This window comes from Rhipicephalus microplus, chromosome 7 (assembly GCF_043290135.1).
Source record: "Rhipicephalus microplus isolate Deutch F79 chromosome 7, USDA_Rmic, whole genome shotgun sequence".
Taxonomy (NCBI): Eukaryota; Metazoa; Arthropoda; class Arachnida; order Ixodida; family Ixodidae; genus Rhipicephalus; species Rhipicephalus microplus.
In genome coordinates, this window is record NC_134706.1 from 83750520 (window position 1) to 83822608 (window position 72089).

Consider the following 72089-nt stretch of genomic DNA (forward strand, 5'->3'; position numbering starts at 1 on the left):
TCACAATAAACAAAGTAATTTGAAAATGTGTAAGGGCCAACATATGGTTAACCTGACAGATGCTTAAGGGGGGACATGGTTCTTAGGGCTCTCTCATTTAGTTTTGAACCAAGTGTGACAAAAGTTGGCATGCTTACTTAGTTTGTTCTCCGGATTCTAAAAATGTGGTTATTTTTTCTGTAGCTTCATTAGTTAATTAAATAATCAAGATAACAATTTCTGTTTTTCTTACCATAATAGCAAGATAACCACCTGTCAAAAATTTATAAATAACATAGGGATTGACAGTAGAAAGCATAAGACATGCAACATAAGAAGCACTTTTTTGAATGGGTCCTTATTTCTTACTTTACAGTACACTAAACTTCACAGCCCTGAATGTGGCCATTGTGTGGTCACACAAAAGACTAGTTTGAAAAACTTGCATCAAGAGAAATCAAAATCTGCTTCCTATGTTGTGTGCTCCAAACATATAGCTTCATGCTGCAAAATAAAATATTCTGCTATCTGTAATAGCTTCAGATATATTGCAGTAATTTTCATGCAGGGTGTACGAAATTGCAATTTTGAGAAAATGAAGAAAACAAAAATTTCTAACACTTTTAACTGTTAAAATGTACGCACTTATCAGGCCGCTTATCAGTTTGGTGACTGTACTGACGGCGATGTGCGACAAATATGCGTGCGTCATCCACGATCCGTCGAATAACGCGGCGATGTTTTCCAGCTTGTCTACAATAAGTTACCCGTAAGTGTCGCGAACCAAAGTTGCTCCCTCGCTTATTGATTTTGAGGCTACACGAGTGCCGAGGTGTTAGCTTCCTTTTGACGTAAGACTGCTGCATTTTCGAGCGGAGATCGTGCGAACACGTCGTTAAATGCAGTCTACCTGTTGCTAGTAGCCTCCATTGCGGGGGCCGCGAGCATGTTCACTGCGAACGGATTGGCTTTCTGTTGTTGGTTGACGCGTGGTGTACTTCACTCTGATGACCCGTCGCGCAGTTCAAGGTTCTTTCGTCAGGCGGGGGGGAACCCCAACATCGGCGGGTTTAGAAATAAGACTGCACTTCCGTTCCGTCACTACAAAGATTGATATCTCTGGTAGCTTCACTTCTGCTTTTTACTTGCCGTCCTCTAACTGATGAGGCTGCAAAACACAGCTGTTCTCAGTAACGATGTCGGCAACCAACGGGCTCGTACGTGAGTTAGGCCTACACCGGTGGCTCGGCGACCGCCGTTGACCGCGTCGAGTTCGTTATCCTCGTTGTCCTGAGCCATAGCTGGGATCTTTTTGAAGTTCACAGCGAACGAACGACCACCACACCCGCTTCACAAATTACCGTAGCACGGAACTTCTTTACTGCCGTAAGCAATCAGTAGCACCATGACAAAATGGCGCATGTCCGTGCGAGTCACGATGGTGAAGCAGACCCTGAAAGCGCCCCTTGGCCAATCGGATGCCTAAATTTGGTCACGTGCCCCAAGTAGCCAATTGAATCGCACGCTAGTGCTTCTCGATGACGCGTTTTTGCTAAAAAGCAATGAGCAAGGTGAGCAGGCGGTGGCGGGAAATTGAAGATGAAGAACAACCCTTCCAAACAAGACCAAGATGAACACGATAGCTCGTGTGTATTGGCAACAGTTTGGTGTGGAAAAAGCGCGATTTTAGCGTCAATTTGCGCTCACATTCATCTTACAGGGATGTTATAAATTGATTTTGTGCCAGAAATAATGACACGAGAAGCTAGAAACTTCTCAGATAAGTGCTAAAATAGGTGCAGATTTTGAAAACGTCAGCTTCAAACAGTCGATTTTTTTGCGATTTTTGGCCTTCTAAGACCCGTGTCCCCCCTTAACTGCAGCTGGAATTACTCGGCATAAGACACCAAAGCAGGAGGGTAGGCCTGTGTGGCTGTGGAATGCATCAGACACCACTGAACCAGTTGAGAATTTGTTGCAGTGGCAAAAATTTATAAAAACACCTCTTCAGGCACCTGTTTGAAAGTCCTGACTAGGCAGCACAGAAGGCTGCAAGAAAAAAAATGACTAGCCACTTGAGCTTCATGGTGCTCCGGTCAGTTGGGCCAAGATGGTGGCTTCCGGACACCTGCAATATTTCAAACATGAAATTCTTTGATGTCACAACAATTGTCATCAAATGCCAATGCCAAGAGCAGTCATACGAGTCAGTGATATAAGCTCACAGGACATTTTGCTTACGAAATAAGAAACATGCAAAACTGCATGCAGGTATGTTTGCACACACTCAGCTACAGTCGATCCCAGACATATCAAACTCAAATATATCAAATTATTGCCTATATCAAGCAGTTGAGAAATTTTCTTGAATTTCCCACACAAAAGTATGGGACCGGTGCACTTGTATTTCGAACTACTGCACACCAGGACATTCAATATATTGAACGTTGCGTCGCGCCGAAGCCCAGAAGAGCATTTTTCCTTGCACATAATGATCAATTTTCGGCCGCGTTCTAAAAAGTTCTGATCCCTTTTTGCATGCAGGTGACAAAAAGGCGATGTCATTCTATCGCGCTGACCTAATTCGTGAGCGGCGCTTGCGAGTGCATTAGTACGATTGATGTGCAATTTGCAGGTACTAACGGTTGGGCATAGTGTTTTTCAAAAGACCGATTGCTGGGGACACCAAAATTACCTAGAATGGGAAGTGACTCGGCGATCTCGTTGCAATGTTCACATTCTGTTCCTTGTTTGTTGGCGCACAATAGCATGCGAGTCTGGAAAGCATGGTGTTCGAGATGTGCGACCTCGTGTGGTACTTTTAGCATTTTCGGTTCTAAAACGCCTGTCTCAGGAGGCTACGCTTTTTCTAGCTTTTTGCATCAACGCAGATGAAAGCAGGGGCTTCCAGCTACAGAGCCACAAGTGACATCGATATCGCCAGCATGTCGATGGTGGGAACACAGTGTCATGGCTCGGCATTATTTTCAGCCTTATAGGCTTGTGCACCCCTCACCTCGTTCCTGATAAATCGTCATTCAGGAGTTCAACAGAACGTTGAGCCGCCAATAGCAATAAAAGTTATGTCTGGTGCTAAGAGCGACGTCAAGTAAAGCACCGTCGTAAACTTTCCTTGCAGGCCAGGTGACGACTTCAGGTGCGTCATGACAGCTGACAACGACGTGCAGTGCCTGAGTGAATTCTGTGACCTATCACCGTTTCCGGGCACCACTTCAGACAGTGAGCAACTTCATTGGTGCAGATGACGACGTAGCTATTTCTGACTGTATCGACGCGAAGATCATGGCTGCCGCTGCTGGTGCCACGGAAGTGTACCCGTGTAGTTATGAATACGCTAATTACTTCGCTGCCGCCGCTAACCAACCTCTTGCTGTGCTACAAAGCTTGCATCAGCCTTCTGCATCAATCAACGCCGTTGTGGCCAAAGGAGCTGAATTCGCTTATTTGAAAAGCTTCAATGATATCGAGAATGATTGGAACTTGACGCTGCGCAACAAGCAAGACAAGTTTACGGACTATTTCTATGCATAATGAAGTGCGGCAACTTGCAGTTCACACCTTGTTCTTCATTGAACTGCGAGCCAATCAATATCTTGGCACTTGTAACAATTTCAGATTCCCGAAATGCTTTAACTTAGGCCTTAAATATGTATATGTTGTATTTCAAACTATCGATATATTCGGGATTGACAGTAGTTGAAGTGCTAAGAGGCTCTACATAAAGCTGTATTCCAGCGCATGATTTAAAATGAGAAGATAATTACATTCTGTCAACCTTCTAAAAAAATCTGAGTCATTCGGCTATGAAAGGGGGTGATCAGTGGAGCTGACAAGAGCACTCCCATCTCTGCTTTCATTGGCATTCTTCAAAAGTGTGCTGCTCCTAGGGCATTTCACCCACACATGTGACATCATGTTATGTGATGTCCATATGACGTGATAATGGCCCATATCTTGGCTATCTGTTATGCCATCTATGATCATGCGACTTTATGCATCATTCGTGTTGACACCAATGCAACTATGCTAATAGTTGCTTTTCATGTCTCATAAAGCTTTTCTTTTAAAGAGACCCTGAAACAGTCTTCATGGTTTTAAGCTTTCTGAGTCAAATATGTAATTTATTACAAAATTTCGAACATGCAAAACGGTACAGATTCCAGTGGCTCAACCAAACAAGCTTTGAATTTCCCACCCCCTTTATATGTATCATTGCTCGATGTTACATATTAACAGACTGGATCGAATATGTCCAATCTACGTCCCTGAGTCTTTCAGGCAGTAAGTGTCATGTGCATGTGGTACAACCTAGTCCATGTTTACATGACCTGCGCGACATCGTTTATATCGATATTTCTTTTCTCGGACACCATTAAAGCTGCCAGCTCATATGTGTGTCGCAAGTCTAGTAACTGGTGACATATTCCTGCAGCATCATGAAAGGGATCCGAGACAAACGGCGAGCAGAATTGCTACAGTTTGTTGGTGATGTGTCCACTGGACTTTCGCTATCCGATCAATGCCAGGATCCACGAGTCTGCGGCTGTAACTTGAACCCTGATGACTGAATCCAGGAAATTATGCTTATCGTCGATTGTTCTCAAATAGTTTTTGTTTGCACGCACGTTTTTGCAGATCGTTGCCATACAGAAAAATAAAAGAACAGCCAATAGCGTTGTGGCACCTGTAGAGCAGGTCTCGACCACTCCGTACGCTTTGTCTTCTTTGCATTACGGTGCACTACTAGGCACACTCGACAGGGCTCAACTCATCGAGTGTGCTGACGCTGCTAGCAACAGCTGGATTTTCTATGAATTGAGGGGGCAAAGCAGTGATAAAAAGGAGAGTATAAATATTGTGACGTCTCGGATATAACAATGTTATTTGCTTGAGAACTCTGGAGCAAACAGACGCCACGGACACGATGAAAAAGTGCACACATTTGAAGTCAGTGATGACGATATCAAAAAAGGTTTGTATGTTTGTTTGTTTGTTGCCTAAGAGATCCTGACAATTACAATAATGCATAAATGAGGAAGAAGTGCAGAATAGATGCCTAGAATATATACGCACTTCTAGAAATTAGAAATCTCTGAAACGAAGGTGCTATTCATGTATAACTGCCTCTGATATGTACTTGCATTCTGAGCCTTCTTCCTCTATCCATCCACCTCTCAGTAAATCGAGTTCCTCTTAAAGAAAACATTTTCCTGGTCTTCTCAGGTTCAATTTAATGAGAATCCACTTGCATTGCCCCTAGCTGCCTTGGTACACGGCACGTCGGTTAACTTGCGATGTGAATGATTTGATGACGGTGTAGCCTAGACGCTGTCATAACTACCATAAACTGTTTCAGATACCTTTTAATAAATGGTTACCGATCGTCCTGATTTGTAGCTTTTTTTTTTAGCTAGCACATATGCTAAAAAAAAGTGCTAGAGCAGGACAAAGACGCTAGAACATTGCCAGAACAAGACACCTTCACCCTGTGCTGCAACGCTTATTCATTCAAAATTGGTATGCACCAACCATCCCAATTCAGGACGCTCATGATAAAAAGCCCACCATGGCCCCCTGACAGGTTGGGAATGGAGCAGCTCCAACTAGTCGTTGAGAACCAGGGACTTCTCAACAGCAGCAGCGACCAAGGTCGTCGAGCTGGCTGCGGCACTGGCACCATTGTCATCGGCTGTGGATGGCCCCGGTCCGGCCGAAAGCAGTTCATCGTCCTCTTCCTCTTCTTCTTCTTCGTCCTGGTAGGGGCTGACGGATGGATCCGGGTAGTGGAACGTCGAGCGCGACAGGTCCACCTCTATGGGGAAGATGCAGCTGTCCTTCATGACCCCGTGGCAGTCGTTGTGGTACTGGGACAGAGCGGCTATCAGCCTCTGCAGCTGGAACACTATGTCCTGCACTGTGGATGTGGAGAAAGAGGGACCGCAACAGCTTTTACTCTGATACAGTCAAACCTGAATTCATTGAAGCCGGGCATAAACAGTCTCTCCGAAACGGTTGTAATGTTCCTGTTTGCAGCAACTGTAACGTTTTTCTTTTCAACTATGACCTAACTTGAGGCAAATGGTTTTTGTGGAGACCCCCAAAATGAGGGAACGGTTGCCTCCTTTCCCGTTTTTCACCCTTCCGCCACCTAACATGTCTCCACAGAACTCATTTGCATTACTTGTGTCCATGTGCTTCGAGTTATTGAAGAATTTGCCCTTGCGCTACCAATGATTACCTTCCTGGTTAGTTCAATCGGTACAGCGACAATCCCCCGGAAAAGCGTTGGCCCAGGATTCGATCACCAAACTAGGACGAATTTTTCGGTGACAAACAAGCTTTTTTTTTTTTTTTTTGGAGAAATCTGTATGGTTGTGGCTTCATGCCACAGACTGGTTGTTGTCTAATTTCCCTTTTTTATCAGCTAACTTGCTCAGAAAACGCTCTTACAATTGTATTACACAAACTACCAAACCTGTGATCACTACTGTGGCTCTGGTGTAGGATCGTGTAAGTGTCTTTTTTTTTTTTTTTTTCATAATGTTCCCTTGCCCTCTAAATGTCACTCGAGTGCAAGTTTTTAATCGTGCTAACGTTTGCCAACACCTCGAGGCAGGGCAAATGTCAGCACAACAAAGCAGCTAGCACCGCGGGCGAATCCAAGACAGCAAGCAAATGTTATGAAAGAAAGACGTTTACACAAACTTTACAAATCTTTTTAGAATCGGTGCATTTGCCTACCATGCTTCTGGTCAAGCAGCTCTAGCTTGACAAGCACGTCAGAGCGCAGCTTGGCAAAGCGCACGCGGGCGTCCTGACGGCAGCGTAGAATCAAGCGGTACTCGTAGTTGCCCGTCTCCACCCGGTAAAGTGGTTCCTGCAGCGCCTGGTAGGCGTACTCTTCGTCGTCCATCTCCTTGACCTTCAAGCAGTACGACTGTGAACAGTACAATGAGGAGAAAGAAACGAATCAATGACTCCACACATCAACATCCCGTTCAGCTCAATTTAAGATTGGGCCAGTTGGAAATCCCTCTTCGATGAATGGCGCAGAAGCAGACAACAGACATAGAGAGAACAAACACAAGAGCTTACCTCACACTGGGGATTGACCAACCTGGTGATTCTTTTTTTCTTAAAAGTAAAGCTCCTTAGGCCCACACCCTGCCGTCACTCTCAAAGCTCGTCATCGCATCATCACTCCCCACTTCACGTTTCTAGAACCAAGTTAGCTTTGCAACTTGCAATAGATGCTTGCTCTCTGGAGTGGATGCGACAGCTAATGCAAGAACTAGCGAATCTGCAGTTCCATATTTCACCATACCTCACATGTTCACAAATCACGCACACAGAGAAAGCGAACACTGAGAAATGCCCAACGTGTTCCAAGCGGCTACTCCTTGTGCGTCTCAGCTCGGTCTAGCATGAGCGTTGTTCTCACGTTCACGTGTCAGCCCCATGTGCCGCCTTGGGAGCGGAGCTGGGAAACTTAACTGCTTATAAAAACACTGCCCCGCCCTACTGCCATCATGAAAGCCAGCAGCGAAATCGGACGCAAAGTCATTTGCGCCCTATTTCTAAAACGCTTCGCTTTCGTATTCACACGCAAAATAACTGCTATTTTTTCTTTCGGCACTTACGTATTGTCACTATTGTTACATCCATCCGATAAGGGTTCTCTGCTTTTAACTTGTTAACAAATTTCCTGCGAACGTGCACGTGATGAGAGTGGGCTAATATATTAGTGTGTTTTCAATAAACCCTCAGCTGGAGGTTAGCACGTGCCCTTGTTCCCTTCTTTGTCTATTGTCTGCTCCTGAGCTGTTGAAGATTTGTTCAGCACTGAAACATGCTCATTAAAGAGGTAATGTTGCAGTACATTAGACTCGTATTCTGATATCGGGGGCAATAAGCTGACAACCAGACTGAGGCATGCTCGAATTTTAGTGAGGTTGACTGATTCCCCCCAATGCTGCTGATTGCTGGCATCCTGGTTGGTTCCACTCGGCCAAGTGATCTCTACGGATAAGTGTTTTGTCCCAGTTTCCATCCCTGACTAGAACAGATTTTTTCTTAAACTAAAAAGCTTTGGTTTCTGAGAAATTTGTATGGGTCTTTCAGTATGTTTATGCTACAAGTCGATGGTTGTCAATTTTCTTTTTCCCAATACCCTATAGCATGCCACTCTATGAAACACGACATAAGGCAGTAGGCTAGTAATAGGGAAGGGCTATAGGAGGCGATAACGAACTATGTTGTGAAAATAAACCACTCCTCAATTATCATACTCCACCAGGCGATCCATTTATGCTTTCCTAAATATCTGGAACGTCATTGTGGGTAAACAGTGTACACAAGACATAAGGTATTTTATAGGAGGTCAAATTGTGTCAGCCACTGACCAGGTATTCAAACTTCGCGTCTGCATACTTCTTGATGGTCAATTTGGTGTCCGGTACAGCCTTGTTCAGGTACGTGTTCAGGTCACTCAGCATCTGTGAAAGAAGGAAAAGTGGGTACGAGAATGATCAACAGAGCGATAATAATAACATGAATATGCTACAAGAAGAGGTTTGTGACATATGAAGTTTTCCCGAATTATGGGTGCATAGCATAGTGTTTAAGACACCGGCTCTCGGAATATGGGAGCACAAGTTCAAATCCAGCCCAGCCGAAAAAATTCATTTGGTTTATTCATTTATTTCCTGGAGACTTATTATAACGCACTAGTAGTTTCTCCACCACTCACTGGGGATTCTATTTTTATTGTTTCAAAGTACACTACTTCTCCTCAAGAGACACCCTAGTGTCACTTGGGAACTTAAGGTACAAAATTAAATAGGTGTGCCATTCACAGCTCTCACATAAAGCGTATTGTGAAATAGCCACTCTCCTAGTGTTATTAAATGGGCATCACACATGTTGTGGGGTCATGCTGGTTTGAACCACTAACGAACGGCAAGTTGTACTTTCTTCAGCTACCAATTTCTTTATTCTCCTAATGCCTCAATTCAAGGAGACAGTTCACTACATATGCCTCAGTGTCAGCTGTATTTCCATAGTTGACACCAAAGGCATTCATATTATTGCACTTTCTTAAAGAGGCCACTATGGATCGATTTCTCCCGAAACAAATCGTGACATCACCACAACTGTTGAAGTAGCACTCACGGGTCGCACAGTCTTGAGCAGTTTGATGCCGTACTTCTCAATGCTTCGGTGAGCCTCGCCAAAATGCGTGAAGGCTTCACTGGCTCTGGGCTGGGGCTCACGAACTCCGATCTCGGCAAAAACGTCACCGAATGCTGCAAAAAGCCGATGAGGTGAACTTTAGACTGATCCACTGCTAGAGAACATGAATGAAGGTTTTAAATACTAATACTGGTTATTCATTACACACTCGTGATTAATTCAGCATGGGTTCAAGTTGACGGCCTAAAGAGGAGAGATACAGTAAGTGCAAAATTTTACATCAACAAGCCCAACACATTTTTAAGGGCGATACTGACTAAACTGCAGACTTAAAAGAACACACATGTATCCCTACTGAGCACAACAGCCAACACCACAGCAAACGTGATTGTAATAAATGCAGCATTTAACTTTGTTAAACCCAATACGGTCATGTAGAAAAGTGTTTACAAGCATCTGGACCCATATCGGCATGCTTGTACGGATCTATGCAAAAATTACATGCATAAACTTATAGCCAGGAAATCAATTTATACATCTGTTTAACAACATATCAGGTTGGCACACAGAAGGTAACTAAGCACCTATTTAAGACATCCATTTGAGTCAATATGAGATCAGCATACGAAACAAAAAAGCACATTTAAATCTGTGCTCGATTACAGAACATGGCAGACCAACTACTATGTAAGAGCCTGCAATGTAGACGATGGCTAGCAAGCATGATATCTCAGCATCACTCACTGCGATAAACGTGGCACATGTCAAAGTAGGCCTTGAGCATGTTGTGGGTGTGCTCCATGAGGCCCTTGTAGATCTGCTCGTTCCTCGACAGCTCCTCCAGCTTCTTCACCAGGCTGTCTGCGTGAGCGCCGTGGAGACAATAGTTACATTGTTCGCTCTCGTTCATTTACACTATTACGGTCGATTCTATAACAGAAACGATCGATTCCCCTTTGTTCAGCATTTACCTTTCTTCATTCATAAAAGCAGATTATGGACTTAAGCTTATTCGATACATTCCATGCTATATGTTGGTTTTTTTGTAACGCCTGTGGAAAAAAATGAGCAGGTTTAGGCACATCTTATTGACTGCGCTCTTGTGGCTCGCACAAAGATTTCTTATACACTATCACACGGTCTCACTTTCGCGAAACAGAGGCTCACATTTAGTCAAACAGATGCTTTGAAAATATTACATGCCGTGCTGTTTTTTTTTTAATATCTGAGATTTTACGTCGCAAACCACGACATGACTGTGAGCGTCCCTGTGGTGGAGGGCTCGGCAAACTTCAACCATCCGGTGCACTTACACGTGCAGTGATACCGCACAGTTCATGGGTTTTACCATTGTGCCTCCACTGAAATGCAACTGCTGCAGTCGGAATCGAAGCCCCGACCTTCAGAGTCAGCAGCCGAGCAACGTAACCACTGATCGAGCGCGGCGAACCATGTACTTTTTCAAAGTTCTCGCGGGGGGATAAGAGTTCATTAACTCTTATCCCCCGCGACAATAAAGTGCCCGATTTCAGCACAACAGCATGATAAAGTACAGCTAACAGCGGGTACTAAATTCAGCTGAAGAGCACGGTGGCTGAAGGTCATCCAAAGGTTGCACAAAAGGCTCGAAAATATTTCCGACCACATGCGCTTCCACATACTAAGCGCAGGACATAATAGATTAGCATTTTTGTGTTCTCTTCCCATTAAAATGCAGTTGGCACAGCTGGGAATCGAACCCGCAACTTTCGGTTCATGAGTACAATGCCACAGCCAACAGACAACTGTTTCGCATAACATTATCAGCATCGCTCACTCACTATAAACTCTATCAAGCACCTGATCAGAACGCTACAACACAACAATAAAAATCCTCAGTAACAGATATGTCAAATACATGCTTCAATATGCTTGTCACATTGTATAAAATAAAGCCAAAATATAAGGACTCATGCACACATGAGTTGATTCGAAAAAACATATCGTCACTAAGTTTACCAAGTGTGAACAACTGGAATGAGAAACTAGAATTAGTTCTATAAATTTGGCAAGATCAATGTGCTAAGTTATGAAGTATGCCAATCCTGCCGAAGAGGGCCAAAATGGGCTTTTAGCACAAGGCTAGGTGTTCATCGTATAAAGATGAGGGGCTCACAGAAACCGATGGTAACTGTGGTTCCAAGCAATGATTGAAGGAACTAAATCGAAAGTCTACTCATTCAGACTGGCCTATGAGTGATTCCAGATAAGTAAAATTTTGGAAAGTATGAGTGCCAGTGAGGTTGGCTAAGTATAATTTCGATGACCAAGTTCGAGTAGTGTCAAATCAAAACTATTTTTCGTCAGCGAGTCTGAGCGAATAGCCTTTATCTACTGTCCAAACTTACGCTTGCACCTAGCACATTTTCTATTAGAAATGAGAAATGGGCAACACTAGTCGTTGTCAGTATTTATATAGTATCTAAAAGAATTCAAGAATTTCGAGGTGCCCTGCATCACAAATACAGTACAAGCACTAGTGTTTATCGGCTCATTTATCTGCGATGAAACTTACACGTACCCAACCCGCCTCCCGTGTCTTTGCATTTTAAAGGAGCATTCACTCGAGTAAAGGCTACACCGAGTCTTGCTTTAAACCGTTCTTCCAGCAACTGCGTCAACGCCCGTTTCAGCTGGGTCAACAACGTGCGCACCGTTGCTGCTTCACATCCCATCAGGGTTTCCTTCGAGGAGATAGTCCATACTTTATTTCTGAGCATCTTCGCCATACAACTGAATTAGGTTACAAAAAGGGTGAGGACAAATGCGTGCCCACAAGGCACATGCCCACTAAACAATCTTTTGCAACTTCGTTCCATCATAGGACACTGATAGAAAAGTTGCCATTCCACATCATAGTTAAAAATCAGGCAGCTGTACACTCCAGCAATGTCAAATGCAGGCTTTATTGAAGCTCTGCACATATTATACGACTACTGCATTTCTCCAAGTGGAATGCCATAGTATACTTTTGTTGGTGATTAGCATAACACAAATGGAGAGGCAAAATGTGATTCTACAGCTAAACATTCATTTTTTCTAGGTACTCACTTGGTTATAAAGGCCAGCTTTTATAAAAACACAAACAAGCCCTACCTTTATAATCATGTACTCTACATTTTTGTTTTCTGCTCCTTGTGTAACAAAGTTATTATTACTTAGTGGTTCCTCTATTATTCACTCACCATTGCAGAGGATAGCCCGACTCAGACCGAGAGCGTCTGCCGTGGTAGAACTCATGTTCTCGACAATGCGGTGCTTGGCCTTTTTCAGCACTGCAATATCAACAAGAATATCGCTGCTTAGCTGGAGATGGAATCTCGAAATCTTTCACGTAAATACGCACAAATCAATAAATTATCGTTTCTCACAGTAACACTAAACAAAAATAATACACTCACAAAAAAGGAATGTTCCGTTTTTTCTCTAAACTAAGGTTAACTACTGGAGCAGAAGTCTAATCATGGCATTCATGCATTTCATATTTTTCTTAATGGTGAGACAAAGAACTGCTCTTTTAGATTGAGAATGTAGGCGCGCCAATTCGTACATTTATCACCCTCGCTGTCGACTCACCTATGTCGAGCGTCTTGCCCTGCTTCGGGTCCGCGTGGAGCTTGTTATAGTTGATCGTCACTTCTTTCTGCTGCAATGAATGTGCGGGGGAGAGAAGGAGAGGGGAAGGAGAGAAGGAAACACCCCCCCCAAGGATGTGACCATAATACCCATCGAAGATGAAAATAAAGGTAAGAAAAAAGAAAAAAGGGGAGGAGCACGGAATGTAGGGCAAAGTAGGGCAGGTGGGGCACAAGACCAGTTTAATCATTGCAGAATACACATAATGTATTGCATCATCATCATCATGATCCATCAGAATACCATATTCTGTTTGACACTTAGTGGACATCGATACTCAAGCATTGAAATCGTAGAAAACTTACTGTGTGCTCAAACTGTGCTGGTTTTTATTCTGTGACACACAAAACAGTATATCTTAACAAACAAACCAACAATCCGCAAATAATGTTGTCCTGCGCTGTGTATTTACTCACGCATTGGCCAGTATTGGGTAAGTGATAGCCGTTGGTAAATAACGATTGCCAACAACCCTGTCACTAGGCAAGCCCTTATTACTGCTGCCATATATTGGCAAAATAACAGCTAGGGTTCACCAAATGATGGTATGCATTGGCGAATGCCGATCAGACATGGCAAAATCAATGCTAGCGTTTGCTCACCAAAGTCGAATTTCAGCAAACGTTGGCTAAATGATAGTAATCAAGAATAACATTAGCTAATACATATTGGCCAAGCAGAGTTACAAAAACTTTGTTGCAGTCAGGACACACTGGTGCAGTTTCATACAGACAAAAAGTTGAGTTGGTTACGACAGAATTTTCCAGAAAATGACTTATACACATTTGCAATTAACAGAGAGATAGATCTAATGTTACATTTACGAACTACAGTGTTTTTGTCATGAGTGCAGGCAGTAGTCATTTCTTGCCGTACGGAAGCAACTGCATTCAAATCTGCATTGCTGCATATCAAGACATTAAATGATAATTTTTTTTATTATCTGGTGCACTGTTTCTTGGCTGCAAATGCAAGCAGGGAAGGAAGTCTGTCTGGAATAACAATGCTGCCTGACTAACATCGAAAGTCAATGTAGTGATAGCTCTGTGCAATTCTTAAAGAGAACAAAAATAATAGGGGAAACAGGTCTGAATGTTGTGTGTCTACAGACATTTTCGGGAGTCATTCTGTGCTACGCCTTGCTGAGATGCATTGCCATCATACTAAATTCCTAGTGACAATAAAAAAAACAATAAATTATGCAATTAGTTCCTACAAATAACAAAACCATGAATATAGCATCAAATGGTCATATAACCTTCAGAAGTTTTTTTTTTTTTCAAACAAGCAGTTCATTGCGGAAAGCCAAAAAACGTATTGAAATTGCATGGGCATGCACATAAGTTTTCGTGCCTTCCTTTTAATTTTTCTGTCGTTGTGCCCCATTGCAGTTGCAAGTCTGTGTTCGTGCTGTCTTGACTTCATTCTTGCGTCCATGTTTGCACACCATGTCCTTTAATATGACTGCAGTGCACCTTGGTGGTTGTCTGAAGAAAGCGCTCCCCCGGCTCATTTAAATTGACTCAAACCTCGATGGAACGAACCCATATGTAACAAACTATCGGTTATAATGAAGTAAGTGAAAAATAGCTTTGTTGCACATACAGTGTTAACGTTCATAACGCATTTTTGTATATAAAGAAGTATTTTCATGGCAGATCTAAGTGCTACAATGAGGTTTCAGTGTACTACGATGTGTTAAATTAGTGCTAATGCAGTAGTACTGCAACTATTATTGGCAGCTTAAGTGTAACGATGCGAAGCCACGTACAGCAGTACTTATATGATATATTACTGCAAGACATTTTAGCAACAGTGTTTCCAATGCCAAATTGTTTGAATTCATTACAGAACCATGCGCGACCCAGTATTGAATGCAATTCATGAGAATTTTATGTTGCACTCTTTGATCCTCATGCAATGCAACAACTGCAAGAACAAGAATGCTACTCAGAGACCCTACACAAAACTGCAAAGCACTTTCTTTAAGAACAAGACTCATGTATAAAGGAACTGAAGGACGATCTTCTACAATCCAGAAACAGCTAAGTGCTCTTTTAACTAACTAGATGAAACTTTCATAGTAGGTAATATCTCATACTTAAAATTTAGCAGTACTCTCAGACTTGCATGTACTATGATGCCATGTATTGCCGAGTGCGCAAGAGTGTTTAGATGAGTGCACAGACTTTGCCCGAAGAAACAATGCAATTAGACTGGTACATGATCTCAAGTTTTGAAGAGAGGTGAAGATATGCACTTTGTCAAACTGAGGTCTTTAGAGGCGCACTAAAGTGAAACATTTACTTGGTTTAGACTGATAAAATGTACTATGAAAACTGTAATGTGACAAGTTTTACTATCATAAGTTCATTATTAGTGGAGAAGATCAAGATTGAACTTTCATTTTTAAATTTCATGCCAAAACCTCTGATTGTGGCGTCATTAATTTTAGAAAATATTTTTCGTATTTTCGCGACATAGGTTCAATGAAGTTTTCTGAAACTCGGTATGTACTTAAGGTCCATGGCACCGACAGTTGACAATGTACATCATTTTTACCAGCTGTAAACTAAGTACTACCCAGTAGACTCCGTCAAAATTTATGACGACACAGTTTTTGGTGCGGGAATCTCAAGGTGGTGTCTTTGCCCGCATTCTTTCGTCGCGCATTTTCTCCCTTATCAAGTGTCGGCTCGCAGTAAGAGTGATTTTTTTTTTACTTTACTAATACGCGAAAAAACATTATTCTCTTAAGTGCCTCTTTAAATGAACAAGCACAGCGTGCCATCCACCCAAAATGGTGCTGCCCTCAGCTTGCCTTGACACTCTGGATCATCTTGGCAACCTCGACCTTGGTCTTGCCCTTGACGGCAGTGCCGTTGACACCCACGATCTCGTCACCAGACTGCAACGTGCCATCCCGGGCAGCCGGCGTGTTGTCGAACACCTGCACGCAGTAAGGGATATCAGGTGGGCCGATTTTCCCTCACCGACAAAACGTCTCATGAAAGAATATGTCGCTGTTGAACATGCTCAATCCTGCATTGCCTCATTGACATGCGACAGGCCACTACTGAAGACAACGCAATAGAGCAGGGAAAAAGATGAATGCTGCTGAAGTTGCAGTTTCCTGAAGTGCTATATAAAAGTGAATGTGTGGATGCTGTCTGTCAAGGCAACGCTCTTGATAGTGTGCTTTAAAGCCAGCAAACCCTCTCGTTTTTTTTTTTTTTTTGTTACTATCATAAATATGTGTTGCGTTCTTTCATTGTGAATTTCTCAATAAAAGCCCGTTGAGAGTGGACAAATTTGTGTATTTCTAGTTCGTTCTGAAATCATGAGTGCAGCGCTTACATTAACATTCTGTCAGACATCTGCAACTTACAAAAGATCAGCAGATGTTCTCATAAATGTCTTTTTATTGATGTAAAAAAACCCGGCTGTAGCGTCTTGATTAGCAACAGCAGTGGAGAATGCCTCGTTCCTTTCCTGTCGCTCCGTAGGGTAAGCTCTTTGAATAAACCTATCTCCACAGCTCCCACCTGGGAATGTATCCAAGCCACTTTCGATCACCTGGCGTGGGCCAGGAAAGCAGATGTCTCCGTGTCCGAACGTCCCGCTGAGGAACACCACAAGACCACTGACCTCGACTTACCAGACACTTACTTGTCAAAGTCTACAATGTGAGCATAGATACTGCATCTCCAGCTAATGCCTTCAGTGCTCGTGTGTGCCCGCTGCAGTCTTCAAGCCTGCTGAATGGTGAAATGTAATTTGCTCCTGAACTGGTGAAGGTACTGTTAGCCATAGAGTTTCCTAATATACACTAGAAGGAACTCTGGCGCTAGTGTCTATGGGAGCTGCAGCGCACGGGGCTTCAGAGAGTATGGGAATGATGGGTAGTACACACATTTGTCTAATCTTTATACTTCTGGCCTGCTTTTGGCTCCGCGTGTGTTTGTGTGGCTTGGAGCTGTTTTCTCACAAAACAAAAATCAGCAAACATTCAGCGATTACACTTCGCAACCTTATTCTTTTAGACTTGCCTTTCCAAATCGGGTCAGGAAGTTCAAAAGGGTTGAATCCTTCTTTCAAAACAAAACCGAAGCAAAGCAATAAACGAAGCCGTAAGTACGATTCGCTGCCCACAAGTACAAAGACTAGGCAAATGTGTGTACTACCCATCATTCCCATGGTCGCTGAACGATCGCAGCTACAGAGTCCCCTCTAGTTAATTTTAAAAAACTCTGTGCTGTTAGCGTCTTTAAATCTTCTCCTACTTCTGTTTGCTTTTTATTTAGCATGCTTTGCTCCTTTTGCCGTCAAAAGCTATCTATCTTTCTGTTGCTTAAATATACCGAGTTGTTGGTTGTTCGTGGGTAAAATGGTCTCTCCTTTATGATGGTTACGTCTTTTTTTATGTAAACCTATACAATAGGTTGACTCATTAGCTTCATGACACAGGTATACCTGTGCAACAAATACCTATTTTATTTTGCCATTCTACGCTATAAGGTGAGCAGACCATGGGATCAAAAACGGATAAGAAATAGTTTTGCAATAGGTACATGAGGCGATCGTCGCTGCACAGAACTGCTCACCTGCACGACGTACAGGCAGGGGCATAGGGGGGCACCTCCCCCAATACTGATGCCGATGAGGTTGCTTTCGTCCTTCTGGATGACCACGCTGCCAGAGGTCACTGTCATGCCCCTGGGTTGCACAGTGCATAAATAAATAAGCCGGTGTACGACACTCTACATCTAGGCACCAACAACCATAAGACAGGCAGTAAACCTAGTTTTCCTCTTTGTTAGGTGTTGAATCCCATAAATGAAACGCAGCTCCTAGCAAGTAACTATGTGGCATGGGTGCTACCTAGATTGACTTCAAGGAATGGACTAATTAAAGGGTGACAGATAGATCAAGAAGATAGAGTGGTTGGTCCACACTTCTTTTGACCCTCCGAGTTCCACTATGTGTTCATAGATAGGACACGATCATTTTAATATTCTGCCTCCAACCTAAAGTTAATAGAACTAAGCATAGCTACACAAGGTCACATAAACTGAACCAGGCAGACTTGTGTTAAGAAATTTTTCAGCGTGACCATAACAAACACATGCTAAAAAGAGAAACCGTATGTTAACAGCGATAATTTACACACATTTGAAAAGCTGGGTGAGCAGAAATTTAACTGTCATTTCACTTGCGAAGGCACATGAGCAGACTCTCCTTCCGGAGTTGTTTAAGTGATGCGTGAGCGTATCCACTGTAAGTTATGGCCTTCCCTTGAAGGCTGTTTTAAGCAGCGTTAGCATAGCATCTTTCCTTTAGAAGTCATCAGAATTTTTGGCGATCACTTACAAGGTGCACAGTGAAATGTGTGTTTGGCACAGAATTTTCCCACAGCCAGAATTTTTTTGACATCTACAAAGTCCAATTTCTCCGCTGTTCAGAGGGCCAGCCTCTGCCACCTAGAAAATCCCTAAAACCTTAAAAAACATTTTCTATACATTTGATTTGTACCATTAGTAGCGCATATTCATATACTTAGATTAGTAGATAGCAAAGTGATTAACTGACTTGCTTTCGAAATGTAGAGCCCCAAGTTCAAATCCAGCTCTGCCCACGAAGCGGATAAAAACTACGAAACATGAAGCACAGAGAAAGAAAACGATGCTACAGGCTGGCACTTACAACTGATCCAAAAGCATTCTTCAAAACAAAACCTATACTTGCCGGCAACCCCCTTTTGCATGCGTGAAGCAGCCATAACGAGCTATTGTGGTGTCTGTATAAAGCTTATCTCTAAAAAATTGACTTTCTAAACTTCGAATTTTCAGAGAGCACACAAATAGATGAGAAAGCCCGGATGCTTAAGATAAATATCATATACAGCTTCCTACATACAGCAGCACCAGGCGAAATTCAAGACATTACCACAGCTTCCAAGCAGCCATCGTATCCATTAGCTGCTCCATATTAAACACTTTCGAGAGCCGATTTGGCAAGGCAATCTTCTAACCGAGGAGTTTCAATCTACTGATATGCCCGAGTGCTTGAGGTTTCTTTTTTTTTTTTTTTTTAAACATGCGAGCCATTAGACTCTTCCAAGCAGCTGCGAAATTGCACCCGCAGCTGTTGCAGTTGTTTTATACAAAGAGCACTTCAGCTATATGAAATAATAACTCCGCAGCAATACACCCCAAGATGTGGCACGTTCTGATATGAGCGGCTTTATATTTAAGTACTCTATGTGAATATCTTTAAAAGTTGTACAGATTTTAAGGCACGAGCATAGCTAGGTGTCATCAAGGATGGGACACAGGGGTGCAGCCAGATTTTTCACACCCGAAACACAGAAATGTAATTAATTGAAAAAACTGGCCACCGAGGTCATTGAGAAAATACATAAGTAAGATGTGAATTATCACGAGTTACCACATGAATTACCAATGTGATAATGTTTCGATTAAAATTTCAGAATTCAATGTTTTCATATTTAGGAGTAAGATAGGAGGAAAAAATAATGTTGCGGCAGATTTTGCATAGAGGATTTTCTGTGTACCCATAAAAAAACGTTCTTTTGTACAATGAAGGGTGAAGGGTCTTCTGTTGACACTTAAGACCTGTTCACTTTCTACCTCAACTGTCGGAAAGCAGGAGGTCATAGGCTTGCAATTGGCTTTCAGCTTTATCTTAGCCAACAGGGAAAATTTATAGAAATTTTTTAGAAATCGTTTTCCTCAAAAATGATGGATATCATGAAAAAGCTTCAACATTTAATTCCTTGCACTGAGTTTAACATCATTATATCCAGGTTAAATTAGCAGTGTTATCAAGGATTCATCCAAGCATCTGATATCAGTTTTCAAATAGCGTAAAATGACTTCGAAGGCTCTGAACTGCGACAAATTTTTCCGATTTTCTCTAGAAAATTTTGACAGAACACCTGAGGAGTGCAGTGAAGCATGTGCGCATTAAATGTCAGCTACTGGCACCTTATGACACATTTATTCCCTTATTTTATGAGACAATAACAGATCACATTGTGTGCTTGGCTTCTTTCTAATGTTGGAACTGAGTTCTCACAATCAATTGGGGTCATCAAAACCTTGGCTATAATGACTGCACCATTCCTCAAGACGATCGCATCACGTTAGTCAAAACCTGACCGTTAAAGGTACCATTGGGATCGTCTAAGCATCCAACTCAAATGTGTAGCAATACGACATGAACTGAAGACGGTGACAATTGAAGTACAGCCACCATCAAAAGATTAGAAATCACGCGACAATAAAAAGATTTATATTTCTACTGCTACGGCAAACGGCCTTAAATTCAGATTTCTGACCTATTCTAAATTGGGTTACCCAGATTTTCCGAATGCTTTTGTAAATGGGTGGGAAATTCCAAGTTTTCCCCAACCTGCTGGTCTCCAAAATTTTTAAGCCAACAATGTGTGTTATTTAGCCCATAATTGTTGCCTTTCAATCGGTAAGCGCTCTACTCGGGCCATTACCTGTCAAGGAACAATTAGATACTATCACAAAACGTGGAACATTCTGGGGTGTCGACTCTTGGTAAATGATGGTTTGGAAAGATGTGAGATAACTGTTTATAAAAGCAAGGGAAGCTAAACTGATAGACGTGCACAATAATTTTATATGTTATAGATGACAATGTAGAGCAAGAGCAGCAAGACTGACCTGGCAAAGATAATTAGATGGTCAGATATCGCACTCGTATTTCCTACAAATAAAATAAACTGTTTTCTTTTGCACCGGTTTTAGTTCGTTATTGTCAGAATGCCTACATGAGCTCAATGCAACACAATCATATTCAAAAATCGGTCCAATGAGGGTTCTATATGTTATAAAGACAGCGTTTTGAGGAGTGAGATGTAGGTGAGACGTAATTATTTCGCTTTTCTTAGGGCCTTGTCACAGATGACATCCAGATTTTTGGACACAAGGTGCAAGGACCGAACCAAGAAATAGCTCCTTATTTTTTATGCCTACATGTATGGCAGTCAATGCTTTGTTTTATTTGTTTTAACACGCTTAAATTTTGCCATATGCTGTGTGTTTGACAGCAGAAAAGCGGTATGAATAATGATGTAAACAAGTAGCCTTGATGAATCCTCGTGCTCTAGTTTTTTTACCATAATAAGGACAGGAAAGTAGAATGCACAAATAGCACTAGGTTACATGAAACAAGGACGATCATCAGACATAGGCAACAATTAACTCATGCAAGAGTTCGTAGAAACTTACTATATGTAAGAAAGTGTGAGGGAAAGTGAGGAAGGCCATTCACAAGCTGAGCCATCCCTGTGAAACTTCACTTGAACGACCTAAAACGAACCTCAGGGAATATTTTTCCAAGTAAAAGTTCATCGAAATTAAACACGACTACAGCGTGCTCTCGCAAATTGAAGGAAACATCTGGTGTTCAACTAAATTTCAGCCAGTTTATTTGTCATGCTTCTCAATTACATGCATATTTATTCTTATTTAGGATCTCATCAAAAACGAACTAACCTTTTAATGAAATGGTGTACTTAAGTCTGTGGTGGTCAGTCACTGTCACGAGCTCAGCTCTTCGTCGTAGTCGTCTTCTAGGTGCTCAGACTAGATACTGTTTCTCCCCTCTTCCCCACTACATTTGCCCAGGTGGTGAAGAGGAGCCATCCTGGCGACTCACGGCGAAGCAAGCACAAGGGGATCATAGTAAGGTTTTAAGCGGCTGATGTCAACTGTTTCACAACCACAGCATCGTCTGTCATCGGCAGGTGTCACTGGTTCGACAACGTAGTTGACCGGTGATGTGCATTGAACGATGTGATACGGGCCACTGTACTTGGGTGCAAACTTTCGGGAGAGGCCGAGGGACTGGAATGGAACCGAAAGCCATACAAATGAGCCTATGGGGAAGCTGTGAGCAGGCTTGTCTTCACCAGGTCAAGTCATTCCTTTTGGAGAACTTGTGCGACGGACGTAAATGAACGCGCTAATTGGCAGCACTCTTCGGCACACTGAACAAGATCGGAGGCTGGGCGGTATTCTGAAGCACCTTAGGGGTAAGTAAGTATCGTGTCAAGCGTAGAAGAGGACAAATGAGCCTATGGAGAAGCTGTGAGCAGGCTTGTCTTGACCAGGTCAAGTCATTCCTTTTGGAGAACTTGTGCGACGGACGTAAATGAACGCGCTAATTGGCAGCACTCTTAGGCACACTGAACAAGATCGGAGGCTGGGCGGTATTCTGAAGCACCTGAGGGGTAAGTAAGTATCGTGTCAAGCGTAGAAGAGGGCTCACATCCGTACAGTAGAAAAAAAGGTGAAAACCCAGTAGTTGCTCGCGTGGCCTTATTATACGCATACGTCACGAAAGGAAGCACCAAGTCCCAATTAGAATGGTGGGAGGGTATGTACATAGAGAGCATATCACTGAGCATGCAGTTAAAGCGCTCCGTCAAACCGTTTGTCTGTGGGTCATAGCTTGTAGTGGTGCGATGAAAAAAATTGCACTCACTGAGAAGTTCTTGGATGACTTGCAATAAAAACGCACGCCCACGGTCGCTAAGCAGCTCATGTGGCGTGCCATGGTGAAGAACAAAGCTACGCAAAATAAACAAGGCGACATCATGAGCAGCAGCAGGTGGCAAAGCGGCGGTTTCAGCGTAACGGGTTAGATAGTCAACGGCCACAATAATGCAGCGATTTCCAGCAGGAGTACAAGGTAGTGGGCCATAGAGATCGATGCCGATTCTATCAAACGGCCAAGCTGGACACGGCAATGGTTGTAATTCGCCAGAGGCATGACAGGTTGTTTTCTGTCCCTGACACTCAGTGCAGGAGCGTATATACTTGCGAACGTACGAGTACATTCCACACTAGAAAAATCGCTGGCAAAGCCAGTTGTATGTTTTCAAAACACCAGCGTGCACGTGTTAAGGGTCTGCGTGGAAGTACACGCACATGTTGGAGCGCAAATGACGAGGTATGACAAGAAGCTACTTCCTACCATCCGGCTGATAGTTGCGACGGTACAACATGGCATCCCGTATTGCATAATGGGGAATTCGCCGACGTAGTGCACGAGGTAGACACTGGTGTGGTGTCACCGAAGACGAGGAGAGAACGTCGATGAGCGAGGTTATCCAAGGGTCCTTGCATTGTTCCAAAAGCATGTCAGTGGCATCGATGCTGTCGATGGTAGCTTCGGCAAAGGAAACAGGCGCAACGGCTGAAGGGAGGGGCGAACGAGAAAGAGCATCTGCGTCGGTATGCTTGCGGTCTGAGCGGTAAATGACGTGAATATCAAATACCTGTAAATGTAGCGCCCAACGTCCAAGCCGGCCCGAAAGATCCTTCCATGAAGCGAGCCAACAGAGTGAATGATGATCTGTATCTACATAAAATGGGCGTCATATCATATAAGTAAGGACGAAATTTTTGTAATGCCCAAACATTCCTTTTGGGAAACCGAGTATTTGTGCTCTGCCTTGGTTAGGGTGCGACTGGCATATGCAACTACATACTCCGAGAAGCCAGGCTTGTGTTGAGCAAGGACAGCGCCAAGTCCTATGCCACTGGCATCCGTGTGCACCTCGGTTGGGGCAGTAGGGTCGAAGTGGCATAAAATAGGTGGTGAAGTAAGGAGATGGCATAATGTTGCAAAAGCATCATTGCATGCTGGAGACCAATCACAGAGGTGTCCATCGCCAGTAATCAGCTGTGTCAGTGTTGCCATTATCGAAGCAAAGTTCTTCACAAAGCGGCGAAAGTATGAACACAGTCCGACGAAGCTGAAAAGCGCTTTCACGGTCGTAGGCTTCGGGAACTCAGCGACAGCACGAAGCTTCTCAGGGTCTGGGAGCACGCTGTGTTTTGAGACAACGTGGCCAAGTATTGTGAACTTCCGGGCTCTAAAATGGCACTTCTTGATGTTTAGTTGAAGGCCTGCGCTCGTGAGGCAGCTCAAGACTTCGCTGAGACAATGGAGGCGGCTGTCAAAATCAGAAGAGAAAACAACGACATCATCCAAGTAACATAAGCATGTCTTCCATTTTAGCCCACACAAGACACTATCCGTCATCCTTTCGAATGTGGCTGGCGCATTACAAAGGCTGAAGGGCATTACATTAAATTCATATAGCCCATCGGGCATCACAAAAGCAGTTTTTGGACGATCTGATGGTGCCATGGGGATTTGCCAACAACCGAACCGTAGGTCTAGTGATGAGAAGAATTCAGCGCCTTGCAAGCAGTCCAGGTCAACATCGATGCATGTCAAAGGGTATACGTGTTTAAGCGTGACTTTGCTTAAACGGCGGTAATCGACGCAAAAGCGAATCGAGCCTTTTTTTTCCACACAAATAACACCGGTGAAGACCAGGGACTGCTGGATGGCAGAATGGTGCCATGTTAAAGCATGTGGGCCACTTGCTCGGTGATCACACGACGCTCAACAGGAGATACACGGTAAGGACGCTATCACAGAGGCGCTTGGGAGCCGGTGTTAATGTGATGGACAATGGTGTGCGTTCGGCCTAAGGACGTCTGCTGGCAACCGAACGAGCCGCGAAACTGGTGAAGACGTTCAAGAAGCTTCTCCCGGTGTAGTTTTTCAAGTTTGCCATCAATTGAATGGCCAAACAAATTAATGTTTTTGTGAACAGGTGGACGGGCAGATGGCATCAGTGCATTAAGCTGCAAATCACTTTCACCATCAAGGCCGAAGATGGAGGAAACGTCTAAGTCTTGGAATGTTCCAATACATTCTCCGCGACAGAAGGTTGTAGGAGATGGCAAGGGTGTGACAAACAAATTGGTAGCACCCGCCGAAACATCTAGAACTGCAAACGGTAACGCGAGGCTTTTGCGACTTTGGAATGCTTGGGAAGGCGTAAACACCACTGCAGGCTTAGACACATCTGCAGAAGACACAGGAACAAAGGCTGCGCTGGTCGGTGGTATGTCGATGTCGTTGGCGACAAACAGCTTGTTTAACAGAAGTTCCGGAGGAGATGCACACAACGCAGAGAAGGCCACTTCAGCACGAGCACAGTCGATAACCGCATGATTACGAGACAGAAAATCCCAGCCGAGGATCACATAATGAGAACACACCTGTAGCACAAGAAATTGCACGGTATACAAAACATCTAGGATGACAATGCGGGCGGTACAAGCAGCTGATGGTCGAATATGGTGAGCACTGGCAATACAGAGGGACAATCCCTTTGGCGTCGTGGTAACCTTCCGAAGCAGGCGGCAAAGTTTTAAATCAATTACTGACATGGCAGCACCAGTGTCTACAAGCGCAAGGGTACGGTAACCATCCACAAGAACGCTGATGAGGTTTGTCAGAGAAATGCGAGGACTTGATTCTTTCGATGACGACGCAGTTCCTGCGTCGGGAACTGCGGCATCTAGTTTTCCGCGTCTGAAGGCTCGACGGCGCCTAGGTGACAGGGAGAGATGTCGGGGAGATGGAGATCGGTCGGGTGAAGAAGATGCTTGTTGACGTGCCGTGTTGTTAAAACGCCGAGAATCGTGCGACGATCTTTGCATGGTGTCGCTGTAAACGAGAGGACGGCGGCGGCAAAAGCAAGCCACATGTCGTGCGTAACCGCAAGAATAGCAAATCGGGCGTTGTCTACGGTGAGCCACGGATTCGGAAACGCCACAATTGGCCGGCTGAACGGAACTGGTGATGACCGATCAAGGACCGGTGAGGTAGCATAAGTGGGTTGTCGAGGTGCTCTAGCTGCAACGACTTGCGCACACGTCAAGGGTGCAGCCTCCAGAGGTGGTGAACGAGCGAAAGGCAAAGCATCAGCTATTTCATCTCGTATGACGTGCCTTACGGCCGAGGCCGGATGATCTGGGACCAGAGGATCCGTTTGTGCTGGCTCGGGCGTGCTCGATAAAATAGAGAGCTGCCGAGCGACCTCCTCACGCGCGAACTGCTTTATGCGAGCCAACATGTCGTTCTGGTCTCCGAGAGTCAAGACGGTGATCGAGTCACGTTGTTCCAGAGAGCACCGTGTTTGGGCACGTTGCTTGAGCAATTCGTCAAAACTCTGGCACAAGCTGACAAGATCGGCTATGGTTTGTGGGTCCTTGGCTAACAACATTTGAAATGCGTCACCGCATATGCCCTTGAGGATTTGTTTGATTTTGTCGGCTTCGAGCATCGCTGGGCTTACCCGCTTGCGCGAGTCAACAACGTTTTCAATGTAGCTGGTAAAGGTCTCTCCTGGCTGTTAACCCTGCTCACGAAGTCTTTGTTCTGAGCGAAGTTTTCGCACAGCAAGGCGGTCGAAGACTTGCGAAAAGGAGGTCTTGAATGAATCCCAGCTGGCAATGTCGGCTTCGTGATTGCGCAACCAGAGACTAGTGACGCCGGACAAGTAAAAGCTTACATTGGTCAGCTTAGCCTCATCGTCCCACTTGTTCGCTGCGGTCACCTTGTGGTAAGTAGCCAGCCACTCCTCAACGTCTTGGCCGTCCGTGCCGCTGAAGATCAGTGGGTGACGCAGTGGCCACACACCGGGACATGTAGAGACGGGAACTTGCGAGGTACCTTGAGTGGAGGGTTCTTCCGGCATTGCTGGCACTGGATATAAGGTGCGACTTCGTAGTTCCAGCTTCGAAGACTATCCCAGTACTTCCACCAAATTATAAGGGGGTTTATTGACTAAAACCAACTGCCTCGTTCAAGGGGTGTCAGTCACTGTCACGAGCTCAGCTCTTCGTTGTAGTCGTCTTCCAGGTGCTCTTACTAGATACTGTCTCTCTCCCTCTTCTCCACTACAATATATATAAAATGAACATGTATGGGCTACAGGCTGCAAGGAAGGGGCATGTGGCCCGTGTGTCTGAGATTCCTGCTTTACATTATCTGGATCCATGCATGCGGGAAAGAATGAAATGGTGTGGATGTTGTATTAGTTATGGAGAAATTCACCAGGAATGTTCTGACGAAATCTTTATCCACAATCGCACACGATGAACAACGCATGCCTACCAAACACCCAATTCACTATCAAGAGTTTGCACCCTCAGAAAAAAGGAAAGTAATCCTTGTTAAAACCCTTAAGAGGGGGGTGGAGGGCAAAGCGGACTGAAAATGTGATTTTCCGATTTTCATGGCACAATACTCCAGCATTATTGGCAAGTGCTCCCACAAAGCGGTGTATTTTTATGCACAGTGGAAAGCATTTGAAAATGACCCCAAACGTGCCTCATCCCATGACTGCCCCACGGCAACTTGACTTTTAATTGAATTTTTCTCCGAACATTACTTTTCGTCAAAAAAGGAATATTTTCTCTGTAGTAGTGTGTAATATTTATGAATAACGAAATTTAAAAAATCCATTTTTTTCGTCGATCTATTCCACCATATCTCCATAAAACCCAACTCATCACAAACCTCGTCTACGAGGTCAAAAATACTCATTTTACTCATTCGATGTCACAGACATATCCCTATTCATATTGAACTACCTACTCATGATGTCATGATGTGCTGCAAACTGAGATAAGCAATCATGCTTATATTAAAACTAAAGCAAAATACTTTATTGGCAACACTTGTCGCTAATAGGTCAGAACTGTCTATGCATGCAGTACAATTAAACAACACTAACACCTCACATTAGCAAATTTAGGGGTCAGAGGTCTTTGACAAGAGTTCACGTAAATTCCAATAAATGCTATGTAGATCACGCCATGGTCACTGTATACGGAGTGAAACATTTGTCCAAAAGTCCTCTATAACAATCTTACACCAAGTTAAATCACCTTTAAAAATGGTGAGAGCTCACAAACTACATGAACAAGCAAAACAAAATGATATATCCAAGCTGCCAGAAGTACCTTTTACTCAATACTGCGAGCATGAGCAAGGAATGTGTACCAAGCCTGGATATGTCACATTGTTTTGGCCCTTGTCAAAGACCTAGTGCATTCAATACCGAAAGATAATGTTCCACTAATAAATGAGTCACACAGGCCTTCACATACTACTTTACAATTACAACACAGAAATGAATCAAAATAATGTGCAACCGCCACCACAGGCAAAGTTCAAGAATGCTGCAAAGGATGACAGTGCATGCCAGTTATGCAATGTCGTGCTGTGAAGCTGCTACTTGTTAACTTGACTTTATTAAAAGAAGTATGAGAACAGCGAGGTACAGTATCTGTCGAAAGTGTAGACATGTCTGCGCTTCCCAAAGAAAACTGCACATGACAGATTTCCACCTTTATTCCTTGCTGCAAACCTGCATTTATAGGAACTTGTCCACTGCCCCACCTTTGAACTGTGTAGAAGAGTAGAGAAGTACTGCGCGATTTGTGCACTATATGGTGCCGCAGCATTGCATGAAGTTAAATTATTAAAGTAAATGACAGATCAACAAAGAATCAATACCAGCTGCTCAATCCTTTGAAAGTTTGCGAAATATGCCATTTCAGCTACAGTGACAGAATGATGATAGCAGACAGAAATGTGACACAGGCTGGACATTAGAATTTTTACAAGGTTTGCTGGAAACCCGTTATCACATTAATGCAAGTACCGATATGAATTGAATGTTTTTTTAGAATTGGGCTGAAGAGAGGGGCTGGGAAGGACTGTAAGCTGATAACGAATGGAACCTAATTAAGCAATAGACAAGTAAACTGACACAAACAAGAAGCTAAGCGACTTTTGACATACAGGAGTTCGATCCAGCCCTTCTTATGAGTGCAAGACAAGCCTCAACAATTATGTGCGCAGTACTCCACATAAACAATTCACAGGAGTGTACAAACCGAATCCCTATTCTAGCCACAATAGATTCTGTCACCATTTATCAGAAATAAACATTGCCTCAACGTTGATGAACACCACTGGGATAACATCAATGCACAAACAGTATGGCATTTCTTCAGAGTCACTCGATACAGAAGAGACTGCAAGCTCGTTGTTGTGTTTCACATACAGCATCGCTTTTTCGACCACTCAAACTGAGTTGTATATGTAGAACATTGTGTTGACAGCCAAAACAGGGCATTACATGCAAAGGAAGGGAGGGGAGCCGTAGAGAACAAAAGGTAGGAACAGATGTAACCAAACCCAAGTTCCGCAGCCACAGAGAACAAACCTCAGAAGACAGCCAGAAAACATAACAAAACTGATGTTTCTATAACAATCAAGGCAAAGGGGATCACGAGCACACATACATGCGGTCCTCCATCGTGAAGTAGAAGGTATCCGGCGAGTCGTCTGGATCCTCTTGGGGTACTAGCTGGTAGCCACACGCCACATCAGACATAGCATGCGCCCGCCGCTGCGCCGCCACTAGGGCCAGCAAAACGAGAGAAAAACAAAAGTAACAAAACAGAAAAGGTGGGGCGGTGGGATGGGTGGAGGGGCAAGGACACGAAACATATCGGTGCACGCAACAAGGAGGCACGGGCAGCTAACATGACCTCAAGGAGCTAGCAATCGGTAAAAACAAAAGCACAAATAGCAAGACGAATGAATACAATAGACGCCATGTGCTACAGCTAAATGATAAACTAGCAGGCAGGAAGAGGTCAGTCAACCAAAGAGACATAAGAAAGCTGCACAGCATGGTCAGATTGTAAGTCTCACTTAGAGAGTTAAAGAGCATGAGGATTGCCTATACATCCATGTACGATAGTATCGTGACGGAATGCTCTTGAAGCAATAAAACACACATCCATAAAAATTAAAGTCAGATCTGATTACAGCATAGAGTAATGTTTTCCAAACATTGCTTGCCGTTGCAAACACGCCAGTGATACATGTAATTAACTATGTGCCGATTTTATGCCAAACCAAGAAGATCAATGTGATATATACGACAGGTAGTATTTAGTAATAAGATATCTGATGATATTCACATGTAGCCGTTTGCTTTAAGACAAGCAGAGTACAATTGTCGTTGTGCTTTTCTGGGCCAGCCGATACATGATGAAAAGTGAAGGGTTTTAGCAAGTTTCTAATGCAAGCACGATGGGAAAAAAATTGCCCCCACCTCCCCGAAGGGAATCATGAGGAAATGCGAATGTATTTGTTGCGCCGAGAGTACCCGGCGTAGTAATTTTAATGGCGTATTAATGACGATACGAGGATTTGTACCGTAAGCATTGGTTTACACATTCATCAGCCAGCAAACGGTCGAGAGTGAGGCGCGTGCTTCACTGTGTATATACGTACAATAAGCACTGTGCCATGCTCCATACCGGGCTGCAGAAATCATGTGCCTTTTCCCTCTTCCGATCACTACCACCACCACATACAAGCGAGCGGACGGGAGAGTGGCGTACGGGGAGGACAGAGAGTGAACGGCAAGAGAAGGAGCGGCGAAGCACTGCACCTGTCATTCTACCCGACAGCCATAATGTCAGCGTCTTATCAACGCAAATGCTACAAACACACTGCAATGAAGCGATGACAAGTCAGGTTCAAGTCAAGGAGGTGGGGGCTCCGATTGCTAGGTGCGAAGTTAAGGTGTTGCTGACAGCTGCCGACGCCGAAACGTGACATGGTGGGTGCTCCGGTTGCTAGGAACGCCCGCTCCCGCCACTGTTGCTATGGGAGAGGGCGGTGGGCGGATCCTGACGGACGCCTGACATAGCCCGACTAAGAAATACATTTTCATTTAAAATAAAAAGGAAACGCGCACTACAAGGCTGCACAAACAACCCCGAGCCAGTCATGGCAGTGTCTAACTTGCCTCCAATGCTGTGACTACAGAATCCGGCACACATATTTTCCAATGACCTGTCAAAAACGCCAGCCTTGTCTTGTGTGTTTCTTTTTTTCGCGTGCTCGCGTTTGAAGCCTGCTGGAGCCCTTCGCTTATAATTTTCACGTACGGCGCACCTTATATACACATCATACGCGAATATGAGGTATACATCATCGTGGGCCTACTGTGACCACGTAATAACGGCCTTATTAAGCCCTTGTTCTGTGCAATTTTTTTTCAAATTGAAACAGGTAACTCGGCACAGTTTGTTATATGTAAAATAACGGCATAATGACACTACGCCAACAAAAGCTTTTACAAATGCCACAAACAATAAAGGCAAGCTAAGAAGTTCGAAAAGTCGGCTTCCTAACAGTGCATACGAGCAGTGCCAAAAAGAAGACTTTAGACACAGCTACCCAATCATTTTTGCGCTCTATTTATTCTACGTCTAGGCAGAAAAGTTGGTTACCTGCGAGCCGGTGTTTAACAAGTACGCAGTTTCGTTGCATGGCGCGCGGGCATATCAACTTCCGAACGCGAAACAACAATCGGACATTGGGTTTTGACAACTACCAACTGCGCGATATTCGAACACGCACTCCCTTAGTTTCTGAAGCAAAACATACACTACCTGAGTGCGGGCGATTTAGGGCGTAAAAGAGCCACGGCCGCAAACGTACAACGCTATACGCTGCAGTCGAGGTGCCAACTCGACACACATAGATCGCGTGTGGCAACAACACACGCGCGCGCCTGACAGCGGCCGTAGCATCACCGCTGACATCTGAACTTTGCGTGCGAGGCAGGCTCGAAGCGAAAAAGAGAAGCAAGAAGAAACATTCCCAGACAGAGCAGCAGCCACGCGTGAAACCAGCTGCCTCGATGAGAAAAGCCGCAGCTGTACGCCAAGTGACACGACGCGGAGCGGAAACGTCGTGGCACAAGCGTACTCGATCGTTTTACGTACATTTTGTCCTCCTCGAAGTAGCAGTTCTCTTCGAGATCCAGCATGTTTGCGATGGCTTCGGGGCTCCGAATAGGCGCCGGCGATGTTAAGAGTCGAGAAGAAACCGCGAGTGATGGAGCCTTTCGAAGACTACCGCACCATTCGCGCAGCGGCGACCGTCAGCATGGAACACACGGCCGCTTGGCCACACGCGCTTGGCTTGCACGCGCAGGTGTTCGCCTCGTCCCCGCTTAGAAAAGGGGGGCGCTGGCACAAGAGAGAGTGACTGTTATCTCTCTATGAAAAGCAAAACCGAAACTAGTATTTTAGAACGAAAGAACATTTTGAGGACTTCTTTTTTTTGTTTGACACAAACTCAATGAAATTTAAAGCGAATTATGTATTGAGTTATAATGACATACCTTCTTTAGTTACAATTGTACTTTCCGAAGTTAGTAGTGTCTATGAGAGCCGACCAGTACACTACGAATTCTATAATAGGAATATCTTATTACGCGCCTTGAAGCTTCGTCACCTCCAGTCTTCATGCGTTACGTGAGCTCTATCCATCTCATACACTTTTGTGTCACGTGACTACTAGGCGACCGAAAACATGGCGGCCAGCGCAAAAGCGGGCTCTTCGAAGCAAACATTAAAGGACCAAGCGGACGACGAACTCGTCGAATTGTTGGACGACAACGCTGAAGTGGAACACGATGACAGTGTCATGCGTACGGTAACGTTTAAAGCGGTGGGTGGCATTCGTTCTTTGTCAAGTGTTGCTATGTCGTTTTGGTCAGAAACGCACTGCTTTGTTCACTTTCATCGGTGTACGGCCCGTAGGCACTTCCTTCGTTTGCAACTCTGAAGTGACTCTGCGCCCCCGCTCCCACCTAGTCAACTAAGGTAATGGGGGAGCAGCAAAAATTTCCCCTTGTGTGTGTGTGTGTGTGGGGGGGGGGGGGGGGCGGGTCGGTGCGACAAACTTTCGCCGCTCGCTTATGCCAACACATCATAATAAAGAATAAAAAAAGTTCACCTAGCGATAGGACTTCATTGTCATTGTATGTGTGACTTCCTGGGAAAATTTGTTGTGTTGTTTGATTATTTAATTATTTTAGGCTCGTGCATGAGGTGAAAAAGTGAGTTTAAAGTGGAAAAAAAATTTCGTGAACAGGAGCACTCACGAAAACTTTTCAGCTTAGATGCTTGCTTTCTTTTTCATTAATGTTCATCGCCCTAAGAAATCTAAGATATTCAATGTGGTATCTCCAGCCTGTTTGACTGAAAGCTGCAGTAACTTGAAGGTGAACAGCAAACTCCAAAGTACAGCAATATTTGGTCATCAGAATGAATATCGACCAACTGCACAACGACTGCCTTGCCGAAAAAAGCGGCCTTATAGAATTATGTAATCAAAAAGAGCAGTTAAAGAAGTTCTGAGATAGTTAACGCTGCATGCCTTACAATAGTCCATCCACTGTAGTCGCCATCTTCAAATACCAGCTAGTTGAGATGCTGTGTGAACTCTTGCTCGACAGCGTGGAGCAAGAAATGGTGACATCAGATTAGTGCCAGTGTCTCTTCCAATTCTTTGTGTTTCTCCTTGGCGAGAATTGCAAACACAAGGAAGCAGGGACAGCACAAAAGAACGTGAAGGGTAAACGACTCTTTGTCGTCCCTTGCACTGGCACTCTCATATGCAATGAAGAGTGATGGTGGCCGCCATCATCAGGTACCCAGCAGAGAGAACCTGTCTGTAGTGTGACATGCAAGTTATCTGTACGGGATGCCTATTTGCTTTATGTGCCGCTTTGGCAGCCTAGGACTGTTACAGATAATTAGTGACTGCCACCAAAAGAATAGCAATTCCTGTTGTTTTACATGTGAAAACTACAGTCTAGCTGTGATGCACACAATGAACAGTGTTGTTTTACATGCGATAACTACGATTTAGCTGTGATTCGTGCAATGAACAGGACTCATAAATGGCTACGACCATTGTTTATCAGCGATGCATTCTTAAGGACCCTTGCAAAATGATGGAATAGATGTAGACTTCTTGCAGTCAGAAAAAAAGGGGGGAAGGGGGGAAATCACTGGACAGCAAGTTGCATACGCAACTGGGAAACACTGTTTTAGAATCTCTGAGGTTGTTTATCTGTTGATAATAAACCCTTATGGCATCCCTTTTTGTTATAAAGCTGTTACACATAGTCACCTAAACCTACATGACCTAAATAGATTTTACTTTACTTTTGTATTTAAAAAATAATTTTATGAAGTGTACCTAAATTCAAGACTCAAGTAATGTATAATTACAGGGGTTTAATGTCCCAAAACCACGACATCATTATCAGTAGTTTGTGAAGGGTTCCCGAAGTTTCAATTTCTAGAGGTTCTCCGATGTGTACCGAAATATAAGTACAAGGGCCTATTAACATTCTTGCCTCCGTCGAAAATGCCACCTTCACAGCCAGGATTTCATCCCACGATCTTTGCGTGAGCAGCCGAGCACCAGAACTTAACTATATGACAGTGACAGATAATTAAAAGCAAAGAAATGCATGAAAAGTAGTAGTATTGAACATTATACATTAGGACTGTGGTGGAGTTCATTTAACTTCGCTTATGTCACAACTTGTTGCATTTCAGCAATGTGCAATACAGTTTTAGGCAACGCAAGCAACAAGCTCACCCGGCTTACTCTTGCAGTGTAGCCAGAATATGGCCACTGCCCAGTCAACTCATCTAAGTACACTCAAACCTCGTTATGACAGAGTTGCATCTTACACAAATAAGTGCGTTATGTTATTATCAGGAAATTTGTTTAAAGGTTTATTGCTAACACTATATCTATAGCAAGACTACTTTTATTTTACTTCCTTATAACCAATATTTTGTTATATCTGGGTTCGTTATATCAAAGTTTGAGTGTGCTAACAGTAGACGTTGGGATAAGGATGGGTTGTAGCACGAGCAGCAGGCAATACCACGTAATGAATGGCAGCTCGCCGTTATCTGCCGATTCCTACATACGCTGCGAACACTTGAAGCCTGATAGTAAAGGTTAAAAAGAGCTTATACTAAATGTAATGCAGAGAAATGCGAAGGTAGTGGTGCGCGTTAGAAAAGTAAACAAGTCTGGCCAATATAATGTTTGAGGTCAACAGGATATGAGGGCTACGCAGGTTATGTGTTGATTGCGACAGAGTACTAGCCGTCTATTGCAGCTTGGGAATGGATGCCAAATCAAATGCAATGCAGAGAATGACAGGGAATCATGGGGTATAGTGTAATTAAGGCATTTAGAGCTGTAGCTCTTGTTAAACTGGCATATAACAGATGTTGTAGCAATCATAGCAAATATTCTGTTATTAAGAAGTTCTTGCTACTGAGTAACTGTCTACAGTCCTTTGTTTAAATATTGTTTTTTAAGATATTCTGTTAGTACTTGCTACTGAGTAACTGTCTACAGTCCTTTGTTTAAATATTGTTTTTTAAGATATTCTGTTAGTACATTATCGCTGGAATAGAAGGGAAAACCTGGTAGTCATCAAGAAACCATTACGTTTTGCTTTACGTCCCCTCACAGTGTTCCTTAATTTTATTTATCTCTTATTTATTTATTTAATTATTTACATTTGCCTACCTTCTACCTTGTCAACAAGGAATTGCCTAGGAGAAAAGAGGGGTAACGTAATAATACTAATTGTTAGGGTTCAACATCTCAAAAACATGATATGATTATGAGAGACGCCAGAGTGGAGGGCTCTAGAAATTTTCACCTCCTGGGGTTCTTCAGCGCGCATTTAAATTTGAGTACAAGAGCCTCGAACATTTTCGCCTCCATCTTTACTTGTGGTCGTAGCCTGGATTTGACACCATGACCTTCAGATAAGCATTGGAGCGCGTAGCCATAGACGTGGAGGACGGTGAGGAAATGGCACGCATCGATATGTTGTTGCACAAGAAGTTGTCTTTGTATCAATAAAACTTCCTGTCGAGCTAGTGTTTTATCCCAGACATCATAAATTTTAGCACAAACAAGAAAAGAAATAACTAGCTGAGAAAAGAAGAAGACAGTGCTCAGGGCAAGCACTAATGCCCTGTACATTGTTTTCTGCTCTTCTCAGCTAGTTCATTCTTTTTTCCCGTTTGTGCTAAAAAGTGCCACGTTTGGCCTTGTAGTTGACCTAATTTCTGGCTATTTGTGGATCGTAATGCAGAAGACGATCCAGGAGCTGATGAAGATGAACTTTGAAGATGACAAGATAAGGAGTAAGTCGCACACCAATTTAATTTTTTTAAGAAGGAAAGTATTTCGTTTGTACGGCACTTTGACAACAACATATAAAACAGACAGTCGTGCATCTTGTGCTCGGTTTATTTCTTTACATTACTTGACTGAAATGCTTCCTTCTACTACTTTTTCTGGCATGATAATCTTGTGTACCCCTTTTACTAAAGAAATGCATTCGTGAAGGGTTAGTCACATGATTTGCTCGAACACAAGTGTCAGAAAGAACAGAGCACAAGCACTATCTGTCAGCTGAGAACTTCAAACTACAACAAGGAAAGTTATACCCAGATAAAAAGCACTAGAACCTAGGAAGAGGGTTAAACCAACTGAGTTCATGTCAACAAAGTATAGTGCTTGAACCAACAGCAAATGCTGTTTCAAGTTCTGACAGTGCCTGTCTTGCTCATGGATCCTCACTACTTTCATGAAATATCCAGCGATTGATCAAAATCTGTTTCATGAACATTCTGCGTCACTATTTTTTTTTAAGTTTCTGTGCCTAATTTATTTCACAGAGTCCATTTTCAGCGTTTTTGTGATGAGTTGCTAATGCTTGTGTGCATCACAAAGGAAGCATTGAGTCACCTAGACATAGGTATTTAATTGCAGCTGAAATTCATTTGAATGCTTCACATGTGCTCTGCGATTTTTCTCAATGCTGATTACCATCTGCGTTTCAAAAAGAAATTGCAAAGAAATCTGACTATTATTTGAACCTTAGTAGTGACACAGTGCGTTAGTTTCACAAATTGCAATATCAGTAGCAGTTTCGTTTCTCTAATTTCATGCAACTCTTATTGGTTCTGATCTCACCCAGGCTTTTGTATTTTACGTTGTTATTGATTTTCAACGGGTTTCAACATTGGACGCAATGGCTAAGGTTCAATTCGAGTGGTGGTAGAAGTCAACACCTTGCGTGCAGCCCGGCATGTGTTGTCACCCACATCTGCACTGCCATCAGTAATGCTTTTTTTCTCTCCATTCTCACAGTTAGTGCCGATGCAGTGAAGCTGATTGCAGAACTCTTCCGGGTGCTTACAATGGGTGAGCATTGCTCCTTTTTCTGCACATTTTAAGTGGTAACCGTTAACCAGTAAGCTTGCGCAAATATAGTTTTTTTTTTTTTTTTGCTTTGAAGTGAATGAATAATGGCATAGAATGATTTAGAAGCCAACTTGTATGATAGAATGATTTAAATAGCAGTAGGATACAGGTTATTAGTGGCAGAATACAGGTTATTAGTAGCAAAATACGCCCTCTCAGTGACTGAAAAGGGCCGGCTCGTCTGATCTCTCCTTCAGCCATTCAGCCCTGTTCCTCAACTTCACTCGCCCGTGTTTACCTACGAGTAGAACATACGAAGCGTCGAGACATATTATCAACTTGAACTTTATATGGCATAGGATGTGGGGGGGGGCGACGAGAACAGCGACATCGACGGCAAAAACCGGTCAAAAGTGTTGATATAATTATCATTTTAATAATAATTGTTTTGCCATGTAACACCCCTTTGTTTAATCAACTCTTCATTTACCTGCCCGCGCAGTCGTATTTCTCCTCATTGTTTGCAAAACACAACTTGCAACCTTATTTGCCTTTGCACCATTTCATTCAGTAGATGCGTGCGAAATCTTGATCAGCGTTTTATAGTTGCTCGAACGTGTCCACAGAGGTACTAGGAGTAGTGATAATAATTTTAATTTCTTAAGGGGTTTTCGCTATCTCAGCTTGTCACAAGCAAGCAGTCATCGCTCTTTGGTTTATAACAAGCCTGCATCGTCATGCATATTTCAACATTTTCTAAATGGTTATGTAGTACTTGCATGCAGATCACATGGCATGCTGCTTTAATTTGTGTATTTGTGTATGTGTGTGAAGGATCGCACTAGACGGGGAGTTTTAATTCCTGTGTTATTTTCAGTTCAAGGGACAATAAAGTGGAACAATTAATCATATTGTGTTGGCAAGTCGTACTGCAAGAACTGAAATATAATTTATTTCATCATTCTGGGTTAAAATAGTAGAGAATAAAATTAAGGTGATTTAATTTTTAATTTCACGACACAATGGATTTCATAGAATTCAGAGCATATTTCACGCCACAACGTCATGGATTTCAGAGTGTTTTTTTTTTTTCATTTTGGCGACATTCACTCAAGCAAATTTCCTGTAGCTTGGTATGCTAAATCTGTGGCCCCCTCAAAGCACAATGTAATTTAAACCTCGATACAACGAGCCCTATTATAGTAAAGTAAATGAAAAATAGTCTTGCAATAAGTATACCTTTAGGTCACACACATTCAGCAGTGGTGGCACCGTGAGGCTCGTCGACTGGCTACTAAAGCAAATCGTCTTCCTTTTCCCAGGAATCGACGTCTATCAAGAAACATCGGTGCTACCATCCATCGGTGCGACGTCCAGTGGCACAAACGTTGGATAACAAGCCTGACGTCATCACCGAGAACGTATAAAAAGAAGAAAACATCGTGTGTCCTGTCACACACATTCAGCAGTGGTGGCACCGTGAGGCTCGTCGACTGGCTACTAAAGCAAATCGTCTTCCTTTTCCCAGGAATCGACGTCTATCAAGAAACATCGGTGCTACCATCCATCGGTGCGACGTCCAGTGGCACAAACGTTGGATAACAAGCCTGACGTCATCACCGAGAACGTATAAAAAGAAGAAAACATCGTGTGTCCTGTCACACACATTCAGCAGTGGTGGCACCGTGAGGCTCGTCGACTGGCTACTAAAGCAAATCGTCTTCCTTTTCCCAGGTTGGTGCTCATCTGTATGTAAAATTTGACATATCCTGGTTGAGTACGCGGTTGCCACTGCTGCTGAGTAACTAACATGACCAACACCTGCATTTCTTGTCATGAAGTTTTGCGGGACGCACCATACCTGTCATGTTTAGAGTGTAAATATACGTATCATTTAGGTGCATGTTCAGGAGTAACAGAATCGGCATATAAAAAGAAATATGCAGCGGCGAAGAACTCGTGGAGCTGTGCAACTTGCAAAACGTCGAAAGCTCGAAGCAGCAAGTGTGCTGAACTAGAAAATGTGGAGCAGGAAATGAACCTCGCAAAAGAAATAGGCGAAATTCAGAAGAAATTATCACTACTTCTTTCAATGAAATCGCAAGTCGATGCTCTGGCAGGTGTTGCTGACACTGTATGTGGTATTGAAAGGTCACTACAGGAAATGTCAAGCAAGTATGATGACGTGCTTGCCGAAATGAAGCGACAGAGTACTGATATGAGCAATTTAAGAAAGCGAGTGGAAAAACTTGAAACGCAGACTAACAATAGTGAAGTAGAAATGCTTAAGCAAGAAGTTAATAACCTTGATCAATATAGCAGACGCCTTAACCTGGAAATCCATGGACTAGGCGAACAAACTAATGAAAAAGTAATAGAAAAACTTAATCTTTTGGCTGATGAACTGGAGCTTCCAAAATTATCTGGAAAGGATATTGAAGCCGCCCACCGACTGCGCACTAGAGCAGGCACAGACGGGGGTGATAAGCCATCGCCTATTATCGTGCGTTTTTCTGCCCGGTGTACTCGTGACGCTTGGCTTGCAAAAAGAGGCGAGCTACGAAAAAAGAATTCAAAGGTTTTCATCAATGAAAACTTGACTGCACAGAATAAGCGGTTGTTCTGGCAAATGAAAACAAAGGCAAGAGAAATGAAATATCAATTCGCCTGGGTCAAGGACGGAAAATTCTTCGTTCGGCGCAGTGAACGGGACAGAGTAATACGGATTAAGACAGCCAGTGACCTCGACCATATAAGATAACTCTAAAAATGACACTTTTTTTTTTTTTCGTGCGCCATATAAGCATATGGCTGCTCACGACAACACAAAATACCATGATGCTGATTCATTTAGGCGTCTCAAGGCCTTACGTGGCACCAAGCGATTCTCTTTGCTTCACCTTAACACACGAAGTTTAAAAAATAAACATGATTCTGTTAACCTTTTTTTAGACAACTTAGATCATGAGTTTGACGTATTGGCATTCACCGAAACTTGGTTTTCCAATGACTGCCCCGCTGTAAACTTTTCGGGATACAACTGCATATCAGTATCACGACCTAAAAAAAGAGGAGGAGGCGTTGCTGTGTACATTAAAAACCACTTTAATTATGAAGTTATTCCAGAATACTCAATCATTGATGTTCACTATGAATGTCTGCTTGTGAAGTGCTTTAACACAATGCTAGCCGTTCTATATAGGCCTCCAAACGGTTCTGTAACAAAATTTATTGAATTTCTAGAGCGTGTTTTAGAGCACTGTTCATACGTTGGTCTACCTATAATAATTAGTGGAGACCTGAATATAAATTTTCTCTCTGTGGAGTCACCTGCACAGATGCTACTTGATGTTTTTCTTTGTTTTGGCTGTCAAAATGTCATTGATGTACCTACAAGAATAGCGAGCAAATCTGAAACTTTGCTAGACGTTTGTTTTACAAATTATGAAATTGGTCAATCTGATGCCGGAGTGTTAATATCAGACATAAGTGATCATTTGCCCTTCTTCATCTTTTTTACGCCTCACATGGCTCAACACAACCAACGCAAACAGCCACCTATTCTTTTAAGAAAAATATCTGCAGAAAGGGTTAATTATTTCAAACATTTGGTTGAAGGAACTAGCTGGGAGCCTGTCTTGCAGATAACTGATCCTACCGTCTCCTATGACTTATTTATTAGAACATTAAAAGAACTCTATTACACTGTATTTCCCTTAGAACAGCTTAAAAAACATAAAAAATCGAGAAAACCATGGATTGATGCCTCTTTACTGAAGAGAATAAAGACCCGTGATAAACTATTTGCATTGTTTATAAAAACAAAGAACCTTGATCAGTTAGCTGAATACAAAAAAATGAGAAATAAATTAGCAGCTGATATTAAACAAGCACGTAACTTGTATTACGAGGCTAAGTTTACTAGCATTGCTAACGATTCCAGGAAAGTGTGGAATTGCGTTAATGAACTACGAAATAAAAACGAAAGAGACGTAATATCGGAAATATTGATTGAGGGCGTATCATATACGGGTAGTTCGCTGGCAAACAAGTTTAATGAGCATTTTTTAAAGGCAGGTGTTTGCACGTCTTCACCGACAAATGATATCAGCTGCACTTCTTACATGAACAGCTCAGATTCAACAATTTATATGTATCCTACTACACCGGAAGAAATATGCGGCTTGTTAAAAAAGTTAAAAAGCAACAGTGCCTGTGGTGTAGATGAATTGAAGGCAGTTCCTCTTAAAGTAGTCGCTCATGCTATCTGTTTACCTCTATCGCACATATGCAATCTTATTCTAAGCTCTGGAACGTTTCCCAACGAACTGAAGATTGCAAAGGTATCAGTTATTTTTAAAGGAGGAGATAAAAACGATCTCGGTAACTATAGGCCAATCTCTGTTTTACCTATGTTTTCCAAGGTTATTGAAGAAGCTATAAACTTCAGGCTTACTAATTTTTTTCAGCAAAAAAACATTATCGTAAAAAATCAATATGGTTTCCAAAAGAAAAAATCCACAGAAATGGCATTACTCGATATTAAAGATAAAATAGTTGACAACATAGAAAAAAAACTATTCACGGTAGGGCTTTTCCTTGACTTTAAAAAAGCATTTGATTCCGTTAAGCATGATGTTTTACTGCTCAAACTATCCAGATACGGTGTCAGAGGTATAGCTCTAGACATTGTAAAAAGTTACCTAGAAAACCGTGTGCAATACACCAATATTGGTAATGCGAAATCTGAATTCGGTAAAATTACATGCGGCGTGCCACAAGGGTCAATCCTTGGCCCACTCTTGTTTATTATGTACATAAATGATATAGTTAACATACCTCTTACACCTGACATTATTTTGTACGCCGATGACACGAATGTATTCTTCTCTGGGCCAGATATTGACGACCTTATGTTGAAAGCGAATATTTGGCTACAAAACTTATCTACATGGCTTAGGGCCAACAGGTTAAATCTAAATGCTAAAAAAACAAAATTTGTTGTTTTTAGACCTCGTAACAAAACATACATTAGTAAGAATATTATTAGCTTTCAGGGACAGCCTATTGAACGCGTTGCGTCTCTTAAATTTCTCGGTGTCTTTTTTCACGAGTATTTAGATTGGTCTGTGCATATAAATTACTTGCGAAAAAACATCTCTCGAGCAGTTGGCATACTATGCACGTTGCGCAGCCTATTACCAGTATGGTTAAAAAGACAGATTTATTACGCAACCATACATTCGCACCTTCACTATTGTCTTCTGATTTGGGGAACGACGACAAAAACTAACCTCAAAAATTTATATCTATTACAAAAACGAGCTGTGCGATTAATTGAACTTCTACCTTTTCGTTCGCACACAGCCCCTTTTTTCGAAAAACATAGACTGCTAGTCATTAATAATATCCGATATAAAAAATTAGCAATGATTATATATCGTGAAGTTAAATCTAATCGAATTGAATTTTTCAGGAAGTATCACGAGCGTAACCACAGTCATAATTTACGACATATTAGTTTCAAGAAAGACACGCTTCGTACAAATTACGGTACACAAAAACTAACTTACCAAATTCCCCACTTTCTTAATGAACACCCCACTGTGATGGCATTAATTGAACAAAGTTCCTCCATTTATGTTTTCAAAAAGAAGATACACACATTCCTTCTAAAAACTCAAACAGATTCTCATACCTCTTTCGATTCATTTTATTTTATGTAACTTTTATGTGCTGCTGTGACTTTATGAATTTTTTTTTTTTTGCTTTTGTCTGCCTGTTTGTTGTGCGTAAATAGTCTCTTATTATTTCTTTATGTGCTAATTCATAATTGCTGTTCATTTCTTTGTTAATACTGGCTTGATGTAAAAAAAAAAAAAAATTGTAAATGTTTTTTGATATTGTATGTATCTCAATTTCTCAATTTTTGTACTGCTATATATAACCTGTTTATGTATGTGTGTACATAGGGGGTTGGCGCTTTGTCAGGCTTTCTTTGCCTTTACGCCGATCCCCTAGGCAAACTGTGTACACGGGTTGTCTGAAATTAAATCAATAAAAAAAAAAAAAAAAGGAATATACCTTTATAATGAATTTTATAATACTATAACAAACCTAGCAGCAAGCACATTATAAATATAACAAGCATATACCATGTGGAAAAGTAGAGGCTCATGTACAGTACACATGTACATGTCAGTGCACGTTAAAGAATACAGGATGGTCAAAATTTCCGGAACCCTACGCTACGGTGTCTCTCAAAATTGTATCATGCTTGCCGGACGTAATATGCCACCTTTCTTTATGACATTATAGAATATGCTATAGACTCCATGCACTGGGACTGGTGCGGCCGTCAGAGAAAAACAAACGTTGAGAGCCTGAGCAGAACGAAACACTCCCCCAACGTTCGCTAGCACGTAGTTTATCTGAATCATGAACTCCTGCATAGTCGATTGTACTAACAGGTACACGCCGTGTCCTGCGGGAACGAAGTTTCAGAGTTTCTGGACTTGTTCCTGCTTTATACGGCAGGGAAATAAGTGGATCACGGCTGTGGGACGTAAAAGAAGTTTAGTTCCCATTTTTGCTGCCGTCTCGCATTCTGCCGATGCGTGCTTGAATTGGTCTGAGACACCCTCTGCGTGTGCAATGATCTTGCGTGATGTTTTTGCTGCCATTGAGCTGGTGAGAAAAGAAACGCATCCAAGAAATTTTGTTTCGGATCAAGGCTGATGGGACGTTTTAATAGACCTTAATAATTACTGCCTTGCCGTGTACCGTTCGCAGTTTTGAGAAATGCAATACGAGGTCAATTAGTGCTTTCCTGAATTGATGAGTCCATCAGTGAAGGGGCTAACTAAATTACGTAGCATTTTAACGTAAACACAAGTAGCCATCCAGCAGCATACGCGCACTCGATAGTATGAAGCTAGCACGTGAGTTGGTTAGTCCTTATTAAACTGGCGCAAGGCACCATGGGGGATCGGCCATAAAATGAGCGGTGCCTTGATATGTAAATGATTTTGTTTATGAATCTCAAAACCCTTAGCAATAGATCATTTTCTAAATAACTAATTAGCTTAATTCACAAAAGAAAGCATAATGTCATTGAAGAATAAGTTTCACTTACATAACCTTTCAATTCGTTTTGTCCCTGTAGCAAATCGAATACGGCATCCCAAACGCTCCTGTGTCTAAAACCAAGTGCTGTAGCTCCAAAGGAAGTAACCGCCGGATATAATGAATTGAATCCCATCTTTCGGATTTGGTTCATTCAAAAGCCTTATTCTTTGACTGATAAACAATCTGCATGTTAGGAAGAAATGATGCAGGGCGTAGAGTATAGCAGAACTATACATGGTAAGAAACGATGCTTTGCAATTTCTGTAGCGACGGATGTGCATGTCGGTGTTTGTTTTGGAAAGCAACATAAACAATGCAAGAGGTTATAGTGAATGAGAGACACGTGACGGTGGCCGAAGTCACCGTGCCGTCGTTATCAGCACTCCACAAGGTGAAGCGAAAGACAGAACGGGACATGCGCCGTCCTCTCTGGACTGAATCCCGAGTTCTCTGTCTCACCTGCGCCTCAAGGTCTTAGCATGAGCTGCGCGAGCGGCGAGGTAAAGACTATGATCATGATGAGCGACGATGATGCCGTAACAATTTCAAGCCAAGCACCTTGGGAGACTGAGTGGCTGAAAATCGCCGTGGCACGACGCCGCAACAAACGAGCACGTAGTTTCCACGGCGAGTGGCCGTGGAGCCATCGATATTTCTAAACGCTCCGAGTATTTCGCAAGTACGCGGGCGGTGGTCAAGCACCGATAATAATCTAGGTTCAAAAGAATGACAGCTTGCCGCGATAGTTATGCAGCTGCCCTCATGCATTACGCAAACCTGACGCACGTGTTTAGCCATCATTCATGGCGACGGGCAGCAAAGTACTCACTAACACAAAAAAAAACGTGGCCCCTTTCCTGAAGGTTTTCCCATTTATTCATGGTGGCATCGCGAAAGATTGTCCCCCTGCGATATCTTTAAATTCTGCTCGAAGCACGCACTAACCCGCCGACCACGGGTGCTTGTGCCACCATAGCTATGTAAGCAATGAGGCGCTGCTATCTGCTACGACTCTCAACGTTGCGCGCCCGCCACAACACAAGTAGCGCTGCACGCGCCTCTCAAGGCGCCTCTTATAGGTCCCACACGGAGTGTATAAGATCTTTCAAGTTCAGTTGTGATCATGTGCAAAACACTTTATCGTTGACATGCTGTTTGCTTTTGTTCATGCAGAAGCGGTACACAGAGCCACCGAGCAAGCAAAGGTAAGAGTTTCAAGTGCACACTTTTTCATTATGATAAACTAATAATCCTTTCTCACTGTATTTTGGTGTGGTTCCTTGCTTAGCTTGAATAAATAAAAGCAGTATATAATACATTTTATATACGTATGTCTATAAATGAGGATAAATTTGGCTGTGCTGCACTAGCCTCTGCATTTTAACCATAAGTGGTACAGTTCTATGTATAGTACCACGAGTTTTCTGTCTTTTCTCTTGTACTCCCATAGTATTACAACTATAAGAATCTTTTGTGTAGAACTGGGATCCTTTGTGGTGTGATCCTCTGTCCTCATCTGATCTGCGCTGTAGGTTGTCGATGATGTCCCTTTAGTATGCTTGGCTGCCCTTGTAGGCCTTATCTTGCATTTTCTTTAATTCCCACCGGACAGTTGATTACTGTATCATTGAGCTGTTTTGTGACTCCTGTGTCGCATTGCTACCACAATTATGGGGCATTGTTTATAAGCAGCATCTTTTGTTACAATACTCTCTCATCAATTTGCTCTTGCATGTACTTTGCTCAGAGCATTTTCTTTTGTAGCGACATTTCGTGAGATTACTAATGTGCTTGAAAAATATTATACTATCTCTGTTGCGTGTTTATCGAAAAGTTTCTTGATGGCAAAACAATTTCTTTTTTTACCTTATAGTTTGTAATGAAAGTGTGCATTAAGGGGGGGCGCGGGTCTTAGAATGGTGCAAAATGGCCAAAAAGTCGATTTTGAGAAACGCGATATTTGAAATTTTTAGACCTATAAGCACGTGTCCTCAAATTGTGAATACTGAATTCGATCAGTAAATAGATTAAAATTGATTATTAAGTCGCCACGGGAGCCGCAAAACAACCCACGGCAGGTCGAATTCGTTCAAACTTCCCGCGCGCTCTGCCGGCAAGGCAGTCGGCCAATAGCCGCCATCTTTGGCTTGTTTTGAAGCTGATTCCTTTCTGCGCATTTTGCCACCCTTCAAAATGGCGTCGCTTAAACAGAATGGCTGCCCTCGCCCCTTTTCGCCCCCTTCCGGGCCGCTGATTGGCCGGAGTGCGCGCGCACCAGGCGAGCCCCCTGCTCCTCGCTTCCCATTGGCTGATGCGGCCAAATTTGCCCGCGCTTTTTTTGTATATTGTTCGTCGGCCGCCGGTGCCTGTTTGCGCACGTTGTTTATCTGCTTCTCCCACGTGCCTGCTTGTGCTACGCAACCGACGCACCGACTTTCCGTCTTTTGCCGGCATGATTGGAGACGCTCGTCTAAAGAAGAAGACGCGCCAAGCGTACGGCAAGAAACGGAGGCGCCCGTGGAACCCCCGCCAGAAGAAAGCAGCCGACAGCACGCAGCCGATTTCGCTCGATGCCGCCGAAGCGGCGCATTCCGACGCCAGCGCGCAGCCGCGGCTGCTTGTGTCCAAAGCAGTGCACTCTCCTGTGCCTTGCAGCAGCACCTCATCTGATTGTGTCGTCGTCGGATCGTCATCTGGCACTTCCAGCAGCATCCTAGACCGCATTGACACGGCCTTTTATCCGGCGGACGAGTTTGCTGAGTGCGCGAAAAATGCAGCAGGCTTGAAGGCATCACTCGCATCGCAGTGCGCGACGGACGTAAGTTCGAGTTACTAGATATTGATCTGGAGGATGGTGGCTAAGAAAACGGGACAGAATTTGTTATTATTGATCTGGCGACGATACGCTCATTATGTGGACTTGTCGCGTGCCCAAAATGCGGTGAAAGCGTCACTATTTCAAAGGCCAAGAAAGAGTACGGGCTGTGTTCGAAGCTCATAACCACGTGCGGCAGTTGTGACTTTCGCGAAGAGCGTTTTTTGTCCCCACGTATAGCCGACGAGACCGACGCCAAAATAAGGCCGTTGGAAGTTAATATGCTTGCCATGAAGGCCATCAACAGTATCGGCAAGGGGGCAACGGCTCTGTCGGACTTCTTTGCCAAGATGAATATTTCGCATCGAGGGCTTCACCACAAGAGTTACCAATGTCACATGAATATAATGAAAGAAGCCTGCTGTGCGACTGCTGCCGAATGCGAAGCGGCGAGCGTTGCTTGCGTCAAGGAGCTCTATGCGGAGTTCGGCAACGCGCCCGGAAGCGTCGACGTCATTTATGACGGCACCTGGCTTACCCGTGGACATAACTCGCATATATGTGTTGGCTGCATTGTTAAGATGTATAGTGGCCTCGTGATAGACCATATCGTGCTATCGAACTTTTGCCTGGCTTGCACCACAGGACCCAAGGAAGGAGAAGCAGGACATTCTGCCTGGCTCATCCAGCATGCCCCTCTGTGCCAGAAGAATGTTGATTGTAATGCTGGCCAGATGGAAGAGGAAGCAGCACTACACTTGTTTGAGCGGTCACTTGAAAAACACAAGCTTCGTTATACGACAATGCTGTCGGACGGCGACAGCAGGACATTCCATGCACTCACAGAAAAAGAGGTGTACGGCTTCATAAAGGTGGCCAAAAAGGACTGCATAAATCATGTACACAAGCTTATGGGAGCTGCCTTACGTACCCTTGTAGAGAAAAAAAAAAAGCTCAAGGTGGCTCACTTGGTGGAAAGGGCAGGCTTGCGCAACAAAAGATAAAGAAGATCACCTCATACTATGGCTACGGATTTAGACGCCACAGGAACAATGTTCCAGGTATGCAGAAGGCTGTTCTAGCAACTTTGAACCACATGTCTTCAACTGACGAGGCACCAAAGCATGACCTTTGCCCTGAAGGCCCTGAATCCTGGTGCGAATTTCAGAGAGCTCTTGCAAAAAATGAGAAGCCGCCACCACACAAGGACAGCCTGCCTGATTTTGTAACTTAGGCATTGGAGCCTGTGTTTAGGCGGCTGAGCGACAATGCTCTCTTGGAAAAGTGCAGCGATGGGATCACCCAGAACCCAAGTGAGAGCCTGCACGCTATGATTTGGCAGCAAGCCCCCAAAACTCAGCATGCATCCTTGCGGAGCATTGAAAGGGCAATTGCCGAAGCCATCAGCCGCTTCAACCAAGGCACAACCAAGAGCAACGTGGAAATTGCCGAGAAACTGGGCTACAGCGCTGGCAATAACTTGGTGCGTCGCAGCCTTGAGAAGGACAAGGGCAGGCTGCAAAAATCGCGAAGAGAGTATCTCGACAGCAGTTCAATAAAGGAAAGACTTTCAAAGTGTCACAAGCCAGCAGGGGACTCTGCTCACAGCCATGGTCTGCTGTAAACAGTCATGATGGCAAATAGTGAGAATTTTTGCAAAAATAAATATTCTTGGTTCTAGACCTAAACATTGTGTAAATCTATTGTCTATCCAAGGACAACATTATTAGATGACTTTTTGTGTTCCTTTCACTTGCAGGGCACTGGAACGACCACAATGTAAAAAAAATAATAATTCTCATGCTGAGTCAATGACTATTTTATAGTTCTAGAACAAGCTGTGAGCAGTATTCTGGGTGAGTACAGTGAAATTTAGCATGGCCATTTATCCTATAATATAAAGCTACAAAATGATGTCAATAATATCGCTGTAGCTTCACTTTATCAAAAGTTAAAGTTGCTAGAAACTTCAAACGTGTTTTTCTCAGTTTGATGTTTTTGCACATTGCACTCGGCCTTACGGGGGTTTTTCCTATGTTAAACTTGAGTGAATGCGACAAAGGTGGTATCATTTTATTCGTCTTGACATGATCTAGGGGGTGATGCTATGTCTATTTCTCTAGCATCACTTCAAAAATTATCATTGAAGATTTTAGTGAGAGAAATTTATTGTAATATAGTGACCATAAGTGTTCGTCTGTTTTCTTGCTTATAAAATGCCTTCAAATGGATAAAAATAGCATCACCTCCTACAGCAAGTATACAGCATTAGATTATGCATTCACTTTTTGGATTTAGCAAAAATAAATTGCCAAGAAGTCCCGTAAGTACACAATTAATTAAGATTCAGACCTTCATATTTTCTAAACCACTTGAAATATTAAGAAACAAATTAGAGATTTGAAATCAGCATGAAAAACTAGCTTAGGTAGCGAATTTTGGTTAAGATTGAGCAAAAAATTAAAAAAAAATTCTAGAACCCACGTTTCCCCTTAAGAAAACATCTCGCATTATGGTGTTTTAAGGCTGAGCACATCGTTCGAGGTTCTGTATTTTTCCAAGATGGCTGCATTTTGAAAAGTATCTCATATAACTTGAGCTCTATTTACGTGCAGCCTGTGTACTAAAGCCATGGGCAATCATTCGAACTAGAGCCCTCTATTAGAGCACATTCAGATGCCAGACCTTCTTTGGTGAATCGGGCGTCATTTCAGGTCCAGTGCGACACTGTTGTCACAACGGAGCACCTGGAGAAGATTCTGCCACAATTGGTGAGTACGGTTCTCACACACAATTAGCTTTCAAATTAGGGAGCATGACCTAGGTTTATCATGAAATTAGGTTGAAGTTGTTTCAAAGCAGGCCCGAATTCATATTCTAGAACGGAATACTTGTCTATGTGGCAAATAAGTGTAATGACTTCATTTTATTCAAAAAATAATTGTAAAGTGTTGCACTCTTGAACGCTACAGTTTACGGTGCTGGCAGTTTGATGTTTTGAAAAAGCAATCATTAAAAAAATTTGGTGGCATAGTATTTTTTGTGTAGTGTGTGCTGCCTTCAGTAGGATCACTACCAGCTTAACATTGGCTCTTATAGCTTTTTGCAATTTGATTTTTATGTTTATTAAATCATGGGCCAGTGTTAGTATATTTTTTTGTTACTCCAGCAGTCGTATAAAAAATTAATTAGTTGTGGTGCATTTTTTCTCCTGGGAAGTGGCCCTTTGGCTATGGCTTTGACTGTGGAAACTTTTTCACCGTCTCCAAGATTAGCACCGCCCTAACGATAACTCAAAAATGATACAATAGACAAAAAGGGTCGTGCTGTTACATAATTGACTTGGGTATTTTCTGAAGGAAACGTAAATCGACTTCAAAGTTCGGCAGACTGTTATTTTGCTGCAGCAGTGCCTAAGTGTCACAGTCCTAGAGCTGTTGTAAGAAAGCAAATATTTTCCAGTTTTTTGCAAAAATGTGGCAGCTTAATCTTGTTGCTGATACGCCATGTAGAGATCCATATGCCTGTTCTTTTTGTTGGTCTGTAATGTGGTGTTCATTTCATGCCTAAAGATATTGCCCAACCAGCTAGCTCGAAGACGAAAACTCTCCGTGAATGTCAATGGCTCTTGCTTCTGTGGTGGAGACCAACTTGGTAACTTTTCATGTGTCATTACAATTGATATTCTTTGGATACTTTATGTGCTTTTGAGTATCTACCATATTTTCTCACATATAACCGCCCCGTGCATACAACCCACACCCACCGGCGAACTGTAGAAAAATTTTCTAAACGAAAGAGATCTACTTATTGCCATGAAGCTACATTATTTCTATTGCTGTGGAGCACTGCCATAAAGGCATCTTGCATCGAAACTTTTGTATTACCCAGATCATAACTTTAGCTCTGAATTTCCTGTATCTTTTTATTGAGCAGTAAGAGGCAATACTGTGTCTGACAAAGAAAATGAGCCCTTAAATTTGCACTTCTTTCCTATACTTTTTTAGCCTGTGATGTTTGAAAAAATACAGGGGTGATTTGTCTGTGCATTACCTTTTTTTCCTTGACTTACACAAATTTAAGTGACTAGGATAGTTATGGTTTAAGAGTGGGGAATCCGGCTGTCTAGCTGAGGTAACTTTCAGACCATCATTAGGTCTCTGGGTATCTGAAACTTTCTCTTGTCAGAGAACCAGTTTGCTGTTGTGTTGCATCACCACTGCACATGCCAGCAGCTTATGGTGCTCAACAAATTTCTCTGATGTATCCAGTATGTGCTGATCTTAGATGAAAAACACATGTTCAGACAGTCTTTTTGACCAATGCGGTGTTTTTGGCAGCACTGGTAGATGGTGTAGTGCATCCAAAGGGACGTGCAAGATGCTTATGTCAGCTTGTCATGCATAACACCTCCAGTGTTGTCAATGCAGGGTCTTTTTGCATTCCCCGCAGGGGCGCCTGCGCAAGTAGGCGTTTGGTGTGTAGCGACACCACGGACCCGAGCTAACGGGGCAGTTTCTACTCCCTCCCACGCCTAGCCGTGCGTGGCTTTGCCGTGCCCTGGGAAAAGGGGATCCTGGGGGTTGAGCTGACGCTGGGTGATTGGACCTTTAAGGCCCCCCGGCAGAGGCAACACACCCCTTTGGCCCCGGCTTCACGTAGACGGCACCCCTGGGCTGACCCACCCAGGGGAAATCGGCAGTCGCCTTTTCCTATCTCTCTCTCCCTACATTTTCGTCTTTCTTACTTTTTTAGCTTTCCTGTCTACTTCTCTCTTCTGTTTACTTCCAATTTTCCTGGCGGCAAGGGTTAACCCTGTGCAAATAGCCTACCTTGGTCTAGGCGCATTGGGTTATGGCAGTGTTGTACGGCTGACGTGTGCAAGCTTTCAGCACCTGCAAACTTGCAGCGTCCCCTTGTTGGGCTCCGTGGAGGGTGGCCGCCAACGCTGCTGAACAAAAATAAGACCGGCATGCATGGAGCATTCCCTCAACTGTCTGATCGTACCGGCCTAAAGCGGGTACGCACCGACGACATAAATTTCTTCAACCAGCCAATAGAAACTTTTCCCCACTTCCACGTCATTCACTGTGAAAAAACCGGAAAGCAAGCCAGGACCGTATCTCCTTTCGTAGTTGCCAGGTGTCTTACTGAAACTCTCGGGGCTGGATACAAAGTAACCAAAATGGCTAGTGGAGACCTTCCTCTCGAAATTCGGGACAAACCGCAATTTGTAAAGCTAGACAGCCTCTCAACGTTTGGTGACGTACCGATCACCGTAACACCACACAGATCCATGAACATCACTCGCGGAGTGGTATCTGATGTAGACTTACTTGAACTCACCGAAACTGAACTTTTGGAAGGGTGGAAGAGCCAAAATGTCAATAATGTACAGAGAATTATCATCAGAAGAGATAATAAGGAAATACCAACAAAACACTTGATACTCAGGTTTGCATCCAGTAAACTACCAGATTCCATTCAAACAGGGTACACAAAGACATCTATCAGGCCGTATATACCAAACCCTCGTCATTGCTTCCAATGCCAGAGGTATGGCCATGGCTCTAAAACCTGTCGTGGTCGCCAGACTTGTGCACAATGTGGAGTCCTAGGCCACGTGTCTGAGAACTGCAAACAACCGCCACACTGTAAACTGCGAAGGAAACCATGCTGCATATTCACGCTCCTGCACATACTGGAAAAAAGAAAAAGAAATAATTACATTGAAGGTGAAAGAGAACATTACGTTTAAGGAAGCACGGCGAAGAGTCGCTCCATTCTATGCACCTACATACGCTGATGCGGCGCGTCAGGGGGCACCGCCGCACCAGCTCTCGCCACCCCTTCGGCCCGCGCATACCGAGCCGGCGGTTGTGGCACCTGCCCCCAAGGTGGCTGTAGCCCAGGCTACACCGCCTACTCCCAAACAGAGACCGGAGACTCCAGAGTCTTCGGGTCTCAAGGCCTCCCCTCACCAGGCGAGGCCCAAAATCCGAACTAACAGCCCGCACGTGCCGCACCAGCTCTCGCCACCCCTTCGGCCCGCGCATACCGAGCCGGCGGTTGTGGCACCTGCCCCCAAGGTGGCTGTAGCCCAGGCTACACCGCCTACTCCCAAACAGAGACCGGAGACTCCAGAGTCTTCGGGTCTCAAGGCCTCCCCTCACCAGGCGAGGCCCAAAATCCGAACTAACAGCCCGCACGTGCGGGCATCCAGTGCTTCCGAGGAGGCAATGGATACGTCGGCACCCTTGGTGCCGAAAGAGTGGCGTGGCTCCTTGGAGCGCGCCAAGAAAACAAGAAAGCAAATAACAGGGCCTGGTGACGGCCCTGTTAAGTGAACTCAAACTCCCCGTCTAAACAGCCACTTGCTTTTCGTACACACAGCATCATTTTACATTCATCATGAACACTCAAATTATACAATAGAACGTCAGAGGCCTTCTCAGAAACCTTGACAACATCCAAGAGCTCTTACACGAACACTCACCAAAAGTGCTGTGTGTACAAGAAACACACCTTAATTCAAAACACACAAATTTCCTTCGTAAATACGTTAATTTTGAAAGGACCGTGATGATGCCATGACATCATCCGGAGGTGTTGCCATCATAGTGAATCAAGGAATTGCATGCACACACTTACAACTCCAAAGATTCCTTGAGGCAGTGGCTGTTCGAGCGGTTCTTTTTGATAAACTGATCACAATCTGCACTATTTACATTCCTCCTAGCTATCAGCTGCAAAAACGTGATTTACACTCTTTAATTGATGAACATCCGGAACCTTATGTTCTCCTTGGAGACTTTAATGCGCACAGCAGGCTATGGGGTGACTCTCGGTATGACGCGCGAGGTCGACTGATCGAACAGTTCCTTCTCTCGTCAAGCGCGTGTCTCCTAAATCGAAAAGAACCAACCTATTATAATCTCGCCAATAACACCTACTCCTCCATAGACCTAAGCATAGCATCTCCATCCCTTGTGTCTCTACTCCAGTGGAAAGTCGTCAGTAATCTGTACGGAAGTGACCACTTCCCCATAGTTTTGAGCACAAATACAGTAACTGAGTGTCCACCACGTGTTCCCAAGTGGCTCATAAACAGAGCCGACTGGGAGCAGTTTTATACCATCGCTCGTCTAGGTTGAAATGACATATGTACTTTGAACATTGATGTGGTTGTCAACTTCTTCACAGCGTTTTTGATTGATGCTGCAACAAAATGCATCCCACAAACAAATGGACACCCTGGAAAACGGCGTGTGCCATGGTGGAACTCTGAATGCCGAAACGCGCGCAAACAGCAAAACAGAGCTTGGAGGCTGCTTCGAAACTCACCGACAGTCGAAAATCTTAACACCTTCAAGAAAATAAAGTCTCAAGCTAGGAGAACGCGTCGGCAGGCCAGAAGAGAAAGCTCGCAGAAGTTTTTGTCAGGGATCAATTCATACACACAAGAGGCCAAAGTCTGGAGCATGGTCTGTAGGATAGCAGGGAAACAAGTACACACACTTCCACTCGTAAACACTCAAGGTGATACCTTGGAAGATCAGGCAAACTTTCTCGGGGCACATTTTGAACAGGTATCCAGCTCGTCCCACTATACTGACACTTTCCAAAAATACAGAACAAGAATAGAGAAGCAGAAACTCGAACACAAATCCACTAGATACGAGGCATATAACCAAGCTTTCAGTCTAGCGGAGCTTCGAACATCCCTAAACTCCTGCAGTACTTCTGCCCCAGGTTCTGACCGTGTGGTGTATGAAATGTTGAAAAACCTACCAGCCGGAACACGAAAAACCCTACTTTGTTTGTACAAAGCTATCTAGTTTTCTGGCACTATCCCTACCTCCTGGAAAGAGGCTATTATTATTCCCATTTTGAAAGAGGGCAAGGACCCTTCTTTAGCTTCAAGTTATAGGCCTATTGCACTTACAAGCTGCTTGTGCAAAGTATTCGAAAAAATTATAAACTGCCGACTTGTACATATCCTTGAAACAAACAATTTGCTCGACCCATTTCAGTGCGGGTTTCGAGAAAGTAGATCCACCACAGACGACCTTGTTCGTATCGAGGCACAGATCAGAGACGCCTTCGTCCATAAACAATATTTTCTCTCTGTGTTCCTCGATATCGAAAAGGCGTATGATACAACATGGCGTTTCGGAATTTTAAGAGACCTGTCCCACCTTGGTGTGCGCGGAAGAATGTTTCATATAATCGAAAGTTACCTGTCAAACCGGACATTCCGTGTCCGTCTGGGCAGTGTGCTTTCCCAAACATTTGTCCAGGAAACAGGCGTGCCACAAGGTGGCGTGCTTAGTTGCACACTTTTTATTATCAAAATGAATTCTTTGCACTTGTCCATTCCCCGCAATATGTTCTATTGTACATATGTCGACGACGTTCAGCTTGGCTTCAAGTCATGCAACTTGGCCATGTGTGAGTGGCAGGTTCAGCTGGGTTTAAATAAGGCCTCCAAATGGGCAGATTAAAACGGATTTCGACTTAACTCACAAAAAAGCACGTGTGTCTTGTTCTCTCGAAAGAGAGGCATGCACTCGGAACCTGACATTGGACTGAACGGGCAACGTCTGTCTGTCAAAGCCGAGCATACATTCCTAGGCTTAATCTTGGACAACAAGTTGACCTTCGTACCGTACATCAAGTATTTAAAAACAAAATGTTTAAAAGCCATGAATATTATAAAAGTGTTGTCACGTACTACATGGGGTAGTGATAGGCAATGCCTCATGAACCTCTATAGAAGCCTCATTTGCACCCACTTAGATTATGGGGCCGTTGTCTATCAGTCTGCTACTTAAAGTGCCTTGAAGATGCTGGACCTCGTGCACCATTTGGGCATCCGCCTTTCTACGGGTGCTTTCCGCACCAGTCCCGTAGAAAGCCTTTATGTTGAGTCAAACGAGTGGTCGCTTCATCTGCAAAGAACTTACATGTCCTTTGTTTATTTCCTTAAGGTGAAAGCAGACAAGAAGCACCCCTCATACTCTACAATTAATGATTTGTCGAGCTCAACTCTGTTTCAAAACAGGCCTTCGAGGAGGCAGCCCTTCTCAGTTCGCCTGAAGTGTCTAGCTGAAGAAACTGCAGTGTCACTTGAACACAGTTTAATGGCTCCTGTAGCATATCCGCCACCGTGGCAGTGGCAGACTATAGACTGCGATGTGTCTTTCCTAGAAGTTACAAAACATGCACCTATTGCCCATATCCGAACATACTTTTTGGAACTTCAACACAAATACACACGTCCTGAATTCTTCACAGATGCCTCCAAGACTAACTCCTCTGTGTCTTACGCTGCTGTCGGCCCATCCTTTTCGGATGCTGGCCCTCTACATCCACGCACAAGTATCTTCACAGCGGAAGCTTACGCGATACTTGTGGCAGCTAAACACATCAAACAATTACAAATACAAAAAGCAGTAATTTATACAGACTCCCTCAGTGTGGTAACGGCTCTGCACAGTCTTAAAAAACAAAAAAACCCGGTCCTTGTCTCACTTTACTCCATTTTGTGCACACTCTACACACTCAAACAACATGTTGTAGTGTGCTGGGTGCCAGGGCACCGTGAGATCCAAGGCAACGTGAGGGCGGATCAGCTCGCTGCATCCGTCCATGAGAGCACCGCCATTACATCCATATCGATCCCGGCCCTTGATATTAGGCCGTCTCTCAAACGAAACCTCAGGGACTACTGGCAGAGCAAGTGGGATACACACACACAAAACAAACTACACGTTATCAAGCCACACCTTCGCCATTGGCCACCAGTATCAAAATCACTTCTAACAGAGGTAACACTAACAAGACTAAGGATAGGACACACATACACGACACACACACATCTTTTGTCCGGTGGTGATCCACCATTGTGTGATAAATGTGGTGAGGCATTAACAGTTCTTCACGTTTTAATTCAATGTAAACAGTTAGACACTCTAAGAAGACAACACTTTCCATTATCCTACCGACAACATATACGTTTACACCCTGCAATGTTCGTTGGCAGGGAACCGCTTTTTAGTAATAAATCATAGTTAGCATTTTTAAAAGAAATTCATAATTTTCATATCATATACCTGGGCATTCCGTAGCACAACCTCTCCAGAGAGGTTTTTGCTGCGGTGGCTACACAGGAAAGCACTTGCCTCACGGCCCTTGGACGCAAGGGTACTAATGTGTGAGGTACTTGTGCTAATTCCATACATGTCCACCATCGTTTTTCATTATCACCAACTTTTGTCACCTATTCACACCACACATACCTTCCACGGCATGGTCATGATTTCATTACTTGTATGTTTTTACCCGCCTTACTGCGAGGAATTTTATGGCCCTTATACAGCCGCTAATCACAATCATTGTCCACATTCCTTGCCCCATGAACTGGCACTCTTTGGCCATCAAATGGCCCTTGCGCCAAAAAAACACCATATATCATCATCATCTTTTTGCATTGTTTTTGAATGTCCTCATTTTAAAGGGCTAGTGACACAAAGTATTGAAGGCGAGAAAACGTTTGGAATAGATTGTTGTCGACTCAATCACACAATAATAATAATAATAATAATAAAAATAATTGTTGGTTTTAATGTCTCTTATTCGGCATATTATTATGAGAATCGCTGAAATGGAGGGCTTCAGAAGTTTTGACCATCCGGGGTTCATAGCGTCCACCTAAATCTAACTGAGCGCACGGGCTCCAAGCATTTTCACCTCCCTCGAAAATGCGGCCATTGGGGCTGGGATTCGATCCTGCAGCCTGCGAGTCAGCAGCCGAGTGCCTTAGCCCCTAGGCCACCGTGGTAGGGAGGGGAAGAGCACATATGCATCATCGACGAAATATCAGCGTATAATATTGCCTGGAACATATTTACATTCAATATTCAAGTGCATGTTGAACTACTGCATGCAAAATGCCCTTTTAATATTTGTGTAAACAACCAACCACCCCCTGTTTGACAAGTTTTTGTTGGCTGTGGCATTCCTTGGGAGCTCTTCTAGAAGATCTTTTAGATGGAAAGAGGGGGCAGACTTGCATAAGAGTACAAAAGCTGATGTGCCTGCCTTGGCAGTGTTTTTTGGGAGAGTCGTGCATATTTGCCGTGCCTCAGGGGGTTCTGTAAGACTAGCTAGGAAGCCTTCGTTGAAAAGAGTATTCTGCGCGTTGCTCATGTGCCTGCAATTTTGTGTGCTCATGTAGCCGGCTATGCTTACACGAAAACCATCTTCATTCGGCGCTTTCTGAAAGGAAAACTGCGACTGAGCGCTATAAAACTGCCTATAAATAATAAACCGTCATGTGCTGGAGCAAATGAGCTCCCTCACCGTGATGAGGGGGTCGTTAACTCCCTAATGCAATAGCAAAAATAATATTCTATATTTTTTGTGTCAATGCTCCTTTAATCGAGTACTGGCATCATACTTCAAGATATAGTTTCCTCTCACACTCAAGCTTAATTATAACAATGTCACATCTGCCAAGAAAACACCTCGTTGTATCCAGAAATTCGTTGTAAATTATTATTTGTAACAATATCTATTATAATAATATTATTCACTTCACTACAAGTGATTATTCGTTATATCCAAGTTTGTTATATCTAGATTTGAGTGTACTTCATTCAGCGGCCCCAGGCTCCTAAATCATTTTACTCGGGAGACGAGTAACTACAAGAAAAAATTAAAACATGCCCGGAGGTAGGTAAAAAGTAATGCAAGAGCAAAGTGTCTTAAATGGCCTGGTGTGCTTCTGTTGTGTCCACTTGCTTGAGAAGTTGCTAGGAAATAATTGAGAAAGCCTGAATGGCTGATTCATTTCTGCTAATCGTGATCATCTGCTGAGCTTTGTGCTGAGCCATGAAAACTTGAGGGAACAATGAAGAGCTGCTGGGGGAAAAAGTTGTAAGTGGCTTGTGTCAGTGAATCTTTTGCATGTGGCTGCATACTGTGTAATGGGTAGTGTGCCTTGAAGCTTGAGCAGTTATTCATGTCAAATCTTTTCGAATGTGTTATACATCCACTATGTGGCCTTACGGGTACAGGTGTAGTAACGTGTGTGCCTTTTTTAGTGAGTGGCCGTCCTTAAACCATGAAGTTACGATAATCATGTTCTGCTACCTGAGGCATTATTGCTGTGCATTATTACGTTTTATATGGGGATGCCTGCATATAGGACAAGTGTGTTTTTTAAAGCATGAAAGTTATGTTCACTGCATTTCCAAGCATAAAAAGTTATTTTCATGCTATTTCCAAGCTAACACGTTCCCGTGTGGTAGACCACCTGTTTGCCACGCAAACGACCCGGGTTTGATACTCACTTGCACCCGGAATTTTTGTATTAATTATTATTTTTATTTGCATCTTTCTCGAATTTTCGGTCTCATGCTATTTTTTGCTCCCACCCAGTGATACCGACGCGGGAATTTCTGTGTAACGATCTATTTAGCGCTATTGCGTTAAAATAAGGCACTCGTAACCGCAAGTTGCACTGCATGGCAGATAATAGTGTTTGACGGCCATGGTAGTCGTTGAGAATTTTAGGAGGTTGCATTTTGTCTTCTCCTGTTTGCGATACAAATCGTGCTCACTAGTGTTTGTAGTAATTGCCAGGTTCGACTTTTCTTTCCTTCTTTTTCTACTTTTCATCTTTCAGGTGCTGGACTTTCCTTGAAAATCCCGCCAACTCGCATCTGCTCCCCTTTGGCCTGGCTACCTGTTGTGTTAATATATGGCTTATGTTTTCATTGCAACATCTGCATTTATTTATTATTATTTTTTGTAAAAGCCAACATTATCGTTTGCAGAAAGGGTCATTTTATAGCCCGAACTGTGGAATTAAAGTCAATTTATTACTGACTGCCTTTTGTCTTGTGTTTCTCATACATTCTTCGCAGTGTTCTAGTGATCATTGAGTGTTAACCCGAAGGTCATGGGATCGATTCTTGCCCGTGGAATTTGTATTTTCGATGGAGGCGAAGTTACTGGTGCATGTTAAAAAAAAAGCAGGGGGTGGAAATTTGACGAGCCTTTCACTACTGTGTCCCTCTTGATCATATTGTGACGGAGCGAGGTCTTGGCTTACAGGACAGCGTCCACCGAGAGTCAGCAGCCGAACAAGATGTCTGAGTTGCCTCTCGTGCAAGCGCCTAACGCACAGGCGTCTTCTTCATCTTCGCTAAGTGCCACGCTTGCTCCTGTCGATGATGCACCGTAACATCACTCCCCTGCGGCGGAAGCGCCGTCACGGCGCTTAGTACGGCGGTGACGAACGAGGAGGGTGATACGGTTTCAGTCTGGAAACGTGTACAATGTCTGTCTGGAGTGAGGTAGTCGAAAAGGCATTGTTTAGGGGTGCGATCTCGTAGCTCACGTCACTAAGTTGCCGTAACACTTTGTAGGGGCCATGGTAGTGTGATAGTAGCTTCTCTGATAAGCCGACTTGGCGGTTTGGTGTCCAGAGAAGTACCAGAGACCCCGGCGAGAAGTGCACGCTTTGGTGGCGACTGTCATAGCGGTCTTTTTGCTGCGCTTGCGACAAGTGCAGCCGATCACGGGCAAGCTGACGGGCTGCATGGGCTCGAGAAACGACATCGCTGGCGTACTCAGTAGACAAGGGGGCAGCCGAAGGAAGGAGCGTGTCAAATGGTAATGCTGGATGTCGGCCAAATAGCAAATAAAACGGCGAATAACTAGCTGTGTCGTGCCGTGAAGAATTGTACGCGAACGTGACAAAGGGGAGTGCTTTGTCCCAGTCACGGTGATCTGGCGAAACGTACATTGACAGCATCTGCGTCAGCGTTCGGTTCAGACGCTCGGTCAATCCATTTGTCTGTGGATGATAAGCGGTGGTAAGCTTGTGCTCAGTGGAGCAGGCTCGGAGAATATCATCCACAACACGTGAAAAAAAGTACCTTCCGCGATCAGTAAGCAGCTGCCGCGGAGCGCCGTGATGAAGAATGACTTCATACAAGAGAAAGTCAGCGATGTCAGTGGAACAGCTTGTCGGCAGTGCTTTAGTGATGGCAAAGCGTGTGGCGTAGTCTGTGGCGACTGCAACCCATTTATTTCCGGAGGTGGACGTAGGAAACGGGCCCAACAGGTCAAGGCCAACACGGAAGAATGGTTCCGTTGGTATGTCAATGGGCTGTAGGAGGCCAGACGGTAGCACAGAGGGGCGCTTGCGGCGTTGGCAGCGGTCGCAAGCAGTGACGTAGCGAACCACAGAACGATACAGTCCGGGCCAGAAAAAGCGACGTCGCACACGATCGTAGGTACGAGAGACGCCTAGGTGACCGGCTGTAGGTACGTCATGTAGTTGTTCGAGAACGCTGGTACGCAGGTGATGGGGAAGCACGAGTAGTAATTCCGGGCCATCAGCGTTGAAGCTGCGACGGTACAGAATGTTGTCGTGCAGTTCGAACAGGCGAACGGAAGGGTCTGTCGGAGCAGAGGTCAGACGCTCGATAATGGAGAGTAACGACGGGTCACGTCGTTGTTCGGTGGAGATATCACCCAAAGCGTGGATGGAGAGAACGCAGGGGTCTGAATCAAGGTCTGTCAAGTCGGGCGTTTCAACCGGATAACGTGACAAACAGTCTGCGTCTGTGTGGAGGCGTCCCGACTTGTAGTGGACCACGAATGAGTATTCTTGCAGATGGAGCGCCCAGCGACCAAGACGTCCAGATGGGTCCTTTAGCGATGACAGCCAGCAAAGAGCGTGATGGTCCGTAACAACGGAAAAAGTTCGGCCATACAGGTAAGGCCTGAATTTCGCCACGGCCCACACTAAAGCTAGGCATTCACGCTCAGTGATGGAGAACTTCCGTTCGGCAGGTGAAAGAAGACGACTGGCGTAAGCAATCACGCGGTCCTTCCCGTGCTGTCGTTGGCCAAGGACCGCTCCAATTCCATGGCCACTGGCATCGGTCCGAAGCTCTGTAGGTGATGCTGGGTCGAAATGGGCCAGTACTGGTGGCGTAGTCAGCAGATGGATAAGAGCCGAAAGGCGTCCGCTTGCTCTATACCCCATGCGAAGGGAACGTCCTTCTTTAAGAGATCAGTAAGCGGTCGAGCGATGTCGGCGAAGTTGCGGACAAATCGACGAAAATAGGAACATAGCCCTACAAAACTTCGGACGTCCTTGGTTGAGCGTGGTTCAGTAAATTGTTGTACTGCTCGCACCTTTTCGGGATCTGGTTGAACACCATCGGCACTGACAAGGTGGCCGAGTATGGTGATTTGGCGACGTCCGAAATGGCATTTTGCAGAATTGAGCTGGAGAGTAGCTCTTCGAAAAACGTCCAGAACAGCTGACAGACGTGTTATATGGCTGTCAAAGGTGGGCGAAAAGACGATGACATCGTCCAAATAGCATAAGCAGATGGACCACTTATATCCTCGGAGAAGGGAGTCCATCATGCGCTCGAAAGTTGCCGGCGCATTACACAGTCCAAACGGCATGACTTTGAACTGGTAGAGGCCGTCGGGCGTAACGAAAGCGGTTTTTTCACGATCCATGGGGTCGACGGAAATTTGCCAATAGCCGGATCGAAGGTCGATAGAAGAAAAGTATTGGGCACCATGGAGGCAATCGAGGGCGTCATCAATCCGAGGCAAAGGGTAGACATCTTTGTGGGTCACTTTGTTTAAATGGCGATAGTCCACGCAAAAGCGCCAGCTGCCATCTTTCTTCTGAACGAGCACGACTGGGGAGGCCCAGGGGCTGGATGAGGGTTCTATTACGTCTTTAGTAATCATTTTATCCACTTCATTTTGAATTACTTGGCGTTCCTTGTGAGATACGCGATATGGACGCCGCCGTATAGGACTGGCATTACCAGTGTTGATCCGGTGAGTCACTGCAGTTGTTTGGCTGAGAGGGCGGTGGTCAAAGTCGAAAACGTCTCTATATGATGTTAGCAGACTACGGAGGCTGGCAGCTTGCACTGCAGTGAGGTCGGGAGCAATCATCTTGTTAATGTCATCTGCAGGCAGAGTGTAATTGCGGCCAAGACAGGGGGATGTAGTATCGGTGTCCAAACCAGTAACGTTGCAGCTGTCAAGTGGAGATAGGGTGGCCAAAGACATGTCTTGCGGAATAACTTGAGTCAAGAGACTCACGTTGAGTAGTGGTATAACCACTGTGTTATTAGCGACGGCGACAACAGTGTGAGCAAGGGCGACGTCTCGGGCCATCAGTACGTCGACTATAGGAGTGACGAGGTAGTCACCGTCGGGCAGATGACGTGAGCACGACAAAGTGACATATGTAGCAGCTTGCGGAGGCAAGCGAACGTGGTGACGAGAGCGTAAACGGGGAGAATAGTCTGCTGGAAAATCGGCAAACTGCGGCAGTTCAAGCTGAAGAGCACCAGTGGCACAATCAATGAGCGCAGAATGACGTGACAGGAAGTCCAAACCAAGTATTAGGTCATGAGGACACATTTCAATGACGGCAAACTGAACTAATGTAGGATGACCAGCAATGGACACACGGGCCGTGCACATCCCTTGAACATCAGGGGTCCTCCCATCAGCGACACGAAGTTTGTGGGAAGCGGCAGGCGTGAGCACTTTATGTAGGCGTCGGCGAAGGTTCGCACTCATTACAGAAATGTGCGCTCCAGTATCTATAAGGGCAGAAATAGGCACACCGTCAACGGCAACGTCTAACAAATTTTGTCTCGTCGGAAGCGTCAAGAGAGGATTTGTGGAGGGAGTCGAAGATGCAGCGTCACCTCCGGGCGCTGCACCGTTTAGTTTTCCGGGTAGGCAGGAGCGGGGTTGAATGGAGATGACGGCCTGCGAGTCTGCGGTGAGCGAGACGACTGGCGACGTCCTGGAGGCGAACGCGACTGATGACCATGCGGTGACGGAGATCGGCTGTTGAACCTTCGGTAGTTGTTTTGCGGAGAAGGCTGCACGGCAGACGCGAAGCGGGTGCTGTCCTGTCGGTAGTGAGGTTGAGATGAAGTCTGAGGTGGCGAGGACCAGCGGTAATTGCAGTAACGGACGACATGACCGATACGGTGGCAATGAAAACAAATTGGTCGATTGTCGACGGTTCTCCACGCCGCAGGGTCGCGAGATCGGGCCGTGAACTGCTGCTCGCGATAGGACGAGGGTGGACGCCATGAAGCTCGCTGCGGGCTGGGCAAAGCGCACACCGAGGGAATACCTATGCTGGCGAGTTCTTGGCGGACGATGGCTTGAACCATGTTAGCAGTGAGGGGGGGGGTGTCACTTGCAGCGGTGTGAGCCGGAGCAGAGGCAATGGCTTCAAGTTCGCGCCGTACAATTCGGGTCACCTGATCCGATGAATCTAGAGGTGGTGGCTGTGTTTTTGCACGGTCTTCGCAAGATGATGTTGCAGCCGTATTCGGAAGGCGGGTGAACACGCTGTTAATCCGCCGGCTCTTCGCTTGCTCAAAGCGCCGACATTCTTTTATAATGGCGTCCACTGTAGAAAAATTTTTGCAGATGAGGAGGTTGAATGCGTCATCCGCAATCCCCTTAAGAATATGCCCGACCTTGTCAGCCTCCGGCATATCGGCATTGGCTTTGCGACACAACGACAACACATCTTCTATATAGGAGACGTAAGACTCGGTCGAGGTCTGCGCCCGAGACGCGAGCATTTTGTTCGCGGCCATTTTTCTTCCAATCGGCTTTCCGAACAGGTCTAGCATTTTCTCCCTGCACACTGCCCAACTCACAAGTTCTGTTTCATGGTTCTCATACCACGATTTGGCGGTTCCCCTAAGATAGAATAACAGGTTTGCCAGCATAAGAGTCGGGCCCCATCGGTATCGAGTACTCACACGTTCGTACTCTGCCAGCCAATCTTCAACGTCAACTTCATCTGGATCGCCGGAACCGCTGAACGTGCCAGGATCCCGCGGGGGTTCGAGCACAAAGGTTGTGGTCGCAGAAGGAGATGTAGTTACCGCATCATCTCCGGCCGCAGGAACACCAGGAGCAGATGCAGACGCCGTACTCTCCGTCATCGTTGTGGAATGACCCTTCAAACGTCGGCCGCTGCGAAGTTCCGTTGCGAGGTGGTTACCCAGCACGCTTCCACCAAATGTGACGGAGCGAGGTCTTGGCTTACAGGACAGCGTCCACCGAGAGTCGGCAGCCGAACAAGATGTCTGAGTTGTTGTTGTTGTTGTTGTTTCCCTGTAGAAATGGCTCGTACCCAAAGAAGGGGATTGGCCGATTTTAAGGTGAATTTGCCCTAAACTTTCAGCATTGTGTCATTCCTACAATTTTTTTTTGTAACTTAATTTTGATTTGAAATACCGATATCAAGTTTGCAGAAAAAAAAATAAGAAAAATTTTGAGACAGCAATTTAGCAAGAAAATCGTTTAGTCGCAGTGATGTATTCTTGAACAGCGAATAAAACATCCCTGTGGCTGAAACCCAGTGTAGAGGCTCCAAATGAAAGAAGATCAGGCTGTGATAGTTGCAAGCCCAGTCTTTGAAGAGGTGGTGCTAGTATGCTTTGCCTGAATAAATCAAAACGGCGACAATGTAATAAAAAATGACTGATCGTTTCCTCTTGATTACAGTAAATGCACATAGGGGAATTCAATATGCCTGATCTATGCAAGTAAAAATTGAGGGAGGTAACGCGGCAACGAAATTTCGTGATGACAACTTCCATCATCCTTGATTTAGTCAGTTCACTGCGCCAGGGAAATAACAAGTGTTTGTACTCTGGGGAATCCGTCAGTGCAGGGTCAGATAAATTTTGCCTGATTTTAAGTGTGCGAAATCGCGCCACCGTAATGTATACTGTATGGGGGAAAATAGGAATAATTGGTGTCGAAAGGGATGCCTTCGCAAGAGAATCAGCTATTTCGTTTAACAACAAACCTTTGTGCCCTGGTGTCCAGATTAAATGAATACTTCGGAGATGACAGGGGATCAACGATTTAAAAAGTTTCACTATAGGTGAGTGACCAGATGCGGACAGAGAAGAGCACACTGATAACGAATCAGTTATGACTGCTACAACTGGAATGGAAATATTTACCTTTCGCAAAGCTAACATTATTGCCATGAATTCAGCCAGAAAGACAGGAAGAAAGTCCGGTAAGCGAAGTGAAAATGACCAATCAAGTACGGGGCAATATATTCCAACGCCTGATTTTTCATGTGATTGAGATGCGTCCGTTGCTATAATGACATTTGTTGGCATAGTACTTAAATGGTCTTGCAATAAACCATTTAAAATGCCTGTAGGTAATAGCTTTGCGTGAGTTGGGAAGATATCATGGTAAACAATTTCTGGAGAATTTTGTTGCTCAGTTAAAGGAATCAGATCACGAACGTGTACATTTAGGGGCTCAAGTAACGATTGAACAAATACTATTTGTGGTTTAGTAAATCTGGGCCAATGCACGGAGAAGAATAGGTCAGGATTGGAAATAAAAATAATTTGTTCAAGGTTAAACGGTGCTTCATATAGTCGTAAAAAGGTCTGCACAGTAAGAATGTTAAAGCGACATAATAAGGTTGGTATTCGTGCTTCAAGGTATAGCACTGCATTTGAAGTATACTTTGGAAGTCCTAAGCAGAGCCGTAAAGCCTCTCTTTCCAACAGAACGAGCGGCCGAAGTTTGTAGGCTGGCGCACCAGAAAAAAGAATGCAGCCAAACTCCAACACAGGTCGGACATACATTTTATATACAATCAAAAGTGCCTTTCTTTTCATACCTGATCTGCAATTGCTCAACCTCCGCAATACCCCCATCGCGCGTACTGCTTTTGTCGCGATGTATTCAATGTGAGGGCGCCAATTTAGATGCTCATTATACATAACTCCAAGATATTTCAATGATTGTACTTGTGGGATATCTTGAAGCTTGTAATTAATAGATATGTGCACGGGATCTTTGATTGGAAAAACGAGAATAGCACATTTACTGGTATTGAGGTTCAACTTCAATCCATCCAACCAATGTTCTATTTTATTAAGATATGTTTGCAAGATAGTGTAGAGACAGTGGAAGTCATGTGACATAGCAAAGAAAGCAATGTCATCGGCATAAACATAGGTTTTCACTTCTGGATGAATGGGGATGGTACTAAGCAATATGTTGAATAAAACCGGGGAAAGTACTGACCCCTGAGGTACACCTCGGGTTTGCTTGTGCTTACAGGAAGAGAAACCGCCTTGATAACAATAGAATTCTCTTCTACTTAAAAATTCCGTCACCCATGCTACTATATAAGGTGGAAGTCCATGACTCCATAACTGATTAGTCAAGATAGAATACTCTACACTATCATATGCTTTACATATGTCTAACGTTACTAAAGCCGCAAAGTGCTTTTTGTGACGGGCAATATGAATACGACTTTCCAGATCTACATGTGCATGCCATATGGAATATCCAGATCTAAAGCCAATTTGGGAAGAACTCAACAGTTGTTTCTCGTTAATAAACCTAATTATACGACCATGAAGTACCCTTTCGATAAGTTTTACTACATTAGATGTTAAGGCTATCGGTCGTATGTTGTCTAAATTATAGCCTGCCCCCTGTTTCTTAAGAAATGGTATAATTTTCGCAATCTTCCATTCGGAAGGGATCCATGCTCTTCTAAGGGAATAATTGACGAGACCTAACAGATCATTCGGATATTCCCTGTGAAGTATTTTTAGCATTGTATTTGTTATTCCATCGGGGCCCGGTGCTGCATTTGGCAATCTTTCCATAGCCTGATTTAATTCGGAAGTCGATATTTCTGTGTAGTCATAGATGGTTGTTGTGTAAGCGGAATTAGGAAGATGCGTTGAGAACCTGTTTTCTAATTCTTTAGCCAACTGATTCAAAGATTCCTGTAGTTCCTGTGAGGTGTAAACTACTGAGTCAACGTTTCCTGGTATAGGGGTCTTCTTCCTACCACGAAGGAAGTAGAATAAAGCACGTTTGTTATTTGATTTAGACAGGTACTCGAAATGTTCTTGGTCATATTGCTCTTTCGCTCGCGATACAGTGCGTTTAAATGTTGCCGCAATGAACTGATAATCCTTCCAATTTTTTGGACTCTGATTACATATAAGTCTTTTCCATGCGGCTTTTCTGAGTTGCCTCTCGTGCAAGCGCCTAACGCACAGGCGTCTTCTTCATCTTCGCTAAGTGCCACGCTTGCTCCTGTCGATGATGCACCGTAACAATATCGTGGTTTCTGGATGGTACACCCCAACAGTTATTATTATTTTTTTCATGGGACATATAGGTATACTACCGACGCAAGTTTTCAGTTTGATTGAGGCTTCGCTACGTAAGCTATAAATTTAAAAAAAATGTGTGCTGTTGGAGCGGCTGTTATTTAAATATTCCCATATGTCCATAGTCTTTGCCATAGCTTGAGCAAAGCTTACAATATTCTGCCCTGTTTAGAAAAAAATGGTGGGCAGCGAAAAAAAAAACAGCTGTGGTGTTAAACAACATGTCTGCACGTATGTACTATCAGCGTCAAATAAAACCCGAACAGTGACAAGCCTTTGCGATTGTGTGGTGCGTGCCTTCCAGTTATCACGATTGACAGGCGCGTGAATCCTGTTCGGCAGTTTTCCGCATATATTCATGCCTGTTCGTGGTGGACGGCGCGCACTATAGCATCGCGAAGGCTTGCCACTGTTTGGGTTTCATTTGACGCTGATAGTACCTCGCCACCGCTGGTTTGTGTGCTTAATTCTCCTTGTGGCGAATCCTGCATGGGACCAAGCGACAGATGCATTAGTAATGTTCGCTTTAAAAAAGCATGACGCAGCCCATTTAGCTTCGCATTTAAGTTATTATGGCTTATTTTCGGTGTTCATAGATCGGGAAGTTCTTTATTAGCATATTGATTCGTTAAGGGATCGAATTTTCACAGCTACGTTTTTTTTAACCGTACTCGCGCTGAAAAAACTTCACGTAAGGTGTACTCATTTACATGCATGTTGGCTTTGTACATGGCAGGGGGCCCAAAAGGCTGAGGGCAGAGTCCGTGCAGAAGGTTGCACCGAGAGTTAACTGTGCTGTAGGTGTCTCAGCATGTAGATGGATGCTCTTGAGGTGCACGATTCAACATGCAGCGGACCGCCCCTACGTCGGGACAGTCAGACCAAGCCCGACCGCTGCATGGTTTTTAGATGCGAAGCAGCTTATGGTCGAGCTCCATCCGGTGTGCGTGGCCATGCTTACTGCGCATGCGTGACAGCTGGCCCAAGCACTGCCAGATTGTGCTCACGTGCTAGCGCGTGCGGGCCTGTGTAAGGGGATGGGTAAGACGCTGTGGCCTTTCCCTCTTACTCTCTGTCAGCATTTATCTGATGAATGGCGTCGGGGAACGAGATCCAGCAGACGCGTAATGAACGCACGTTCTCCCGCGTGGCGTGCGCCAACAACAGTTCGCGAAGAGTAAGAGCAGCGCCTTCTGAAAAAATTATGCGTGGAACCTGAGCCGCGAACGCGCTGCCCTACCCTCTGATTTTACTCTCCTCCTTCGGTACGAAGGCGAGCGTCTCCGACGGTCGCCCCATGCGAACACAGCAATGCTCTCACAGTTGCCTCCGAGCAGCCGTTATGTCATGTGACAGAGCGGTAGGGTCATGTAATGTCACGTGACTGGGTGGTATGGACATGGTGGAAAGTACGGAGGCGAGCGGTATCACGTGGCGGCCAGTCGCAACACAAGGCAGGAGGCATGACCTTCGAGATTACGTGCTGGCAGGAGGCTCCCAATTGAATAGAGAGCGACGGTCTATGCATAGTTTTTCTAGAAGGCGTTGGTAAGAGCAACAAAAACTATACTGTGAATTCATGGTGTGCTACACTTGCAAAGACACGTTAACATCGGGCAAGGTGCCCGCGAAGAACGGAAATCCAAGTTGACCCATGTGCTGCTTCGCGTGCTACTCATGGTTCTCCTTAGTGGGAGATGGTGTGATTTTTTTTCTCTTCTTGCTTGTTTTACTTTCCTCCGGATACTGAAAAATCGAAGGAGAAAGATTGAGCGTCCCTACGGCGCAGGTTCTTCTATATATTTTAGCCAGATTATATGGGATGTACTGAACATCAATCATTATTAATACCAACCCCTAAGCGCCTGGGCATTTTATTACAGTAGATTTTCACAGGGATTGTAATAGGTTTCCAAAGTGAATCTTTGATTTCTTCGCATACATTTTACAGACATACACGAGTAATACGAACCGGATTTTTCTGTGTAGTAGTGGATGCGCGAATCCACACGCGAGCCAAATTCCGTGCACTTGAATTCGGTGGTGTATCCGGGCACGGGAGTGGCGCATTGGTGAATTGTACTTAATTATGAGCTAACCCTTGGATTTAGATGTAGAAAATTGGCTCGCACGAGACGAGAAACTTTACAGGGAGGTCGCAGAAAAAAACCTCTTTATTGGAGATTGCATGTTGCTAGAACGTTTTTGGTATTTTTCTCTGGTGCCGTGGAGTGTTCCCTAGCTGGTTGGTCGAATACGTCACACTAAAACATTTATGGGACATTCTGTTACGAAAGCCGGGCGACTCCAACACGGTCCCGAAAACGCCACTGCTCCGATCTCCGCCGACACAGTCACCAACCGTTTGGTAGCGTAGGTTTCTCAGCTCGCGACTGCTTCTGCGCAGAGCTGATAGACGAGCGGACGAGATGATGGTGAGTTAGGGCAAGGTTCATATACAGCATAGATATAGAGGCGTTACAAATTCGGCACTGGGGCGACAGCTTAGAGACTCGAAAAGCCGAGCTCTCTTTTCTGACACATAGGTCTACTGCTGGCGACGCGCCGCAGGGCTGTTTTTAAGGCACTGGGTGGATCCTTTGAGTAACCAGATGTCCAACCAGAAGCACCGCTGGCCGTGAGGTCAGAATCCTCCAATGGGGCTCACCGCTGGGCCGCGTCATGCTCATCAAATCCGGAGCCGCTGCGCGTGGTTGCAGCCAAGGACGAGTGACGTCGCCTCACATTGCGTAAGACTCGCCAGACTGGAAGGCGCCGATTGCTTGACGGGCTCGTGGTCTGAGGGGGCTCGCTGTGCGTTGCGCGACAGACCGGCGCCGCCGCGTGATGACGCCGTTGAGTTGTTCGCGTCAGGCGGGCTCGCGTGCTGGCCTTGACACAGATTGCCTTTTTCAGAGGCATGGACGTTCGGGGTGGACTCGCAGGCGTAACAATTCCCAGAAGCTTTGGGGTTTATTGGGAACGGGTTCTTCATAGTCCGGTCCTGTCATTGTTTAGGCGTGTTGTTGTTGCCCTTCAGATAAACGATGCCACTCGTTGGTGCAACATTGGTTCTGCAGTCTGTTGGATTTCAGCATAAAATAATTATGACACCATGTATGCGCCTATAGCAGTAATCTTCGTAGTGCCGACTGTACCATGGACAGAAACATTGATAAAGCAAGCTGCAGTCGAAAATGTTTTAAAAGAATTTTTCCGGAATAGTTGCGTCTGGTCTGAATGTCCTTCTGCGAAGTGCTATATAGCTTCTCCTTAATTACTTATAATCACACTGTGCTGTTTGACGGGAGAACTAAAAGGAAGCTTAGAAGCTAGTTTAGCGGTTACCATCCGCCCGACTCTTGACCAATCCCTCTCAGCGGGTAGGTGCCAATCTACCAACGAGCATCATCATCATAATCTTAGCGGTGGTCGCGGCCTGGTTCGCGGCGTGCCCACGCTGACTGGGGAAGAAGCGGGTGCATCGTGTAAATTCCAATCATGGCAGATAAAACTGCGAAGCCGGCAGTCACTTCGGGAAGCGCCACCGAGCAGCTGAATCCTGACCAGGTGCCACTGGCTGAGAGGCCGCTGAAGATCACCAAGAAGAAGTCCGAGCGAGCACAAAGAAAGTGAGACGATAATTATTACAGTCTCTCACCACAACAGTGAGTTGTTCATTCGCGATGCATGTAGTCGATCAAGCAGAAGTTCATTGAGACCACTGATCAATTCAGAACGGAGAACACGAGAAAAATCTGCTCTGCCATGACGTCCACGAAATTTGATGACGTATATATGTTATTGCGTAGCCAAACTTAATGTCGTATGACTATGAATGTGTCTCTTACAAATAATGCACAGTGGCTAGTGTGATGAATAAATTGTCTAGGCACACATTTAAGATTTTTCCAATTTTT

General features: G+C 44.3%; 3 protein-coding genes across 8 annotated transcripts in view; 2 read left to right on the forward strand and 1 right to left on the reverse strand.

Annotated features, from left to right (window-relative positions):
* Positions 1 to 1950: 1950 nt before the first annotated feature.
* Positions 1951 to 31804, reverse strand: PICK1 (protein interacting with PRKCA 1). Of its 6 annotated transcripts, none has more exons than XR_012884974.1 (12): positions 31620 to 31758; positions 29112 to 29229; positions 17472 to 17583; positions 15689 to 15817; positions 12808 to 12877; positions 12417 to 12506; positions 9937 to 10053; positions 9172 to 9305; positions 8403 to 8495; positions 6742 to 6937; positions 5530 to 5914; positions 1951 to 2107 (listed from the first exon to the last, which is right to left on the reverse strand). XR_012884974.1 is itself a non-coding variant. In XM_037430929.2 (12 exons), the coding sequence occupies exons 2-11, from the start codon at positions 29201 to 29203 to the stop codon at positions 5604 to 5606; spliced, it is 1341 nt and encodes a 446-aa protein (XP_037286826.1). In that variant the 5' UTR covers positions 29204 to 29229; positions 31620 to 31758; the 3' UTR covers positions 1951 to 2107; positions 5566 to 5603. The 6 variants fall into 6 exon arrangements, 5 of the variants coding, with proteins under 5 accessions (XP_037286826.1, XP_075725491.1, XP_075725493.1 ...); XM_037430929.2 differs by having other exon boundaries at positions 5566 to 5914; positions 12808 to 12874; XM_075869376.1 differs by having other exon boundaries at positions 5566 to 5914.
* Positions 31805 to 32174: 370 nt separating this feature from the next.
* Positions 32175 to 59783, forward strand: LOC119179651 (centromere protein X). The gene is made up of 6 exons (XM_037430769.2): positions 32175 to 32349; positions 35828 to 35879; positions 36892 to 36945; positions 45247 to 45278; positions 49603 to 49659; positions 59580 to 59783. The coding sequence occupies exons 1-6, from the start codon at positions 32212 to 32214 to the stop codon at positions 59595 to 59597; spliced, it is 351 nt and encodes a 116-aa protein (XP_037286666.2). The 5' UTR covers positions 32175 to 32211; the 3' UTR covers positions 59598 to 59783.
* An 11823-nt stretch (positions 59784 to 71606) lies between these two features.
* LOC119179551 (E3 ubiquitin-protein ligase PPP1R11) overlaps positions 71607 to 72089 on the forward strand; it is a 2585-nt gene continuing 2102 nt past the window's right edge. The window contains exon 1 of the mRNA XM_037430653.2: positions 71607 to 71801. Coding sequence (XP_037286550.2) covers positions 71671 to 71801 — 131 coding nt within the window. The 5' untranslated portion in view covers positions 71607 to 71670. The remainder of the gene's footprint in view (positions 71802 to 72089) is intronic.

Bases quoted from the DNA above. Each gene is read 5' to 3' on its own strand.
- LOC119179651 (XM_037430769.2), top strand. From the start codon at position 32,212: ATGGCGGCCAGCGCAAAAGCGGGCTCTTCGAAGCAAACATTAAAGGAC. The intron at 32,350-35,827 runs GTGGGTGGCATT...ATCGTAATGCAG, and splicing joins GTACGGTAACGTTTAAAGCG to AAGACGATCCAGGAGCTGAT. The intron at 45,279-49,602 runs GTAAGAGTTTCA...GCGTCATTTCAG, and splicing joins GAGCCACCGAGCAAGCAAAG to GTCCAGTGCGACACTGTTGT.
- PICK1 (XM_075869376.1), bottom strand. From the start codon at position 29,203: ATGTCTGATGTGGCGTGTGGCTACCAGCTAGTACCCCAAGAGGATCCA. The intron at 17,584-29,111 runs GTATGTGTGCTC...TGTGCAACCCAG, and splicing joins TTCACGATGGAGGACCGCAT to GGGCATGACAGTGACCTCTG. The intron at 9,306-9,936 runs GTGAGTGATGCT...GGCTTTTTGCAG, and splicing joins CATGTGCCACGTTTATCGCA to CATTCGGTGACGTTTTTGCC.